General features: G+C 40.6%; 1 protein-coding gene across 1 annotated transcript; it reads left to right on the top strand.

Moving 5' to 3' along the window:
- The first annotated feature begins 1,638 nt into the window (after nucleotides 1-1,638).
- Nucleotides 1,639-56,047, top strand: CEP152 (centrosomal protein 152). Its single transcript, XM_074966376.1, has 28 exons — nucleotides 1,639-1,790; nucleotides 7,684-7,822; nucleotides 14,940-15,040; nucleotides 15,358-15,424; nucleotides 15,646-15,990; nucleotides 17,812-17,980; nucleotides 19,090-19,230; nucleotides 21,088-21,227; nucleotides 26,253-26,453; nucleotides 27,622-27,769; nucleotides 32,358-32,449; nucleotides 33,627-33,790; nucleotides 34,668-34,875; nucleotides 35,794-35,922; nucleotides 36,044-36,174; nucleotides 36,342-36,470; nucleotides 36,620-36,755; nucleotides 39,255-39,446; nucleotides 40,151-40,438; nucleotides 41,132-41,263; nucleotides 41,912-42,562; nucleotides 45,748-45,922; nucleotides 49,317-49,496; nucleotides 51,918-52,008; nucleotides 52,102-52,208; nucleotides 53,066-53,222; nucleotides 54,306-54,409; nucleotides 54,681-56,047. The coding sequence occupies exons 2-28, from the start codon at nucleotides 7,730-7,732 to the stop codon at nucleotides 55,730-55,732; spliced, it is 5,523 nt and encodes a 1,840-aa protein (XP_074822477.1). The 5' UTR covers nucleotides 1,639-1,790; nucleotides 7,684-7,729; the 3' UTR covers nucleotides 55,733-56,047.
- The last annotated feature ends 251 nt before the right edge of the window (nucleotides 56,048-56,298 follow it).

Here is a 56,298-nt window from a genome sequence, read left to right as displayed (position 1 = left end):
AATGCTGATCCAAGCAGTGGAATTATATGTTTATGGAAGATGTCAATGGGTCAAATTCTTTTTCTTAGCAGATGAGCAAATGATTCATACCTGGGAAGACCCTCTGTATTGTTAATTGTTATGCAAATATATGGTACAGGCAGTGCCTTTGGAGTTCTTTGAGCAGCAGAAAAGTTTGGCTTTTGACATGTGTTTCTGATTATAATCAATTCTTGAGGCAGAGTCATTCTCTGAAACTTGAGTAATGGTGATGGGCTGAAAGAGCTGAAAAAGGGGATTGCTCTGAATGTTGTTTTACCACTTCATCTAGTATATGTGTGTTAATAAAACCAACTACACTTAAAATATGCCCAGCAATTTGCACATTTGGGGAAGCAAATGTTCCCCCTCCCCCACAAGATTTTTGTACTTGCTCAAAATTTCATATGGCACCAGGGAGCCATGGTTTGACCATTCTTAAGCAGTGGATTTGTGCTAAATCAATATGATCGCTGCTGGAGCAGCCCAGAGTGTCCTTTTAGCTGCAACATCATAGGAATTTGACCCAGCCACCCCACAAAACAGAGGAAATTTCCATGAGTGGGATTGTGACCAGGCCCAAGGGATCAAAATACACTCAGATTTAGCTAGGTGCCCCTCTGTCCAGATAGAGGGGTAGCCAGACCAAATGGTGGGGTGACTTGGCACATGGGGAGTGTGTTCGAATGCAGAGAACTCCACTCAGAATGCAGCTCCTGGAAGCACTGGCACATACATTCTATGGATAAGAGAGAAGGGAGACTTTATGCCTAAGGGAGACTGTAGGTCCCTGCGGAAGGAAGAATGTAATGAGAGGGGACCAGGATATGGTCTCTGCAGGGGAAGGACTGGAATTTGGTTTCCTGCACCCAAAGTATCTGAATTGGTGCCACTTATTTTCAGGCTCGATATGCGTTGACTGATGTGTCCTCCACGGGGAAGCCAACCTGTAAGACTCCAGCCACCGCTACCATTCGGCAAAGGGGCAACATGGATATCTGAATCAGCTAGTGATATCAGTGAATGGGGAAATGTTACAATACAAGCATGTGATATGCAGCATCATTCATATGCCCCTCTCCCAAAGAGATTTATTAAGAAATCAAGCAATAATCAATTCAATAGTCAACCACAAGCTGCACTCAAACAGCTCATCTTAAAATCAGTTTCAGAACTCTCATCACATGGCATCTGTATGATGCCGGCACATTTCAGCCTCACATGGTCATGAGCTCCTGCTGTGATGTCATGTCTCGTTGCCATGTCAGGATGCCATCATGTTGCTATGGCACCGCCATGTTTTGTGGTGATGCATCACATGTTGCTTTCATAACCGTACATGGCAGACCCCGTGGTGTGTGCATGTCCCACGCCCCCCTCCTGTTAGGGTCCCTCCCAGCTGTAGGCCTGGGATGCACAGTGGGGACAAAAAGGGGGATAAGGGAGCGGCCAGCAGCAGAGGTCTGCTAAAACCCGCCCCTACCAGCCATTGGCTAAGATCCCCAGCCAATCAGCGAGCGGCAGCGCTTCCCGCGGCCTCCCGCGCCTGCTTTCAAACGGCAAACACTGGCGTTTGCGGCGCAACTGAACCTGAATGAGGAGGGACAAGTAAGTCCCGCCTCTAGAGCAGAGCCCGCTGGGGCGCAGAATAGCAGCTTGGTCGGTGGCTGGAGAATTCGGCTGTCACTCAAAAGGGGTTAGGCTGTGTCACGCGGAAGGCTAGCGGTGGGATTTGATGGAAAGCGAGTAACTGTAGCGTCCTGCGGCCTCTGGTAAGTATCGGTGCGGGCTCCGCGCTGCTCCTCTTCTGGAGACCTGCCGGGAGTGGGAGGCTCCCCCCCCCGGAGCGCGGGCCCTGCCTCTTCCCATCCCCCCTCACGGGGCGCGCGAGCCCCGTTCCCAAGCCCGCCCGGGGGGCTCGGTACGGTCCCTAGGTGGTGGCCACAGCGAGTGGGGCCTTGCCCCTCCCGGGGGCCGCCTCCTACCACCTTCTTCAGCGCTGGCGCTTCCGTGGGATGGGGAAGGATGAGGGGGACGGAGAGGGAGGCGCGACCGGGCAGCCAACTCCGCCCACGGGCTTGTCTCCTGTAGCCTTTCGGTCCCACCGTTCTGCTGCCGCGGGACCTTCTGGCAGCCCCCGCCCGAGGATGCGAGTGCCCCCGCTGTGCGGGGGGTGGCGGTGATCCTGCGAGTGACTCCCCCTCGCGTGGGCGGAGCCCAGAGTCAGTAGAGGGTGGGGATGGGGCGCGCCCACCGCCCTGTCGCAGGATCCCCGGCCGCTGGAATCTAAAGGCTTTTAAACTCCACTCCTGTTTGGGGCCAATGGCTAATGAAATACAGTCGTGACCTTGCAGCCAGTGGAGCGTGCCACTAATGGCTGCAGTGGATGTTTTCTCATTGCTGGGTAGTGAGAGCTGCTCTGGCAGAAGCAAAAGGGGTTCGCTCTACTGTAGTTGGTTTAAAAAAAGCAAACACTCAATTGTTCTTCAAAACAACTTCTGGGTACGATACTTTGAGTCTTTAAAAAAGAAGAAACTTGAAATCTGGCTCTGTTGTCACACTGGTTTATGAGCATCTTTCTAGCAAGTTAGAACAACAGCAAATTCCTATGAACTTTGCATCAGGAAGGAATCACCGCTGATCATCATCAAAAGAGTGATCTGATTATACACAAAGTACTGCAAAATTCACAAAATAAAGAAACTGAACAGCAAAGAACTTTCTGCTACCTTTCAGTTGTAGTCATCTTGGATGTGGTTTGTAACTATATAGTAGGTAAAAGAGATCTTCAGTTAGAAATGTATGCTGGGGATTTCAGAGGTCATCTATATGTCTCTGAAATTGAATATGTGGTGGGTGCCACCCCTAGGTCTCCTTGAAAATCCCAGCTGTAATTTTCAAGCTGCTGGTTTTTTTTCCTTAACTAGTACTGCCAACCCTGAAGTAGCTTTAGAAAAGGGAGGCTTGCCAATGGATCTGGTACTATGTGTATGATGAGATGCTGTTACTTTTGTGTTTGATTAAAAGATGAGTATCTCAAAAATGGATACTGTAATAAAAAACCAACCTTCCACACAAACTTCCTCGTGGCTAGACTTTACTAAAACTAGACAAGCCATTTACAACACACACTTTGCTTCTCTACAAAAGAAAAAGGACACTAAACTTTCTAAACTACTACATGCCACAAGGGGCCACAGCAATGGTTCCCTCAACCCACCCAGCAATATTGTTAACCTATCCAACTATACTCTGAGCCCAGCAGAAGCAGCTGTCCTATTTCGGGGCCTCTCCTTCTGCCCCTCCACCCCCATGAACATGATACAGTTCTGTGGTGACCTAGAATCCTATTTTCGACGTCTCCAACTCAAGGAATATTTCCAACATGCCTCTGAACAACATACTAATCCACAGAGACCTCCCTACCAACACTACAAAAAGAAGGATTCTAGGTGGACTCCTCCTGAAGGTCGAAACAGCAGACTGGACTTCTACATAGAGTGCTTCCGCTGACGTGCACGGGCTGAAATTGTGGAAAAGCAGCATCACTTGCCCCATAACCTCAGCCGTGCGGAACACAATGCCATCCACAGCCTCAGAAACAACTCTGACATCATAATCAAAAAGGCTGACAAAGGAGGTGCTGTTGTCATCATGAATAGGTCGGAATATGAACAAGAGGCTGCTCGGCAGCTCTCCAACACCACTTTCTACAAGCCATTACCCTCTGATCCCACTGAGAGTTACCAAAAGAAACTACAGCATTTGCTCAAGAAACTCCCTGAAAAAGCACAAGATCAAATCCGCACAGACACACCCCTGGAACCCCGACCTGGGATATTCTATCTACTACCCAAGATCCATAAACCTGGAAATCCTGGGCGCCCCATCATCTCAGGCATTGGCACCCTGACAGCAGGATTGTCTGGCTATGTAGACTCCCTCCTCAGGCCCTACGCTACCAGCACTCCCAGCTACCTTCGAGACACCACTGACTTCCTGAGGAAACTACAATCCATCGGTGAATTTCCTGATAACACCATCCTGGCCACTATGGATGTAGAAGCCCTCTACACCAACATTCCACACAAAAATGGACTACAAGCCATCAAGAACACTATCCCCGATAATGTCACGGCTAATCTGGTGGCTGAACTTTGTGACTTTGTCCTTACCCATAACTATTTTACATTTGGGGACAATGTATACCTTCACATCAGCGGCACTGCTATGGGTACTCGCATGGCCCCACAGTATGCCAACATTTTTATGGCTGACTTAGAACAACGCTTCCTCAGCTCTCGTCCCCTAACGTCCCTGCTCTACTTGCGCTATATTGATGACATCTTCATCATCTGGACCCATGGAAAAGAAGCCCTTGAGGAATTCCACCATGATTTCAACAATTTCCATCCCACCATCAACCTCAGCCTGGTCCAGTCCACACAAGAGATCCACTTCCTGGACACTACAGTGCTAATAAACAATGGTCACATAAACACCACCCTATACCGGAAACCTACTGACCGCTATTCCTACCTACATGCCTCCAGCTTTCACCCTGACCACACCACACGATCCATCGTCTACAGCCAAGCTCTGCGATACAACCGCATTTGCTCCAACCCCTCAGACAGAGACAAACACCTACAAGATCTCTCTCTCAAGCATTCTTACAACTACAATACCTACCTGCGGAAGTGAAGAAACAGATTGATAGAGCCAGAAGAGTTCCCAGAAGTCACCTACTACAGGACAGGCCTAACAAAGAAAATAACAGAACGCCACTAGCCGTCACCTTCAGCCCCCAACTAAAACCCTTCCAATGCATTATTAAGGATCTACAACCTATCCTGAAGGATGACCCAACGCTCTCACAAATCCTGGGAGACAGGCCAGTCCTTGCCTACAGACAGCCCCCCAACCTGAAGCAAATACTCACCAGCAACCACATACCACACAACAGAACCACTAACCCAGGAACCTATCCTTGCAACAAAGTCCGTTGCCGACTGTGCCCACATATCTATTCAGGGGACACCATCACAGGGCCTAATAACATCAGCCACGCTATCGGAGGCTCGTTCACCTGCACATCCACCAATGTGATCTATGCCATCATGTGCCAGCAATGCCTCTCTGCCATGTACATTGGTCAAACTGGACAGTCTCTACGTAAAAGAATAAATGGACACAAATCAGATGTCAAGAATTATAACATTCATAAACCCGTCGGAGAACACTTCAGTCTCTCTGGTCACGCGATTACAGACATGAAAGTTGTGATATTACAACAAAAAAACTTCAAATCCAGACTCCAGCGAGAAACTGTTGAACTGGAATTCATTTGCAAATTGGATACAATTAACTTAGGTTACCTTGCATAATGACTTAGCCACTCCCAGTCTCTATTCAAGCCTATTTCCCCTTGTTTTTTCCTAACACCCCCCCCCCCCCGATGTTCTTGTTAAACCCTGGATTTGTGCTGGAAATGGCCCAACTTGATTATCATACACATTGTAAGGAGAGTGATCACTTTAGATAAGCTATTGCCGGCAGGAGAGTGGGGTGGGGGGAGGTATTTTTTCATGCTTTGTGTGTATATAAAAAGATCTTTTACACTTTCCACAGTATGTATCCGATGAAGTGAGCTGTAGCTCACGAAAGCTTATGCTCAAATAAATTGGTTAGTCTCTAAGGTGCCACAAGTGCTCCTTTTCTTTTTGCAAATACAGACTAACACGGCTGTTACTCTGAAACCTAAAAGATGAGTGTGTGTGCACTCTGATTATGTGCACAGGACTTCAAAAAATACATGTATTTATGGTGAGTAGGTGCTAGCAAATTATGCAGGATTTGAGCTTGGACTGACCATCACAAACTTCACTACCTTTTGTTCTATGTCAGGGGTTCTCAAAGTGGGGGGTTGGGACCACTCAGGGGGTCCTGAGGTTATTACCTGGGAGGTCACAAGCTGTCACCTTCCAACCCAAACCTTGCTTTGCCTCCAGCATTTATGATGATGCTAAATGTATAAAAAAGTGATTTCAATTTATAAGGGGGGTCGAACTCAGAGGCTTGCTTTGTGAATGGGGTCACCAGTACAGAAGTTTGAGAACCACTGTTCTATGTGCAAGGTGTGCTTATTTGATCTTTTCTCTTCTAATATTTAAAAAAAAAAAAAAAAGCACGTACATATTAACGTAAATAAAACATCTCTACCAAAACACCATCCTGCACCCAGTTCTCCCTCTGCGAAGAGGGGGAGAGAGGAATTGAACCACACGTGACAGATGTTAGTCCTGTCATTTATGTATTGTTGGAAGCTGCCCAGATGCTATGGTGTGGAAGGTATTAGAACCTAAATGTAATACAATAGGCTTTTAGAGAAAAATATTGTTTTACACAGATTCACTTTCCTGAAATCAAGCTGAACTAATGCATTGCTGTCTTCTTAATTCTGAAGACTGCTTCAGGGCCTTATTTACTGCTTATTGCTTTTGTCAAGCTGTAGTAAAATGAAAACTGACCACCTGAAGAAGAGTGTGTAGCTCAAAAACTTGTCTCTCACCAACAGAAGTTGGTCCAATAAAAGATACTGTATTACCTCGCCCACTTTTTTTGGTCAATGTTACTACTACCAGCAGGGTTCTGAATAGCTGCATTGAAAACTGACAAGAATTGGATCAATTTCACTGCTGCTGCTTGGGAAAATTATCAGTAGATGCAGGTGCAAGAGCTATTTAGTAGAGATGATTTAAAAACAGGCTGAAGGGAGGAGTAGATGAGGACTGCTGCAACCAATAAGCTCAAGTAACCTTACGCATGTTTTGAAGGAAATTTTGGGATGGGTGCTATTTATGTTGTAGGAAATACTCAGATTAAGTATAAGTAGGCAAACACCTTTAAAGTAATTATTTACAAAACGTTATATTGTTGATTCCAATTGGATGTCATCTGCTTTTCTTAATTTGGGAATGACGTGTTTACTAAACCTGTTATTTGGGAGTGGGGTGGGAATAGCAACATGAACTACAATTATATCTCCAAAAAAGTAGAGGGGAGGCTAGGTGTAAAAGTGCTGTAAAAGCTGCTGTAATAGTTCTGGTATTGCCACTTACAGTTGATCAGAAAAGACTTAAATCCTAAACAGCTAATTAAGGCTTGTCAGAAGTCTTTAATTGACTGGGGACTTTTTTTGCTTCTATTATGGTTTGTATAGGTGCTCTGGCAGTAGCACACTTCCAGCATTTTTTACATCAGTTACATGAACTATAAAACAAACAAACCCAAAACCCCAGGACTAATAGAAGGTAGAATTTATCCGCTTATACTGAGTGAATACATACTAACTCCCTAGAGGCCCAAAGTTTTGAAATAATTCAGAACATAATTTATCTTAAGTAAACTGTTTGTTTTAATGTTCATGTAATGATTAAAGGTTAAACACTTTAACATCTAAATGTTATTTATTAAATGTTTTAATTGCTAAAACACAGAATTCTTAGAAATTAAAAAGTCTTGCTAATGCATTGAGATGCTACAGTGGAAGATCAAGTTAATGCACTGATAGTTGCAGTATTTGTTCTGAAGTAAACATTGTGTTGCATGTCCACTTGATTTTTGTTGTTGCTCATATGTAACTTTTTCTTCCTCCTCTGATAGGTTTTAAACAAGTTGGACAGCAAAAACTTTACCTTGTTAGAAAACAATGTCACTTGACTTTGACGGTGGAGCTCTGCAAACTCAACATGAAGAAGAAGAAGATGAATATGACCAGGAGGACTATGCAAGAGAGCAAGAGGTGAAAGCAAAGAAATGGCATAAATCTGAAGGCTTGTTTAACTCTTTTTCCTTTTCATTTCTTTTATCCACAGTTGTAATTATTCTGAAGGATTATAAATTTGAATTTTTTAATTCCCAAGGCTCTCATGAGAGCACAACATTCAATACTGCAGTGTGTTGTTTTTAAAAGAATTACTCCAAATCTCAAGAAGAGATGAGAGCCCACTTTTTAAAGAAGGAAGCTCACAACAGAGTGCAATATTTGTGAGAACTGCACACCTTCAATACATGATGAGACAAAGCTAAAGGCCTCCATCACCTGAGAACTGTGGTTATTTCTCAGCAACCTCTCCCCTGGTTAGGATTACTTACTTAAGAGGCTAAAGTTTTGGTTGGAGTTGGGGGAATATTTTCTACTCTGGGCACCAGCTTGATTGTGTGACACAAAATATGTTTTAATATTTTCATTTTGTAGTTGAGGCGCTCCCTTGTCTGATTATGCTGGATGCTTTCAAGGTGGCTAAAAACTGATTAATTTTTTATTTTTAAATCAAAATCATCAGACTGTTTTTAAATTTAAATACAGGTTTATATTAAAAAAAATTAAAAATTAAATTTGAAATTGACAATCTAAGTTGTAAATGTCTTATCTATTAAAATGATTTATATTAAATATAAAAAATATTAAGCAAATCTTTGCTGCCGGGTTTAAAAAAAAAAAGGCAGATCTTGAACTGGTGGAAGTTTAGGACTTGGATCCCACAGAGAGGAGTACAGTATAAATGTCTAGAAATCTCATTGCCCATGCACACACAGCACAGACAATAGCAATATAGCTTGCATACGGCGTCTAGAGAATCAGGGAATATTCTCTGATCCCTGTGCGGGTCTCTTGCTGTGTCATCCACTCCCTTTTGGGGTCCACTCTGCTATCTAAAGACAAGATGGGCTCTTGTGATACCTTATGAGGTATTACAAGCACTTGTGTGTGGACACTAATGACGTTTTATAGTAAATGCCAAATTCCCTAGCACAGACTGACCTTTACAGTTGCAACATTTCTGTAATAATACTATGATTACCACAACACTTTTCACAAGAATTAGGAGCACTAATTTCAGTATCCTAGCCAAACGTTCATTTAGGGAATTTAAATTTTACTGTCTTAGTTAAAAGTTACTTTCTATTTCTTTCTGGAAGCATCACCAGCTACTTTTAAAACAACGTTTAATGTTGTCAGGGGAGATAAGGTTATGGTGACATCACAATCTGCTTGAGTTTACTTTTGTGTCTCTTATGATCTCACTAGAAACAGCTGATGGGTTTTTAGTTCCTTTTATTTTATTTTATTTTTGGGGGGGTGGGGGGGGCTCTTGTTCTTGCTGAAGGCATGTTTCTTGACTTCCCAAGGTCAGTTGAAATGTGCCATTTAAAGATTGGTGTGTGTGTGTGGTTGGGTTATGAGAAGAGAATTTATGACAGCAGTTGTTATAGTTGTGTAGCAGTTGAACTATTCTCAAAGTTCATCTTTATCCTTTAATGAGAAGGGACGGCATCTGAGAGTGTTGGTCATACTTGTTTTGTGGTGTGGGGGAACTTCTTGCACCTGCAGACATTGAGGCAGTATTTGTCCCATGGTGAAATGTTCTCTACTTTATGTAAACATTGATAATAAAGAATAGACTTGATACACAAAAATTATTTTGCTTCTCTTTGTAGCGGTAGCTTCTATGCCACTCTCCTTGGATAACAATAGTGATAGCTCTTCACAGTGAGAGATGCTGTGTTCCTGAACTGAGAGAAGACATTCTGAGATCAACAAAGCAATTAATGTTCCATATACTTCAGTGGAGGGTGATCCTCTTTTTTTAAGAGGTCTCTATTATGATGTATGCTCTTGTATACTATGGCTAAGGTGTATTACCTGAAAGAACTCCTTGTGTGTCATTCTTTTTGTGTCAGCTTATGTTTGCTTCCACTGACTCTTAATTTTTGTTACTACTTGCTGTGTCTGCCTTAGAACTGCATATCTCTATGTGGCAAGAGGGTGCTTTGGTACCAGAGGGTTGAAGGCAGAGGTCAGAGTATTTGTAGTGTCTCACTACAAGTTTTATTACTTGGCCACTTTGCTGAGTGGAGCTTTCTTTAATGATCTGGAATTTCTCTGTACCCATGAGCTTTTGGAAGTTGACTGGTTACTGCTTCTTTCCTGAAACTGGGGACAGTTATGATCTTTACTTGTATGATATGGTGATCTGTCTAGGACTGGAAGCACCTATTGGACTGGAACTGTATATAAGGTCAGGTTTGTGGTATGAATGGCTGTGTGTAAGCTGGAAATCATCTGAGACAGAGAGAGCTGGTTTGGGGCCATTGTGTTAGAGGTGTTAGCAGTGAGATGTTGCAGACCTCCTTGACTGAGTCTTGGGTACTTTAGTACGGTTAGACAGCATTTCAGTCAGCTCTCTGAAGAAACCTCTTCTGGTTAAAGACTTATATGTTAGCAAGATACCCACATTGGTCTTATCTCCAAAACTGCAAATGTAACTAGGCGCATTTGAAAGACTCTGATTAGACTCTTGTATCTGAGGCCAGTTTGGAATAGAATGGCTACTTATTCATTTTAGTACACTGGAATCTGTGATGTACTCATTTAGCCTGAGGAAATGAGGGGAGCTACCATTGGGCCCATAGTGTTAGGCAACCAAATTCTGGTAAATCATATCCAGTTAAGGTGCTCACAGGTGATGAGATCATAAATGTGATGTGGTCTTGCATCGGTTAAGAGGAACTTAAGTTCTGGAATTGATCTGATCTGTGTGCGTATACATGTGCAATTGCTCTGGATTGGCTGTAGTATCCAATGAGACACTGCTTGCACTTCTTGTGGATGTTTCTTTCTAGATAAAACTTGCATTGGGAAGGAGCAGGATTGGGTTGAAGGTGATATTGGGGGGTGGGAGAAGTTGTGTTTTGGTTGTGGTAATCTATCAATACTGTTGTTACTTAGAGTGTGGCAGGTGTGTGTGGGATTCTCCAGGATGCTGCATTAGTGTTGTGATGTGGGAAGGGGCAGAGTTAGCAAAGCCTTCCTCATGAATAGTGTACAGAAGAGCTGCTGGTAGAAGACCTTTTCCTTGTATTGAGGCTATTTAGGGCTGTTTTCTTCTTGTGTTTGGTGTTTGCATCCTGAGAGCTTTCTGCTGCTGTAGATATTGACAGGGAAGGGTGATTGTGGTGATGTAGCCTCTGATCTAGACTGTTGAAATGTCTCTGTTGGTGTGAGGTCACACTAACCCAAAAGTTTCTTCCAGCACTTGCTGGTGAGCAGCTCCTCTACTGGAGCTGGGAGAAGAGGCTGTTGGAGAAATGGGACCCAGTCTTTTATAGGCCTGAAAAGATAAGCATAGTTTATTGGTTCCTTTCTGTTTTAACTCCAGATGCTCCAGAATTATTTCCTTCATTTCCCACTAGGTGTTAAGTATTTCTTATGATGCTTTGACATCTGTTTAATCTAGTTATTTAATGCCATAACATTTGTTTTATAAGCCCAGTTCTCTTTCCTTGTGCATTAGAGAACACGTCAACAAGAAAACTTGTAAATTTACCAAACCTAAGTAATTGCCCGTTTCTTCAGACATAGTTATAAGTGAGGGTCTTCCCATCCCCGTGAATGGCTTTGCTTATTCTAGGTTTGGGAAAACAGGACTTTTTAAAGGTAATTAGTATTATTTTCTGTGACTTTATTGCATGTGGAATGTGATTTTCTTCTACCTTAGGTGTCAACTGAGTATGGTGGTCCTCTCCCCCTATCAAAAAAAGGGTGTGGGGGGGCAAGGGGACACAAAGACATGGCACTTCTCATAACTGGGCATAAATCATGTCCTGACACCTCTTTTTAACAAGTTTTGTGGAGTAAGCTTAAAAAACCAATACTTCTAACAAAAAATATACCTCCCTGCCCTGCTAAGATTACTTACCGTCCTGAGTATCTTGTTAAGTCACATGCTCTGTCTAGCATATGTGGTAGGTAAAATGGAAAAAGGCAGCTGCTCTCTTTTTCAGTGCAGCAAACAAGGGTAGACTCTCAAAACTTTGGGCAGTCATTTTTGTCACAAAGAGTCCCAGTCTGTATTAGAACCAGGCTCACAAGGAGACAAACAACCTTTCTATTTTTACCTGCTTTCTTTTGCTCTATAAAGTCATCTTTATCTTTGAGTGATTTTTGTCTTGAGGCAGGTCCATTATTAACATCAAATTACTGCTCTTGCTGCTCCCACTGCCATGCTACACGGCCTCAGCCTACTTGGAGTCCCATGACTTTCTAATTTATAAGAGTTACCAGAGATCCTCATTGTACTAACTCTTGATGGGTGCTCAGCTTTCTGCTGCAGGCTATCAGTATACTAGATCATACGCTCACTGCGCTTCAGTTCCTTCTGCTGGACTTCAAGTCCCCACCCCAAGGTGAGGCCAGCAAAATTGTAGTAGTACTTCCCAGTTGTAGTTAAGGAAAAGGAAAGTCCTGCTACTTTTAATGTTGCTGCTTTCCGTTTCTGATCTCCTGTTGGAAACAATAAAGCTAGAGAAATATCTGAAGTCCAGCAAGGTTTTGAAAAGAAGTAAAAGTTTGTCCTTTCAGTCTGAATACAGGAGAACTCTGCAGAAGGCATCTCTTCTCTCTTCCTTTTCTTTGGTATTTTGCTGTAGGCTTCAGAATTATTACTTATAATTTTACATTGTAGTCTCTCAGATTGAAAGACTAAAAGGTGTTTGATTCATATAACTAGTCCATAGCATTGTTGAACGTCTGGAAACAAGCAAAGGTTTAAGTGATGAGGTAGTGGTGTTTAGAAAGATGTTTTCCTTCACTTCCAGCCTTCCTCTTTATATATGTGAAGTCTTAGGAAGCAGCTGAGTATGTTAATGATTTTTTTAAAACAGAGATTTAAATTTGGGAGAGTTTGATCTGAAATGTTCGGGGGGGGGGAGGTTATACTAATTTTATCTTTTGTCATAGTAGTAACTGCTACTCTGAGATAGTGTCTTTTTTTTTTTTTTTTTTTTTTTTTTTTGGTACTTCATGTATAGAAGCTGATGTTTCTGCTCTAATTAACAAGTATGTGTAGACTTTGCTAGTTTAGAGAAGAACAAAGTTCGGGTGCAGGCACTAGATGCAATAACTGATTATATATTATGTAGCTTTCTAGTATCCTTTTGAGAAAAAGAAAATGTACTGCCCAGATCTACCAATTGAGGGTCAATATATGGCTATATACAGAAACCTTTCTGAAGGTTTGGAAGAACAGGTACATTCTATACAGGATTCCTTACTCCAAGTAAGTACAGAAGATTATTTTTTTTATTTATTTATTTAGAATTAATTTATGTGGGCAAAGGGAACGACTAAATATGGGAAAGTCAGGGTAGACTGCTTTGGGGAAGATAACATAGCAGTGAATATTTTAAAATGCTTTTTTGTGCCTTTCTCCTAAAAACTTAGAGGTGATTTAGTTTGTTGAAGCTAAATCACATGCCAAATGAGATCTCAGGATTTTTTTTTTTTTTAAAAGACATACTGTTTAGAGGAGTGCCGTCTTTTTATACTATATTATTTCAGTTATTGCACTGACTGCAGCAGTATAAACAACTCCTTCCTCAGGGGAGAGTTGAGAGGCTTAGTTAATGTTTGTACAGTACTTTGGAAGTGTAAAACACAATATAAGTATTTATTCTAATTTTTTAGCTGACAGTCATTCTTGGTTTGACTGGTGTCTATTTACATATAGAATAAATTATAACCTCCCCATGCCCTAAACTAAACAGTCAACTTTCTAAATAAAATAGCCTTGACTTGTGAATAAACAGCATGCATGGCATACTCTGGCTACTGCACCTTCCAGCTGTAGTCTGGGGAGCAATAACTGCCTTTGACAAGCAACTGCAACTCTTGGGCCCATGTCAGCGATGCTCTTCTAAACACACAGGAATAACCCTTTTTTGACTCTCATAAGAGATGTTATCCAGAAATAAGGATAAATCTCTTTTTCCTAAAGTTGACCTTATGTGCCAGTATGTACAATTTATACACAGGTATTTTCCCAGATATATTGTGTACCTAGCCCGCCACTGTTCTATCAGCAGCCTCTACCCGGTGGAGGAGATCGTATACTTGACCTTCAAGATTAGTTATGGCCAGTAAAATTCCTGGCCAATATTTTGAAGGACATTTTTGTTGCTGTACTAGCTTCCTCCCTGGCTGAATACGTCGACAAGTCTTCCATCTAACTGATGGTTTCTCACCAGCAGTCAGCTCACCTTGAAATCTGTTTTGTGAAATAGAGGCTCTGAGGCTGAGTGTACTCTGGTAAACTGCGTATTAGGTGGGGAAAGTGACACATTTACATGTTACAATTTTGATTTCATTGTATATTCTTGAGATACAGTAACTGAAAACATTAATCATCACCACTTTTATTCTCCTTCTGGGCTGCCACTAGGGCAAGGGCAACACAACTTTCTCTTTTTCTTTGAGCGTGTTGGATTTTCTCAGTTAGGGCCTGACTACCCTGCCCCCTGTTCTACTTGAACATCTTTGAATACTGCAGTACTCTGATCTCCTGTATATACTAGCATTGGGTGGAACACTCTGTAATCAGCACGCCACTCTATATGCTTCGTAGCTGCAAGTGAAGGACTGCTAAATCCTCCCCTATTATCAGCTAACTAATCCTGCTAAGGTAGCAGCATCCAAGGAGTGCACCTTAGCATGGAGGAAGAGGTTCCAGCAAGTTAGCCCTCCAGAAAGAGGCTCTGTTCTGTGACACTCGATCCAATGACTCTTCAGCACAAGTCACTTACTGCAAGTACCTGCCAGAGAAATCACTAGGGTAGTAACTCCACCAACAAATAAGCATCCTTAACTTAACTGTGTCCCTGAGTTGCCATGGTAGCCCTGTTGTAACTGGTGTCTTCTCAATGGAGGGAAAATTGTGTTTCACATGTGTTTGATATTTCCTCAGTCTCTAAGATGTGTATGACTTTTTTAGTTTAAGCATATGTTTTCAAAAAAGCATGAGTAAATTGTACTGTATTAATGTTTGCATAGGTAACATGTATTATTTGTCTGATTTCAGTTGCAACAACTATTAACAGACCTTCCCCATGACATGCTGGATGACAGTGGAGACCAGCTCTCTAATTACTCTGATTGTAGCATACAAGAGGATGCAGAGCAGTAAGAAAGTTAATTTTTCTTGGTAGTCATTTTGCATGCGTTAAGAAAGTGTAGTGAAGCTGAAGCTCTATCTATGGGCAGATGGTGTACAAACAACTTTAGCTTAACTTTTATGAACAATGGGAATATACCACAACTTTAATTAGGCCTTAGGTTCCACAATAGATGGAGTAGATGCTAAATAGTTTAATCTAGTTCTCTTTCTGAGAACATGTACCTAACACACACACACACACACACACACACACACACACACACACACACACACACACTATAGTTACTAATGTTTCATGAATATTTTCTTTCTCTCTATATAGAGCACATGAACCCTGGGAGCATGAGGCCAGGTGGAATGATCATCTGCTGATAGCTAATCCCCAAAGTGTAAGTCCCTGACAAAATTGTGACCCAATAATAGGGTCTTCTCATTCAGAATAACTTGTTTTTTATCTAGTAATTTATAGGGTACAATATTAATTTATATGGTCCTTTACAAACAAATAGTAATGCACGTTACCTACCCTGACAAGCTTGTAATCAAAGAGGAAAAACAGGAGACAACAGTTCAGGTAAGGAAGAATATCAAATCTCTAATCTGTTCACAGGGCTATGAACAGGGACAGAATTTGTATCCTGAACAGTTCCAGAATGACCAAGGAAATAATCATGGTGAAACACATGCCAGTAATTGGACTGATCAGCACAATGCAGACAAGGAAAGATGCATTTACGAAATTAAAGAGGACTACTCTGATAGACAGAGTGAAGAGGATTCTGATGATGTGTATCTCGGCAGAGATGGGTATAAAGCACCAAGTCATTGCCAACAGAACAATGTATATCATCTCCCAGAAAATTTTAGGCCATACACAAATGGTCATACACAGGAATTAAATAACCAACAAAACAAAATAGTAAAGTTTCCAGATGCTCCGAAGGAACATCTGAAGGTATTTAAAATATTGATGTATTTCTTTATCTTGTGTGTAAGTATTTTAATGATTTAAGTGTTGACGCTAGAGTATCATTTTAGCTGCTTTCAGTTTAGAAGATCTGGATTTAGTGCGAAGTATTACATTTAGAGGAAAAAAATCAAATGGACAGACACAAAATGGGGAATAACTGGGGAATACTGCTGAAAAGAATCTGGGGGTTATAGTGGATCACAAATGGAAGATGAGCCAATAACGTGATGCAGTTGTGAAAAAGGCTAATATTATGGGGTATTAACAGAAGAGTTGTATCTAAAACATGGGAGGTAATTGTTCTGCTTTACTCTGCACTGGTGAGGCCTCCGCTGGAGTACTATGTCCAATTCTGGCTAGCATACTTTGGAAAAGATGTGGATAAACTGGGGAGAGTCCAGAGGAGAGCAACAAAAATGGTAAAAGGATTAGAAAACCTGACCTAAGAGGAAAGGTTTTAAAAAAAACAAACAAACAAAAAAAAACTGGTTTCAGAGTAACAGCCGTGTTAGTCTGTATTCGCAAAAGGAAAAGGAGTACTTGTGGCACCTTAGAGACTAACCAATTTATTAACAAATAAATTAACCAATTTAAATAAATAAATTGGTTAGTCTCTAAGGTGCCACAAGTACTCCTTTTCTTTTTTTTTAAAAAAAAACTGGGTATGTTTCGTCTTGAGAAAAGAAGACTGAGTGGGGGGGGCGCGATGTATACAGTATAGTTGTAACCGGGTCAGTCCCAGAATATTAGAGAGACAAGGTAGGTGAGGTAATATATTTTATTGGACCAGCTTCTGTTGGTGAGAGAGAGGTCTTCAAATATGTTAAGGGCTGTTATAAAGAGGACAGTGATCAATTGTCCTCCATGTCCACTGAAGATAGGACAAGATGTAATGGACTTAATCTGTAGCAAGGGAGATTTAGGTTAGATATGGGGAAAAACTTTCTAACTGTAAGGATAGGTTTTAGAGTGGTTTTTAACTATAAGGATCGTTAACCTCCCTTGGTAACCTATTCCATTACTTATTGAATCTTCATCGTTGGAGGTTTTTAAAAACAGATTAAACAAATGTGTGTCGAGGTGGTCTAGGTATACTTAGTTCTGCCTCGGTGCAATGGGATGGACTAGATCAGTGGTCCCCAACCTTGCTTGTGGGAATAGCATATTGCTATTTCCAGAAGACTGTGAAATGCCGAAATCCGCCGAAATGCCGCCGTTTGGAAGCAGCAGCGGCAAGAAGCGTTGCTGCCAAGAAACGGCAATGCTTCTCAGCGGCGGGGTGTCCTGTGGGCGCATAAAAATGCCCCAGCAGGTGCCATGGCGCCCGCGGGCACTGCGTTGGGAACCCCCGGACTAGATGGTTTCTTGAGGTCCCTTCCAGTCTACGTTTCTTTGATTCTATCTCCAGTTGTTACAACATGATATGCTTCTGCAATCAGTTTATCATATTAAAGTAACTCAAAGTTAACTAGTTGAACTTTCAAGCATAAAAATATAGTGTTTGGTTTTATTTATAGAATAATTAGCAAAAAGTGGTACTAGATGTGTTTTCATATTGACTGTGTAAACTTTGCCAATAAGGCCCCATTCAACAAAGCACTAAAGCATGTGTGTAGTCCTGATTTCAGTGGGACAACACACACATATTAAGTGCTTTGCTGGATTGGAGTCTAAATAATGAGCCTCTGCAACTTGTTTTTTTTTTTAAATACCAAACCTTGTAAATCCACAAAGGGAAATACTTTTGCTGTGCAAGATGAGGGTAGGTTTAAAACAGTTGTCCTTACTTTTAATCTGTCACAACAGCAATTTGGTGCATCTGAAGTTGCTAACGGCCAAGCTGTGGAATCTTACAAAGTGACGTATAAACCATATCAAAATGCCATTCAGCAAAAAATCCCAATAACCCAAGATGCAACAAGAAGAAATGAAGTGCTTGAAGAGCTGCAACGGGAGTTTTTGGGTACTGAGGAGAGTAAGTGTTATCTAGTTCAAGCTTTGATAAGTGTCCTGGGGTGAAATCCTGGTCCCTCTGAAGACTTCAATGGAGCCAGGATTTTTTCTTAGGCTTTGTTAAACAAAGGAAAAATACAGCAATACCTTGGATGTGTCCTAACCTCTAAATTTTTATCAAGCGATAGCTCATTGAGGTGGTACTAGTTGCTTCCTATTACAATGAAAATAAGAATAAACCATTTCTTTTGATCAGTATATTCAGTTTTAAATGCTTCATAATATTCACTGTAGGCCAGTAGGATTTTGCCTGAGTAAAGGCTGAATTCTTTTATTTTGCTGATTGCATTGGGAGGAGCTAAGGCCTGATCTGTACTTGAAACTTAGGTTGACATCCTGCTCAAGGATGTGAAAAATCCACACCCCTAAGTACTGTGGCTATGCTGACCTAACCCCCAATGCAGACACAAGTAGGTCAACGGAAGAATGCTTCAGTTTACCTAGTTACTGTTGCTGGGGAAGATGGTGTTCCTACAGTGATGGGAAAAACCACTTTCATCATTGTAGTCTGTGTCTACACTATGGGGATACAGCAGCATAGCTACAGTACTGTAGCTATGCAGCTGTAGCGCTCGTAGTGTAGATGTGGCCTAATGGTGCTCAGCATCTGTTTGGAGTCACCCTGCTGCTTACAAGACTGGGCCTTGAATGGTTCGCCGCCTTGTCCAATAAATGTTTATAATGTCAAATCTGTAGGCTTAGTGGAGAAATGTCAAAAGTCTCTAGATGACTAGGAATGGAACTCTGAGAATTTACAGTAAGTACGCTAATGTTAACACTCCGTTAGTTGGTGACAGTTGTGTGGAGTTTTAGCTGACATTGTAATTCAGGCCTAATGGTGGGACTGTGAGCTGGTGCACTTTATTTAGTAAGCAAGTTGTATAATTTTTCTCTGTTTTGGAGTTACATTTTGTGCACCAACAATGAATTTGGCACTGTTCAGAAGGTAGATGGTTCCTGCCCCAAAGACCTTATAATCTATTTCAGACTAGTTAGTTGTACTGTAAGAATGTTATGCACTCTTCAGAAGCTAGCTTGTTAGAAAGTTAGTTATATTTTAAACTTCGACAGATTCTGCGGACAATATGCAGATTCTTCAACTTCAGGTTCTTAATAAAGCAAGAGAGAGACAACTGGAAGAACTTACTGAAAAGATGGAAAAGAGTGCACAGCAGATTAGGTATCTGAATCATCAGCTTGCAATGGTCAAAGGTAAAACAAAAGTTTATATGGACCTTTAATTTCTAGAATTTACTGAGATCTAACAACTTTTAATGTGCTTATCAATTTCTGTTTAACACACTCCAACATACATTGATTGTACCTGCAAACTTGATTTGGGTTCAGAGTCTGAGCCTGATTCCCCACCCCTTCCCCACCCTCTTTGCACCTTTTATAGTCATTTACACAATGGGGGTGTAAAAACACTATCAGTGGTCCAAACAATTGAAGAATTCTATTTTGCTGGCATTTTAAATCCCCTGTGTACTCACTCAAAACAGGTGTAACGCTGCAGAGACTTGGCCCCTTGTGTATAGCTGAAGGCTTACAGTTACACTGAAACTTTTTTCACTCTTTTTAGTACTTTTTAAAATAATATAGGAATGGCCACATTAGATCAGAGCAGTGATCTCCGACAGTGGCCAATACCAGCTATTTCAGAGGAAAGTGCAAGAAACCCAATAAATGGATGACTAAAGAAAAAGAGAAATTCAGTAAACAAGAGCCAAATTCAAATAAAATACTGCTGTACTTTTTCATCTGTTTGACACACATTACCCACCATGTCTAATCTCTATGATTATTAAATAAATTAGACTACACTAATCTGGATCCCAATTCTAAAATATTGGCTTATTATTGATCTACTTAAATAGCCCCCGTCATTTTAATAATAGTAGAGCCCGGGGGCGGGGGGGAAGGAAGGGTATGTGTAGAAAGGAAGAGAGAATCATCTCTTTCCTGCTAAATTGCTGCTTTTGTAGTACCTTTACTTTCAGCTGGATAGTAACCAAGTGCTTCCTCTAGATCTGTTAGTACACCTGCTGGTTCCAAAGAGATCTGTTAACTTGGGTGCAGTGAGCAATGATTGCTGAACTACTTGTGCCCATTATTACTATATTAAGGTCTTGAGTCGGGAAGGTGTTCTGTTCAGGACCATTCTTAACTTTAAGCGCTTTCCCAAATTGGGGCCTAACGCAATACCTCTTTGGTTTTTTTTTTTTTTATTTAACTTTTAAACTTATATTTATAGCCCTAGAGTGAAATTCTTTAAACTTCATGGTGATATCTAATGTGAGCATCCTGGAGAGAATGGATGCAGTATTACCCAAAGGCTTCCATCAGGATCTGGAGCTGCACTATGCTAGATCCTGTAGAAGCATACAGGACAATGTGGTCCCTGCCCTAGAGAGTCCAAACAATCTAAAAATAAAAAACTGGACGAAGGGTAAGAGACAGAGACACAACCGAGACAGTGTTCAGTGATGATGGGTACACACTTTGTTGTCTTAATTTCTTTGTGTGGGGGCAGGAGTGAGGTAAGGGGGAATTGTAGCAAGGTGGGAGGGAAAGAAAGAAGAGAGGAGTTTGGGTAGGGAGGGGGAAAGGGTGGGAAGAAAGTTTGGCAAAAAAAGCAAGCAGCAGACAGAAAATAATGGCCAAAGTTCAAAAAGAAACCAGTCTGCTGACATCCTTGGTTGTCTCTTGGCAAGTCACTGTTGTTCATCTTCTGGGAGGTCCTATTTTGTTTCCTCCATCCCATCCCCTGCCGCATGCAATGGTGCTGGTTGCTTGTGCAAGTAGAGTGGTGTTTCTTTATAGTAGGATGTTGAGGGTGCAGGGGGTCCTGGCTGGGCCTCTCCCTGTCCCTCTGCTGGTCTGGTTGTTGCTGGCTGTACTCTTGGAGAGTCTGCTCTGCTTCCTCCAACCCATTAGGTTGAAGGAGGAGGCCCACTAAGGTGTTATACTCCCAGACCCAGGTGCCAAATGAAAATTCCTCCAAAAAGACTTGTTGCAGAACTCCTCTCATAGCTCCCGGGATGCTTAAATATTTATTTCTCTTGTAAGATGAAAAAGATGGCTTGGCACTCAGCCTCCAGGAATCCCAGAAACTGTATCAAAATGGAAAAGAACGGGAGGTACATCTTGAAGGTCAAATTAAAACACTTGAAACCCAAATTCAAACTCTTACTGCCAACGAGGAGCAGGTACTGTAACTGTTATCTGTAACTGTGGGAAATTTCTGTAGTTGTACTTACGATGCAAAAGTGAATCTTAAGTTTAACAAAGATTTAATATATTCTTATGGACATGCTGGCAGGATTATTTAAGACCCAGAGTATATGACTAATGAGTTGGAACTTCTAGCGTAAAAATTATAGATTATAATCTATTATCCAGACTGGAATTAGCAAAATTTCCCCACTCTTATCAACTGTTGACACAAAGGCCCTAGTCAGAAAGGTAAATATGACCTCACTAATTTACATAGTTATTTATTCTGTAGTTTTGTAATTGCAATCTGGAAGTATAAAATCCATAGTTTCTCAGATGTCTTGGTTCTTCTGGTGATACATCATTTACTTCGAATATCCAAAGTCGTCCTATCTGCGAACGCTGCCTATTTATTTTTATATATATATATGTGTTGCAGTGGCTAAGATGGAGTGTTACTCTTTAACTGCTGCATGTTCAAGATGAAGCTTCTATAATGAAAAAAATATTAACATCTTGTTTTCAGATCACCAATATTCTTGGTCTTAAATGAGTCACATTAGCTGATGGGAGTCAGACCTCAATGAAAAAACTATTTTGATTTATCAGAACCTTTTAAAAAAAAATGTCAATAGCAGCTCTTATAAGGATTCATTAGAGCACTTTGTTTTTGTTTTTGTTTTTTTCCCCTCTGGCATACCTCTCTGGATGCTTTACAAGGCCTTCTCTGTTACTGCTCTGTCTCCATGACTCAAAACAGGATGTTTTTTACTTTCCCAAAGGTAAATACATTGGAAATTCTGAATTTTGTACTGGTTGTGATGCACTTGGATATCATTAACCAGATTGTAATGGTCTTTAAGTGCCTCCCAGCTATTGAAGTGGGAGGAACATTGCTGTGATTTGGGTCATAAAAAAGTTTACAGATAATCTAGTGAGATTTATTTTATTTTTTGTGTGTGGCATATGTCTACTACCTGATAGAACATACGCAAAGCCTGAGGATTTCACAACTCCTCAACGTCAAAAGTGACTAAAGAATGGTTTTAGGAGGTATAGCAACTTTCTTACATATCATATGATGCTAGTTTCCTTTTCCTCCACTTATTTCGTGTCATCCAATCCAGGAACAAGAGTGTAACAATCTACTCATAAACTAAAGTCATTTATTTTAGTTCAGTTTTGGTGGATGGTGGGTAGAAGCAACTTAAGTGGAATGTAGCCCAAGCTTTCTAAAAGGACAGGAGTTTTCCCTGATGCTCCTATCCCTTAAGAAAGTGAACTGTTCAGATACTTCTAGACCAAATAAGTCATTGACAAGTCACTTGAAAGCTTGAAGTTGGCTTCCAATTTACTCCTTTTTGGTGGAGGGATTTGCTTAAACATAAGTGGTCAAATCCTACACAAGGCAAAACTGATTGGCTAAATGGATATGTCATCACTGTACCATGCAGAGCCTGGCTAAGGGATGGAGATGAGGTGGCTTGCACCCTAAGTCCCCCATAATGCTAAAGCTTCTGGGGCTGTTGATCCCACAATACAGTTAGGACAGCCTTCAGAGGTACCCTATCTTCCCCCAGCCTTGCGGCAAGGGCAGGAAATAAACAGGGAACAGGACTTTCCTGGTCATGTCCTTTTTCTGCTGTTGGAAAGTCCCCTTCTTCCCAGAGCACAATCAAGAAAGCCCCCTTCGTTGAGGGCTCTTGTGTAGGGATACAGAAGGCCCCCTGCATTGGAGGTATTCCTTTGGAGGGCTCTTATAGTTGCATTGCTTCCCTATTGCTCTGACATACTTGGTGTAAAGGGCAGGATGACTGTGAATCAAGCCCTGTGAGTCTGGAATGTGACTTCACGAAGTCAATGGGAGTTATGCTTGTGTAAGGATTGCAGAAGCAATGGTGGTAGTTTATAAAATGTTTGGTTTATAGTTCTCACTTGTCTAGTGTACTTTGACTGCTATACAGATAACAAAATATATGTAATTGTGACAACCTAGGAGAATTTTAATGTTTCTTCATAAAATTCCTCACCTGCTAAACTCTTTATCAAAAAGATATATAAGCATAATATGCAAACAATATTTAAGAAATGGAGATCTTTCTAACAGCCAGAGTACTCCAACCACTGATTAGAACATACCCAAGGAGACAAACTTGTGCTCCAACTTGCTGTTGGTCCTGCTAACTCATCCTGTTAGGGATGGATCCTACAATATTGCATTTTTAGTAACAAACATATACTTCTGGTTGGAAATGGAGTTGGCAAGAGCTGTTTATAATGCACGTGTGTGTGTGTGTGTGTGTGTGTGTGTGCGCGCGCGCACAGGATTTTCAGTGGGGCTGATCTCCTCTTAGAAGAAGATGCAGTCCCAGCTGACTCAAAAGAATCATATTTACTTTGACTTGTGTTGTAAGATAAATCAGTGACTTTAACTTCTTGTGGTTACATTCTCAGATGTGTGTGCACATGCCTCTTTGGGGGCTCTTCCTACATCCCCCACAGGAGGCAGTGTTTGCAACTTACCTTCCCCTTGCAAAGTCTCTAGGGATCTTTAAAGTATCTGGGACTCCGTACGAGTTCTGCTGACAAAGGCTGATGTGCTGGGACCTTGATTATATCCTATTAACTAAATGGCATTATGTTTTAGCACTGGCTTCTTTTGAATTATACAATGCAGAGTTCCGTCAGGGCACCCATTCTGTTAGAGTACTTGTTTCCCCACATTAAAGGTGGATGTAATTTACCACTCCCCCAATTCTAACCAATAATAAAGAAGACAGGTCACTGAAACAGAGCAATCTGGATCACTTGTTAAGATGGGCGCAAGCAAACAATATGCATTTTAATACAGCTAAATGTAACTCTATAGATGTAGGCCATACTTTCAGGATGGGGGATTCTATCCTGGGAAATAGTGAATCTGAAAAAAGATTTTGGAGTCATGGTGGATAATCTGCTCAGGTAGGAGTAGAGAGGTAATTTTACTTCTGTGTTTGGCACTGGCACAACTGCTGCTGGAATACTGTGTCCAGTTCTCGTGTCCACAGTTCAAGAGGGCTGCTGATCAATTGGAGAGGGTTCAGAGAAGAGCCACGAGAATGATTAAAGGATCAGAAAACATAGTGATAGACTCAAGTATAGTGATACTTGGTAGACCAGGGGTTGGCAACCTATGGCACGCGTACCAAAGACGGCATGTGAGCCAGATTTTAATGGCACACTGCTGCTTACAGAGTCCCAGCCACCGGCCCCGCTCAGCCCGCTGCCAAACCTAGGCCGGGACCTCGGCAGGCAGCAGCATGCAATTAAAAATCCTGCCTGCCCCAGCCTGCTCTTCTCTGCCCCCCCACCAGCTGCTGCTGCAGAGCAGGCAAGCTCCCCCCTCTCCCCCTTCCCCCAGCATGCTGCATTCCTCCCCCCCTCCTCTCCCTCCCTGCCGCTGATCAGCTGATGGCCCTTGAGCCGGAGGGGGAGAAGCAGAGCTGCAGTGCACTCGCTGCTCCGGGGAGGAGGCGGAGAAGAGGTTGGGACGGGGCCTTGGGGAAGAGGCGTTGGAATCAGGGCATATCCCCTCCAGCCCCCTGCCATGAGCTGCTCTGGGCAAGGGGCTGGAAGTACCCTCACGACCCCAGCCCACACCCCCAGCCCTCTGTCCTGACCCCAGCTCTAACTCCAGTACCCCCCATGACCCCAGCTCTAACTCTTGCACCCCCCACATTCGCACCCCCATTCTGAGCACCAAACAGGAGCTCCTGCATCCCCCCCCATTCCCATCTGCACCCCTCGCACCAAATGGGAGCTGCCCAGGTAAGCACTCCACACCCCAACACTGAGCCCCCTCCCTCATTCTAGCTCCTGGCCAGACCATACACCCCAACCCCCAGCCTGCTCCTTCACCCCCAGCCCTGTGCTCAGTGCACTCCCACTCTCAGCTTAGTGCAGAGAGAGGAAGAGAATGGGCTAGAACCAGGGAGAAGGTAGGTATCCACTCTATGTGGTCAGGGCCGGGATCCCAGACCGGCAGCGGGCTGAGCAGGGCCGGCAGCCGGGATCCTGGCTGGCAGGAGCCGGAGGACTGAACCGCAGACCGGCAGCGGGCTGAGCCGCTCAGCCCACTGCCAGTCTGGGGTCCTGGCCGCCAGCCCCGCTCAGCCTGCTGCTGGTCTGGGGTTCTGGCTGCCAGCCCCTTGCCAGCCAGGGTCCCAGTCGGGGGCCCCGCTCGGCCTGCTGCCGGCCTAGGTGAACGGAACCCCAGGCTGGCAGTGGGCTGAGCGGGCTGGTGGCGTAAGATCAGCATTTTAATTTAATTTTAAATGAAGCTTCTTAAACATTTTGAAAATCTTGTTTTACTTTACATACGACAGTTTAGTTATATAATATATAGACTTATAGAGAGAGACCGTCTAAAAAACATTAAAATGTATTACTGGCACGCGAAACTTTAAATTAAAGTGAATAAATGAAGACTTGACACACCTCTTCTGAAAGGTTGCCAACCCCTGTGATAGACTCAAAGAGTTCACTCTATTTAGTTTAACAAAAAGAGGGTTAAGGGTTGACTTGATTACCATCTAATAAGTACCTTCATGGGGAACAATGATTTGATAGTAGGCTCTTCAGTCTAAACAAGGAAAAGTATAACACAATCCAATGACCGGAAGTTGAAACTAGACCAGTTCAGACTGGAAATAAGGTGTACCTTTTTTACAATAAGAGTAATGAACAATTGCAACAATTTACCAAGTGTTACGGTGGAGTCTCCATCACTGGCAGTTTTTAAATCAAGATTGGCTATTTTTCTAAAATATGTGCTCTAGGAACTGTTTGGGGGAAGTTACACAGGAGGTCAGAATAGATTATCACAGTAGTCTGTTCTGGCCTTGGAGTTTATGAAGCGATGAAAACGTATTTTTAACTTTGGACATTCTTAACTGTGCAGTCACTTCTCTTGAAGCCTTTATATGTTCATAGCTTTTTTGTAATTGAACTCAAGTATTCTATATCGTGGGTTTTTGTAGCTATTCAAGCAATCCAAAGTGGCAGACTTAGCCATGGAAAGCATGCAGCAGCAGCTGTTAGAGCTTCGGCGTTCTGACTCTCTTCAGCGAGCCAGAGAACAGCATGAGACCATAGTTGCAGCCCTGAAGCAGAAGTATGAAGAGCAAGTATTGTCATTAGAACAGAAACTTGAAGCTACAAACTCTGCACTGCAGGAGCAGGTTAGGATGGAATTTAGAACACTGAATATTTGCCTAAGTCATAGAAAACTGTAGAGCTGCACTCTTTTCCCTATCCAGTCCCTTCTGAAACCATTCTTCCAAATGGCCTGTAAATCTCAATCCCATCTTCCAGAAGATGGTAACAGAACAGAGAGAAGTAGACACAAAAGTCACAACATTTTGAAACAAACACAATATATGATATGTTTATAAACATTGCCATGCATGTCCACAAAGCCATTTGAGTGTGATTTAGTTAGATACTTAACAAAAAAAGCACCCAATACTTCTACATGAGAATATTTAAACTATTATTGCTACAAGTAACACCTCAGACTTCTCTAATTTCTTTCAGTTATAGCACATGATAGGATCACACCTTAATCAACTCTTTGCATTGTTACACTTTTAAGGAATTGGCTCTTATTGATGTATAATTTTTAAACTGAGGTGTGGTCTGAGCACGCCCCAGGAAATCGGGAACTGACTGTTTTCTTTCGCTTAGACTCTTTTGCAGGTGGGAAACAAAATTAAATTGTAAAAATAATACTGAAAAACATACTTAATTTGGGGTGTTTTGAGGATTAACTGATTGTGAACTGGAAGGCATACATTAGTGTCACCATTCTTTCCTCCAACAAGCATTCTGCTGCTAAGGCTTTGTCTTCACTGCAAAATAAAAAGGTGTATTTTTTACATCAAGATAGCTATTTCAGTGTAAAATTTTTAGCAGAAACAAGGTGCTGTAGTTTTTACCTCAGTGTAGCTAGTTGAGGTCAACCCTATGATCTCTGTCTGGGGCTTACCTTGATGTAGCTAGATGAGGTAAAAACTACTTGTCTTAATATTTACATCAAAGTAGGTTTCTTGGTAAGGCAAACTTTTTTTCCAGTCAAGACACTGTTTAGGTTGTGATATGAGGCTGATGTTTCGCACTTAATGACTTGAATGATACCTTTCTAAAAGATTCTGGTAGACTTTGTAGCTTAAAAACATTTAGATCATACTTTCCTTAGTTCATAAAAACAGTAGAGAAAACCACGATCCGTATGATCTCAATACTTCTGATATATGCTTAATTTAATTGTATTTTAAATTTTACTGGATGACTATTTAGACTACTGCCTGTGAGAGTGATGGATTTGTAACTTGAAAAATCTCTCATTAGAAAGATCTTTGCTGTAATCTAAGGGAACATGTGAAGCAACTCGAAAGAATGCTAGAAGAAAGCAAACTAGAAAAAACAGAGATAATCAATCGACTGACGAGGAGCCTAGAAGAAAGCCAAAAGCAGTGTGCAAACTTACTGCAAACAGGTTAGTCTCGTCCATACACCTTATCTGCTATGGCAGAAACAATTTCCAATAAGGATGGAATTGCATAACAGGTGCAGTGTGATTAATAAACACGTGTTAGACTTTTGGGGAAGAAATAAGTTAACCATATATTTGAAATTCATTAAATGATTCTAGATTTGAAGTGACATGTTCGGACAAACAACTTCTAGTGCAAGATACGTAGCATGAACGTGTAAAACTTGTCCCATGTACTACTCTACAGTTGACTGTTGATAAACCACTAACTTTAGCAATATGGCTGTATCCAGTTTCTTAAAAACTGTGCCTCAGGGCACTGGATGGTTTAGGAGATTAGTGATGAAATAGTGTTGTCACTTGGCCCAGATAAATAATGACTCAAAGCCATGAGTATTTAATTGGTGGCTGGTGGTTTCAGACCTTGTCTACACACAAACTTTCAGTGGTTTAGCTAGATGTGTTTTCAAACGGGCTTCATTAAATCTCTGTAAGTTTGTGTGCAGGTTTTGGTTTGAGTGGCTTATTTTGGGTTTGTTAATACTGTTTATTTAAAACTAAAAATGTGTGAATGACGCTAAGTCAAAATAAGCCTCTCTTAAACCAAAATAAGAGTGCCTGCCCACAGAATTGCACGGGTTTAACTAAACTAATCCCAAAACAATGCCAGTTTATGTGTAAACAACCTTAGTTCAGTTCTTACTGGACTGGTGTCAACATATCCCTGTTGTAGTTTGCCAAAAAGAGTACCATTGAATGCTATCTCCATAGAAGAGTTAAGGATTTGAAACTAAAGGAAAAACAAAACAACTTTTCAGTTCCAGGCACTCCCTTAAGAGCCACATTGAGGAGCATTCGCCAGACATATTAGGAAGCTTGCACTATTGCAAGTTGCAAATTGTGATTTGTAGATAGCCTTGAACTTCTCCATCTTTTGACCAGCATTCTCATAATGAATTTATTTAATTGCAAAAAGAAAAGGAGTACTTATGGCACCTTAGAGACTAACAAATTTATTTGAGCATAAGCTTTCGTGAGCTACAGCTCACTTCATCGGATGCATTCAGTGGAGAATACAGTGGGGAGATTTATATACATACATACATGAAACAATGGGTGTTACCATACACACTGTAACAAGAGTGATCACTTAAGGTGAGCTATTACCAGCAGGAGACCGGGGCAGGGGGGCGGGACCTTTTGTAGTGATAATCAAGGTGGGCCATTTCCAGCAGTTGACAAGAACGTCTGAGGAACAGTGGGGGGTGGGGGATAAACATGGGGAAATAGTTTTACTTTGTGTAATGACCCATCCACTGCCCGTCTCTATTCAAGCCTAAGTTAATTGTATCCAGTTTGCAAATTAATTCCAATTCTGCAGTCTCTCCCTGGAGTCTGTTTTTGAAGTTTTTTTGTTGAAGTATTGCCACTTTTAGGTCTGTAATCGAGTGACCAGAGAGATTGAAGTGTTCTCCAACTGGTTTTTGAATGTTAACATACTAACCCACAGAGAGCTTCCTACCAAGACTACAAAAAGAAGGATTTTGGGTGGACTCCTCCTGAAGGTCGAAACAACAGACTGGACTTCTACATAGAGTGCTTCCGCCAATGTGCACGGGCTGAAATTGTGGAAAAGCAGCATCACTTGCCCCATAACCTCAGCCATGCAGAACACAATGCCATCCACAGCCTCAGAAACAACTCTGATATCATAATCAAAAAGGCTGATAAAGGAGGTGCTGTCGTCATCATGAATAGGTCGGAATATGAACAAGAGGCTGCTAGGCAGCTCTCCAACACCACTTTCTACAAGCCATTACCCTCTGATCCCACTGAGGGTTACCAAAAGAAACTACAGCATTTGCTCAAGAAACTTCCTGAAAAAGCACAAGAACAAATCCGCAGACACACCCCTGGAACCCGACCTGGGGTATTCTGTGTGCTACCCAAGATGCATAAACCTGGAAATCCTGGCTGCCCCATCATCTCAGGCATTGGCACCCTGACAGCAGGATTGTCTGGCTATGTAGACTCCCTCCTCAGGCCCTACACTCCCAGCTATCTTCGAGACACCACTGACTTCCTGAGGAAACTACAATCCATCGGTGATCTTCCTGAAAACACCATCCTGGCCACTATGGATGTAGAAGCCCTCTACACCAACATTCCACACAAAGATGGACTACAAGCCGTCAGGAACAGTATCCCCGATAATGTCACGGCAAACCTGGTGGCTGAACGTTGTGACTTTGTCCTCACCCATAACTATTTCACATTTGGGGACAATGTATATCTTCAAATCAGTGGCACTGCTATGGGTACTGCCCACAGTATGCCAACATTTTTATGGCTGACTTAGAACAACGCTTCCTCAGTTCTCGTCCCCTAATGCCTCTACTCTACTTGCGCTACATTGATGACATCTTCATCATCTGGACCCATGGAAAAGAAGCCCTCGAGGAATTCCACCAGGATTTCAACAATTTCCATTCCACCATCAATCTCAGCCCTCTACACCTACAGTCCACACAAGAGATCCACTTCCTGGACACCACGGTGCTAAAAGCGATGGTCACATAAACACCACCCTATACCGGAAACCTACTGAGAGCTATGCCTACCTACATGCCTCCAGCTTTCATCCAGACAACACCACACGATCCATTGTCTACAGCCAAGCTCTACGATACAACCGCATTTGCTCCAACCCCTCAGACAGAGACAAACACCTACAAGATCTCTATCAAGCACTCTTACAACTACAGTACCCACCCGCTGAAGTGAAGAAACAGATTGACAGAGCCAAAAGAGTACCCAGAAGTCACCTACTACAGGACAGGCCTAACAAAGAAAACAACAGAACGCCACTAGCCATCACCTTCAGCCCCCAACTAAAACCTCTCCAACGCATCATCAAGGATCTACAACCTATCCTGAAGGATGACCCATCACTGTCACAGGTCTTGGGAGACAGGCCAGTCCTTGCTTATAGACAGCCCCCACAACCTGAAGCAAATACTCACCAACAATCACACGCCACACAACAGAACCACTAACCCAGGAACCTATCCTTGCAAAAAAGCCCGTTGCCAACTGTGTCCACATCTCTATTCAGGGGACACCATCATAGGGCCTAATCACATCAGCCACGCTATCAGAGGCTCGTTCACCTGCACATCTACCAATGTGATATGTGCCAGCAATGTCCCTCTGCCATGTACATTGGTCAAACTGGACAGTCTCTACGTAGAAGAATAAATGGATGCAAATCAGACGTCCAGAATTATAACATTCAAAAACCAGTTGGAGAACACTTCAATCTCTCTGGTCACTCGATTACAGACCTAAAAGTGGCAATACTTCAACAAAAAAACTTCAAAAACAGACTCCAGGGAGAGACTGCAGAATTGGAATTAATTTGCAAACTGGATACAATTAACTTAGGCTTGAATAGAGACTGGGAGTAGATGGGTCATTACACAAAGTAAAACTATTTCCCCATGTTTATCCCCCACCCCCCTGCTGTTCCTCAGACGTTCTTGTCAACTGCTGGAAATGGCCCACCTTGATTATCACTACAAAAGGTTCCCCCTTCCCCCCCCTCCCGCTCTCCTGCTGGTAATAGCTCACCTTAAGTGATCACTCTTGTTACAGTGTGTATGGTAACACCCAGTGTCTCATGTTCTCTGTGTATATAAATCTCCCCACTGTATTTTCCACTGAATGCATCCGATGAAGTGAGCTGTAGCTCACGAAAGCTTATGCTCAAATAAATTTGTTAGTATCTAAGGTGCCACAAGTACTCCTTTTCTTTTTGCGAATACAGACTAACATGGCTGCTACTCTGAAACCTTTATTTAATTGGTTTTTTTTAAGTATTAGATACATGCCTCTCCTTTTCCTGTGGATCCCATTTTAAGAACCTGCTGAAAATGAGAATTCTGATGTGTATATATGTACAAGAGGCCATCTTGAGGAGATGGTAGGAAGTCCAAATGGAGGGGGAAACTCTTTTTGTTAATTCTCTATAATAAAGCAATAAGTAATTATGAGTGTAACGGGCAGTATTAAGTGGAATGCAGTCGGCCAGCCAAAGAGTGATAGAATACTGTGGAATGCCCTTAAAAGTAATATTAAATTAGCAACTTTATAAAATTAGTCTTTATTTTTGAATTTTTTCAACCTCTTTTCCAAGGTAGCCTTGTTCCTGCTCTTTTTTTGGTATAGTTACACAATTTCCTTTTTGCTCCTGGTTAGTTACAAGAAAAGCAAACATTTGACATGTCTTATTCCTCCTCACTTTGTTTTTTTAAACTGGTAGTTTTAAAATAAAACAAACCAAAAAAACCCTGAAGAAATAAGGGTTTCTGAGCCTGGAACAAGCTGCTGTTTAAATCTAAGAACTGTAATAACTTTCTTTTCCAAGTAGCCAAAAAAACTTTTTTCCATCTTTATAACTTATATTTTAAAATAGCGGAGTTCATGAGCATAGTAAATGGAGTAAGGGCTACTGCCATAGTCCATATATTTACTTTTAATGGTGAATTTTTAGTAGTAATCTTCCTTACAGTAAGGTTCTCTTTCTCTACAGGCTCAATACAGGAGACAAATCAGTTACGATTACAACTGCAGCAAGCCCAGTCTGCACAGCTGATAAGCAACAACATGAACAAGACTTTGCAGGTTAATATATTTTATGAAAAAATATTTTGTTAGAAAAGGGAGGGGGCATAAAGGGTAAGCATCTGCTAGACTGAAGCATTTATGGACATGGCCCTGGCATGGCATCCCTTTTGAATGTATCAGTTGGTACTCCATTACTGAAGGGAGAATGGTTCTCCAGAGTCACAGTGAATATTCCATGCCAGGCTTGCTCATTAAAACACAGGGATACATGTGTCTCAGCAGGGCAGACTTTACATAATGTGTTTAACTAGTGTGCTAGTGGGAGAAGAATGGAAAGTACAGTATTTAAAATTCAAATCCTGTTTCCAGAGGGAGGAGAAAAATCTAATTTAATTGGAGAAGTAGGGAGGGATAGCTCAGTGGTTTGAGCATTGGCCTGCTAAACCCAGGGTTGTGAGTTCAATCCTTGAGGGGGCCATTTAGGGATCTGGGGCAAAAATTGGGGATTGGTCCTGCTTTGAGCAGGGGGTTGGACTAGATGACCTCCTTAGGTCCCTTTCAACCCTGATATTCTATGACTATTGGAAGTATAATATGTTTCTGAAGCTTATCTTCATGAGCAAGAATTACTATCATGAGCGAAGGGGGAGAATCCCTCTACCAATTATATCTGGAAGTCCATGTTCTCATTGTAGTTCAGATATTTAACTTGTAAAATCCTGCCATCTTTGAAACTATGAATCTTCTCGCTGCTCTAGCTGCTACTGCAGCTAAACTGCACTCCCCTTTACAGAGAGATCCCCATCATGATGATGATTGGGAGAAGAAAAAGAAGAGGTAAGGACATAAGAGTCTGAAACCATCCCTTACCTGAATGCTAGCTGTGATACTAAGAATTCTGTATATACTGGACATATAGTGAGAGTGTAAGAAATATTCCCCACTTGGTTTTTAATGTAACTTATAGTATAGTAGAGAGGCTATCACATAAGTGATTGAGTAATAACTGGTATTAGCAAAACAAACGGTTTGTTTCTAGAATTAAAGCAATGCTTGGTGGTTCAAATGTGTATGGCCCATAAATACAGAAATTAGTTTAGTAACTTAAGAAATTTGTTTTACTTTTAGTGACTTATCTGGGGAAATTCTTGTTGGGCCTAAAAGGCTTGATTTCCTGGTTTGTTTTGACTTACTTGACCTGCTGTCTATAATACTACTATTTTGCCTTTTTTAGGAAGAGCTAACAGAACTAAAGGAAGAAATTGCTTTGTACGAATCTGCTGCCAAGCTTGGGGTGTTTCTGAATGACGCAAGTGGAGAACTTCATGTGGACATGACTGATTCTTATGTGGATTTGGGTATTAAAAAAGTCAACTGGAAAAAAGCAAGATTTCACAGGTATTGGGTGAATATCATTCTAGCAAATGATGCATCAGATCAGTCTACAGTAGAAGATGCAGTCTGTACAAAATTATTATATGTAATAATTTTTTAAAAACTCAGTAAATTAGCAGCAGAGTACTTATAACAAACGCAGAATTCTTTGGTCTCCTCAGCATATTTAATAAATTACCATAGATTATTCTAATGTGGGAAACAGCGCCCACCTTCTGTTCAGTTTGAATGAAACAAGCTTACCTACAGATCTTTCTTTCTGATATTGGCCTACGGAAGTGGTCTGCAGACTCTGTTGTATGAATATTAGGAGTACATGAAAATATTTGGATGATAAATCTGTACACTGCGCATAGTGTATTATTGCAGATAAAAGACAACCATTCCTTACCTGTTGAAACGCTTGGTCTTCAAGAACAGCCTACAGAAATATGTACAAATGCACTCGGACACTCAAAATGGCACTGCTTATTTACTGGTTTAAAATAATATTTTAACCAACTAATCACTAGTTATAGCTCACAATAGCTCAATTTGTGCAGGGGTGAAGCAGTTTTAGGAAATGACTTCTTAATCCTGGAAACTCAGCTACTTGTTTTCTAATCAGTTGCATAGACAAGTTGCTGAAAGATATTTATAATGATAATACATTAAATGTATAATTGAAGTCCTTTCCAGGTAACATAATAACAAAGCAAACATAATTTCTAGCATTGCTTGAGGTACTCGCTCATGGTGAGCGGTCTTCTTACAGTTCTTTTAACTGTTCTATTTTTGGTAGATTTGGTAAAGTAAAGTAGAGTTGCTGCTTGTTTTATTCTAAGCTTTTGGATGTCTACAGGTTTTAACAAAATTGGACTGCCTATATTTTCTCTAACAGTACTGTGCAGAATAGAGATTTGGAGAAAGAATTTTCTAAAGATGAGCTCATCCTAGAGTTGAAAACTGAAATGGAACGTTTATTGGGCAGTAACAAAATGAAAAGAAATCAGATTTCTCAGTTACAAAATGATCTTAAAGACTGTCAGAGGACAACAGAAGAACTCAAGCAGCTGTTGAAAACAGATAAAACCGCAAACGAGAATGAGGTTTGTTCGTTTAAATGTACCACTGAGCATTTGGACTTAATAGAACAAGGCAAAAATTCACTGGATTTAAAGTAAACCAAGCAAAACCTATAAGTGATCTCTAATTTTTCTCTTGAGAAAAGCAGTTACAAGTAATTTCTTTGAACTACATTTACAACAAGTAAATGAAGCTGTTCTTAACCTTAAGGAAGGGATTACTATTTTGCAGAAATAAAATAAGTAGCATCCGAGAAATTGGAAATAACTGGCAGATGTCTTTAAACTACCACCAGAACTTGGATAGTTTGTGCTGCCTTCCAGTTAAGTTTCTGGTATGAGGACTTGCTTACAAATGGTTGCAAGCTTTATTGATTGATTACTTTAAACTTCTCTTGAGTTCTGTTTTCTTGGAGGAAAGCAAATCACAGCCTTTAGCTGAAAACTGCAAACTGTACAAGGAAGGAGCAATCATTTGAGTCAATGTAGCATTTCTCCCATACTACTTTTTTCCCCATCTTGAATGTTAATCTTTAAAGTGGCTTTTATAAATCAGACAAACTTGTTGTAATATGAAGAAAGACATTACTACCCAACATATTACATGTGCAAACTGTGGCTTGAATGGTGGGGAATGATGATATACCCTGCAAAGGCCCAATGTCTCAATTAAATGGTAGTTGGTGTTCAACTCTGGTACAGGGCATTGAGCGTATACATCTTGAACGAACCCAGAAGAGCTTACAAAAATTCAAAGATTGTCATATGGGCAGAATACTTACAACCGTAGTGTCCTGTATTTTGCAGTGAAGCCATTGCCTTTACTGCTTTTTTTTTTGTATCAAGGAAAAATATTTGCTTAACATGTTAACTTCTAAAGCAAGTATGTCTACATGTATTTCTGAAGAGTTGTTCCAACTTAGTTTTATGTTTTCTTGATAGCCTAAAATAAGTAGTATAGAAAATCTGACTGAAACCTTGTGGTCCACTCCATCTGCTTCTGATAAGTATCTTCAAAAAGAGCTTCTGAGACTTAGAAAGGTGAATCAGGATTTACAACAAGAAGCTGAGGTGAGTTTGTCACATTTGCCCTAAGGAAAAAAGATTAAAGACCAGCCAAATTGTCCAAAATGTAAATTAGAATGCATTCTTTAAAATTGTCTTTTCATGATTTTGACTTTCATTTGTATAGAACTATAGTTTATGTATTCAAGAACTTAAAGCAAATGAGGAAAAATTGAAAATTGCAAACCAAGATCTGTGTAGTCAAATGAGACAAATGATTCAGGACTTGGATCGGGATAAACAAGAAGCTGTTGACAGGTAACTGTTACATCTACAACTTTTACCACATGGCCTGTGTGATCCTTTTGTACCACCTTTGTACAGAGATCGCAGCTTTAGACCTCGTTTCTTACAAAAATAAAAAAAATTTTAGCTGCTCTTGTACATAAACAGTTGAATGAAGCTTTAACTTTTCTCCATCCTAGGTGTGAAAGAACCTATCAGCAACACCATGAAGATACAAAAGCCCAGCTTCGGGAAGACTTCATGGAGAGGCTTGCTGCAGAAAAAGAACAACTCATTCAGGCTTATGAAGAGACCATCTCACGGTTAAAGTAAGACCTTATCAATTTTGACATCCTTCATTAGACTGAGGGTCTACTGTGAAGTGGCCCTTTTCAGTCACACTTGAAATAATTTCCTTTTTAAATTGTGATCATGTTTGTGAATTTAAAGAATAACAATTTAAAATGACTTATGTAAGGGCTGACATGGATGAGCTGAACAAGGAGATGACAGCAGTGAAGGAATGTTACATAGCAGTCTGTGGAGAGAAAGACACACTGGAAACCACTTTGAGGAAGAAACTTGAACAAGAGCAGCAGTCAAAGGAAGAGAAGGTACAAGAGAAAATATCCTTGATTAACACTGGAGAATGCTTTGTATCTAAACTAAAAGTATGGGAAAGGTATTGAATTTCATTACTTTTCCTTTTGGTTGACGCATTACATTGGGAGTGAAGGGCTGAGTTCCACTTATAGAATCATAGAATATCAGGGTTGGAAGGAACCTCAGGAGGTCATCTAGTCCAACACACTGCTCAAAGCAGGACCGATTCCCAATTAAATCATCCCAGGCAGGACTTTGTCAAGCCTGACCTTAAAAACTTCTAAGGAAGGAGATTCTACCACCTCCGTAGGTAACGCATTCCAGTGTTTCACCACCCTCCTAGTGAAAAAGTTTTTCCTAATATCCAACCTTAATCTCCCCCACTGCAACTTGAGACCATTACTCCTTGTTCCGTCATTTGCTACCACTGAGAACAGTCTAGAGCCATCCTCTTTGTAACCCCCTTCTGGTTTTTGTCCATGGGTCAGGGTATAAATCTAAGTATATGTACAAAGTTTGAGCTATAGCAGAATACCTGCTGTCAATGGGAAGTTGCCACAGAGAGACATGATAGAATATAGCCTTTATATAGTACCTAAACATAGGTTATTCTTATTTGTGTGCTCATACCTTATTGTCACATTTAAAATTGTTCCATGGAAAAGTTATGCTCCCCTTTAGGACCACTGCTGTTTCTGGCCTTTATTTCCTTTTCCTTCACATCCTGCTGTCTGTTTATCTCCCTCATCTTTCTTTGCATCTACGTTCTGTTCTGCATTTCTCTCCATGCAACAGTTTCCAAGTCCAACCTGCTTGTGGGCTTTGCTTATACCCCTTTCCCATTCCATCTGCTAAAAGGATCAGTAGTTAAATAGTTAATGCTGACACTGAATTGTCATGGTTAGACTTTAAAGTTGATGTTTCAGAAAGACTACAGGGGAGTTCACGCTTTTTGAGTCCTTGTTCTCAAGCTGTCTGCACACTTAAGGCAGACATCCCCGTGTAGGCTTATACTAGGGTGACCAGACAGCAAATCTGAAAAATCGGGACAGGGTGGGGGGGTAATAGGAGCCTATACAAGAAAGAGACCCAAAAATCAGGACTGTCCCTATAAAATCGGGACATCTGGTCACCCTAGCTTATACTCAAGGCTTGTCTGCACTACAGAGCCTTTACAGTATAGCTATGCCGGCATAGCTTCATAGTGGAGCAGCACTGTAAATGAACAGAAGGAGTTCTGCTGGCATGTCTACACCACCTCCCTGAATGACATTAGCTATGCCAACAGAAGCACTCATATGTTGGCATAGTTGTGTCTACACTGGGGTTTTTGCCGGCATAGGGGTGAACTAATTTAAATGTAGGTGATTTTAAATCACCAAATGGAAAGCTTCAGTTTAAATCATTGATTTTAATCAACTTTTCCATTTGTACTTCAGTTATTTGCTAAAGAGAGGTGCATTTTCATTGGTTGGTATAACCATTAAAACATGTTGATTTACAGCTGAATAGAGTCCTTACACTCTATTTGATACATCTTTTTGCTACATAGGAGGGTACGCTATAACTATATACAGTTATTTAAGCAATTGTGTAGCTTAATATAGCTAATGGAAATTCACTTCTGTTGACCTGAGGTTTTTCATCCATATGAATTTAGTTCCTTTGTGTTTGAGGTGCACATGAAGAGGAAAGTAATTTGTGTTGGGTTTCTTTTTGTTTTTTGTTTAAATTGTTTTACTGTGCATTATGGTGGTTTGTCTTGTAGGTACGCAACTATATCAGAAATTTAACGAATGTAGCTATCAAAAAATGCTGTGTTCACTAGTTGATAGCACACATGAAAAGGTCCATGATCAGTGTAGCTTTCTCTCTTCCTCCTCATAGCTGTCTTATGAAAAACGTAGTGGATGGTTAGAATTGTGATGTCAGATGTAGCTCCTCCCACTACCTGCTCATTTGCATACATCAGTCCTATTTAACATTGTTATGATCTGAAAAGGGACTCTGTACAAGTTGATTCTGTGTCAGACTTGTTCAGCGTACAGACTAGAGTTACTTTTTTAACTGCGTACACTGCAGGCTCCATCTGGGATCTGAAAAGTGTTTTCTCTTTCTCATCTATAATGACAGTGAATTAAAGCTACTCACTTTTTTTATTCATGAGGTAGAATACAATCTATTTTATTTTTCTATAGGTGTATTAACTCTGAAGGAGCTATTGGTGTGTAAACTGTCTTCTTTAGCAAAGCAGCATAAAGGGATGCAACTCAAAACACACTGGGAGCAGATATGTTGACTCAGAAAAGTCACTTTTACAATGGTCACTTATGATAATCACACTTTATCTTAAAATATTAATCAAGAAAATCTGTCATCAAGAGGTCAATGATAAAGTGCACAGACTTTATAGTCTTAATCAGGTCTCTTTTCACATTCCAATTTCTTCTTTCTGGTGTATGTTACTATTGGTTAAAGTTTGTTCAGTTGTATGCTTGAATTTTTCCTAGTTCAAGAAACAGTTATTAGAAGAAAAAGAAGAATCTCTTAACCATCTGAGGACTGAACTAGAAGAAAAGCACAGGAATTCTATTATAACAGCAAAAAGCCAGTGGGTGAAAGAAAAAGAAGTCAATATTAAGCAGCAAGTGGAAAATGAAGTGGCATTAGCCAAAGTCCAGTGGGAGAAGGAACAGAAAGAGGTGTGGGGCTTGTACTAATAGACACAAAGAAGTTCATAAACTTCTATTAATGGACACTTAGGGGCAGATCCTCAGCTGTCATCGCTCAGTTTAAAGTCAGTGGAACTACAATAGCTTAAACCAGTTGAGGATCTGTTCCTTTAAGCCTAATTGTGAGAAGTACTGAGTTGCTGAAATTAGTGGGAGTTGCAGATACTCAGTATATCTTGATCAGGCTTTAATTTAAAATTAACATGTAAAATTCACAATAACTGCACCCATAAGCACATCTAAATGTTTCACTTGAATTCTGGAATGGGTGATTCAACATTTCTACTTGCCGTTTGCTTTAATAGCCATGCAAACTTATTTGTACATCTTCTATCGCCTTCTCTAAAACTGTGGCACGGGAACACAAAAGCACTCTGCCTTTGTTACTAGTCACATGCTCCTAAGTATTGTGATTTGTTACATTTACCTTGAGCGCTCTAATGAGACCTGGTAAAAAGTGTCTGAAGAAGCTTAAATTCTACTAACCTTCAGAAATGGAGGTAGACTTGTCTCTACAGAAACAACTTTCTTATGTCCTCTGAGCATGGGTGTCGCTCTCTTTTCGCAGGGAAGGGTGTGCACGTCAACTAAGACTACATATTTGACCAGTAGTAATTCTAGTTTTTAGGAATTTCAGTGATATTTTTTTCTTCTAAAAAAATACTCTTCTATAGATCAAAGAACAAGCTATCCAGAAAATAGAAAGAGAGTGGCAAGGCAGACTGGATCAAACTCTAGAAGAAACTAAGAAAACTTTAGTTGAACTCCAAGATTGTGGCAGCCAAACTGACCAAGTAACCATAACCGATGAATCATCAAGTAAGGAGATTGCAATGATGATTGAGGAGCAAAAATTGCAACTGGAGGAGGCACTGAAAGAAAAGGAGAAGGCTGTTAGTGAGGCCTTGAAAGAACCTGAAACAGAACTGGAGAGGAAACATCATGAAAATATTGCCAATCAGGTAATATATACAGTTCACCCTGTTTGTTGTTTTACAGCGTTCAAACATATGCAAAGTGGGTGCTACCAAATCAGAATGGTAATGTTTTATGGTTGCTTGTTACTTGCTCTCAGTAAATGACAACATAAGGTGCAAAGCAGTAGAGAATCTGACCCTAATATGTTTTAAGCAGAGGAAATTATTACAAAGCAGGTTTAATCGTACTATACCTGAGTAATTCGAATTCCTATATTTGCTAGCCTCAAAAATTCTAAAAATATTAATCTTCTCTGCTTGATGTTATAGAAGTTGATAACATTTTCCAAGTCCCAACAAAAAACTATGAAGGATCTAATAGGCCAGTGGTTCTCTAGCTATGCTAACTTTAACATGTTTTATAAACTCTGTAACATAACTCAATAGAATGAGTCAATATAAGAGTTCCTGAACTTTTGAGGAAAACCACTTGTATTTATTTACATATTTTTAGTTTAAATACAATTAATGCTGCTTAATTCCCCTTTTTTTGGGTAAAGGAATCTCAAGCTATAATGTAGTGGGATTTACTGTTTAAAAACAAAAAGATGTTGTAACCGTGGTACTCTACACTCTCTAAACATTGGCAATTCAAACAGAAATTTGGTTTGTCTTGTATTAATGTACTACTTCACAATGATTAAAATGACCTCTTCTTTCTCCATTCCTCTTTTGAAGGTAGAAACAGCTTTGACCAAAGCTCATGCCAGGTGGCTGAAAGAATTAACAGAACTTGAAGAGTACAAAGCAAATCTAAAGGCAGAACGAGAAAAATGGGAGAAAGAATATGAAATCAATGCAGCAAAACAGGTAACAGAGGATACTTATTAGGATGCTTGGTAGTTCACAAGCTTATTTTATATAATTTGAAAAAAAAACTTAATTCAAAACAACTCAATTTTCCAGCCAAAAAAAAAATTGAGCCCTGATTCAGCAAAGCCTATGCTTAAGTGCTGTGCTAAACTGAGGTCTTAGGGAAGTAAATTACTCTGTTTAAAATTGTGGGTAGATTTCTCCATTAGTAGAAATAAGCAGAATTTGAATGATGAAACCAATTTCTGGAAGCCGGAGCCAAATAGTTTGTTACTGAAATCTGTAATAGGATATCTAGACTGACTTACAAAACTCTTCTGAGTGCAATGGAGAAACACCTGTCATTGTTCTTTCTAAAACAACTCCATTAAGGTTTCATCTTAATTGGAGGGGTTTTTTTTGTTGTTTTCCTTAGACTTCTGCAAGATGTTTAATATAGACTAAAGCTGGATATCACATTGATTAGGTAGGAGGGATACTGTATATATACTTACAGAGCAATACAGTACAGTGTGTGCATCAATATTTTCAATCAGTATTCATCTGTTTGTTAAAGTTTATGCAGTTACAGCCAAACATACCTAACATGAAAATCCTTAAGGGTTTGCTGACAGACTGTTTTAAAATATATTTTGCATTCTTTAGCTATCGCTAGTTCTTTCAGCAGCTGAAGAGAAATGGAAGAAACAACTTGAGAACACAGAGAAATCTGGAGCCAGAACCAAAGAGCTTGAAGAGAAGATCCTTTCCCTTAGAAGGGAACTGGAACTAAAGAAAGAAGAAATCCCTGCAACTGTTAAAGCAGAGCTAGCACAGGCTCGTACTCAGTGGAACAAAGAAAAGCAAGAAGAAATCCTCCGGCTACAGGAACAAAATGAGCGAGACTACCGTTCATTCTTAGATGACCACAGAAATAAAATAAATGAGGTGCTTGTAACAGCCAAGGAAGATCTTGTGAAGCAGAAAAATGAGTTGCTGATTCAGAAAGAGGCAGAACTTAAGATGTGTCTGGACCAAAAGCAACGAGAATGGGCAGCTCAGGAAACAAAGAGACTCCAAGAGGAAATTCACCAATATGAGGAGAAGATTCTAATTGAACTTGAGTTCCTGTTAGGAGAAATCCATGAAGAACTAGTCAAGAACAGAAATAATGAGCATACTTGGCAGAATACATGTTCCAGTAGTGCCCTTCAGTTAAATCACCAATACAAGGAAAAGCTAAAGGCTTCCCTACAGAAGGCTTATAGAGGCACAGTGCACACAATTCTAGAAAAAGCCAGGCAAGAATGGAGAGAGGTAACGGTTCTATAAATTAAAAATATAACTTTGCCAACCATGAGAAGGGACTTGTCTGATAGGCAAAGTCCTATGACAGTTATCTCCCAAGAAATTATATATGATATTGTGGATCAAGAAAGTAAAATGATTGAGTTTCTTACGAATCTATTCCTAAATCTTTAGAAGAGATATGGAATAGTCCCTCTTAAATAAATAAGTTAATAAAGGTGACTACAGGTATAGCTTTGGTGACATTTTAAATATTTAAGCCAGACAAATTCAAATTAGAAATAAGCACACATTTTTAACAGCGTGTGATTAGCTATTGGAACAAACTCCCAAGGGAAGTGGTGGAATCTCCGCCTCTTGATGCCTTGCTATCAAGATAGACTGGACTCCCTTCTGGAAGATATACTTTAGTGAAACACAAGTTATTCAACTCAGTATAAGGGTAATTCGGTGAAATTTTGTAGCCTGCATTATCAGGAGGTCAGACTGGCCTTCTGATCTTAACTCAAGAAATTCATTCATAGATTTTAAGTTGGTTTAGAATGGTTTCCTGGAGGAATTCCAAAAATTGTCTTCCAAAGTCAAAGAAATGGATTCTGTGTTCTACAGTATCAAATATCCCCTTTAACAGCAGTTTGCATATTTTACAGGCTGTCAAACTCTTATGCATTATATCCTATAAACTGCTGATATAGGCTTGGTGTAATGTTTTGATTAGAAGTTTAAAAGAATGAACCCAGAAAACTGCCACCTACCCTAACTGTATACAAAAGGTATCCTGGAAGCACATGTTGTTGATTTCACCCAAAACACTTCAAACCACAAAGCACAATACTTTATTCTTGCTCTCTTGTTCTAACATATAGTATGAGGAAGGCTACGTTTTAGTCACAGGTATTTTTAGTAAAAGTCATGGCCAGGTCACGGGCAGTAAACAAAAATTCATGGCCTGTGACCTGTCCATGACTTGTACTGTATACCCCTGACTAAATCTTGGGTGCTCTGGGGCAGGGAGCAGCCAGAGACTGATAGCGGTGCTGGGTCATGGGGGGCCCACAAGTCATGGAGGTCCTGAAGAGTCACAGAATCTTTGACTTCCGAGACCTCCGTGACAGACTCGCAGCCTTAAGTATGATGATTGCAACATAATACAAAGAAAATAAACAGTAAATAACTGCAGCTGGATTGGGCTCTCAACCAGAAGATTAAATGGCCAGATAACACTGCATTCACACCGACAACAGCTTCTTGTCCTGATTCTAGTCTCACATCATTGTAAACCTGGAATAATTCCACTGACTTCAGTGGAATTATACTGGTGTAAAACTACTATGAGAGGTATTGGATCCAATGTCTAATTCTTCCACAAAACCAGTTTGTCATCTTGATGTTACTGAATTCCATCCATTTGACATCTACACTGTTAATTTGAACATCTCATCGTTGCTAAGAGTCCTGGTTTGTCATGTTTGTGCTGATTGCAATGTTTCATCAAGAAATTTATCCTGGAATACAGTCTTACATACCAGATATGACTGTTGCCAAATGGACAAACCAGGCTGATTAGTCAGTAGCCAGTAATTCTCCTATTTTTCTGATCTATATTGGGTGTGCCAAAGGGACGAATCCTGCAAGCTTGTTTGTAGTAATGACACCTGTGTAACATTTCTTCTACTTCTGTTAGCTTTGTTGAGACCTTAAGACCGTGCATTTATCTCCCATTTCTGCTTCTTGCTCAGATATTTAAAAATTAGAGAAGGCAATTTTAAATCAGTCATACAAAGAACCTACTACAGGCTTGAAAAATTGTTGAAAATGTACTGTCACAGATTTAAAATAGTCTTGCTTGACTTTACCAGGATAGGAAAAATTCTTGTCTTGCCTGTCTCCACCCTGATCATCTTACCCTCTCCTCTAAAAGGGAATAGGCAGAATTTACAAGGCTCACACAAAACCAGAAGTAGAACTCTCAATACTCTATCAATCTTCTTTTTTATTTGTTTTTCTATTCTTTATTTGGAAAACACCTCTCCTGCATTGCCTATCATAGCTGTCACTTTTGATTACGGGGAACAGACCAATGGAATTTCCATAACCATCCAACGTTATGTAGACTACCTCATTCATCAGTTGGGGAATCATCTAAGAACATGGCAAAAGCACATAACATCTTGCCATTTATCTTATCCCTTCAAGAAAAGGAATGTGAGTAAGGAACTACTTGTCATAAGAATGCTACTAGTATGTGGTGGGGAAACCAATTTCTGCTTAAAGCTCACCCCATTCTCAATCAAATGAATAACCTGTAAATTTAATTTTTTTTTTTTGACATAGCCATAAAATATTCTCACTGATAAAGCTCCTGATTCTATGCATTTACTTATGCCTGGTACATCTGGCCTAAACAATGAATCTCATTTCAAACAGGACTATGTTAACATGCACTAGGTATCTTTTAGTTCAAGCTAGCCGGTTCTATAGGGGGCAGTTACAGTGCAACAGTTTAGTGGATGCTTCACATCCCTACAGTCCGCACTGCAGGGCCACGTAGACAAGCCTTGAGAGGCAAAAGCCTTGGTAAAAGCCCTTGGCAAATAATCAACATTATTAATATTCAATTAAACTTATAAACTACTGATTATTTGAACCACTTAACTATCCAATGAGTTCTTTGGGATTCCTTAGTAATTTCTTCTATTACATTTGCCACAACTACAAACAAGAAAGTGAAATTATCTTTTTCTGCCCTTCCACTATCCCTAGTCAAGCAGAAACTTTATAAATAGGATCCGGTTCCTTTCTATTGGACACATCCTTGAATAGTTTCAGCTTGTTTTAGGCTCTGCTTATTTCTGCCTTATTCAGAAACTAATTGAAGCGTACCAAAAATACCATCAGGATGACCAAGTACTAATAAAGCTGCAGCTATGAATAAGAGAACACTGTGGTAAACTGGTGGTAGAGTAGCCTTTCTCCTTCTACCTTGAATGTGCAGTTTTAGAACTCCAATAAAGGTTTCCCCATCTTGATAGGTCTCTAGAATAAAATTATTCAAAGCTAATGGAGGCATTGTGGGATGAGCCATTTGTATTTGCTTCCCAGACTGTTTCTGGGTGTGGCTATTTCTAAGTATCCGTGAACATTATGTTTTATACTACTTACTGAGTAGTCCTAATATCTGGTTTCAATTACAGAAACATGAAGAACTAGCCTTCAGTTTAAAAGAAACAGAGCACTCTTGCAAGCAAAACGGTGAAGGAGAAACTGGGGACCAGGCAAGACCACCTATGTACGATGTTGGACTCCAAGTAGAAATACAAAGAATATTAAGAAGGCAGCCACCTTTGCGAGACACTGAAATGGATAATGGTATTCTTGGTTTCGCTTTTCAGTTAAATCTTGTAAATTGCATTGTGCAGCATATAAAATGTATTTGTAGCTAGTATCAGTCTTCTGTAATAACACTTGTCACTTGTAGCTAGACTCACAAAGGAGCATAGGTGTCATGATGCTGAGTGTCACCACGCCTAAATTTTAGGATCCTGGAAAATTACTGGGATCTACAAAACCTGGATGAGGTGCCTAGGCTCATTATACAATGAATGGGGAGAGGTAGGCACCTCAGAATGGGATTCACAAAAAGCCAGCATGATAGATAGCTCCTCGCCTAAACTAGCCAATGGGAGATGCCAAGCTGACAGGGTGTGTGCTGTGCCCAGCACCTCTCTTGCGGATAGCTGGCTAAGTCCAGGCTGCAGGGAGGCACCTCCCTCTGCTTGGGAGTCTCTGCTGCAAATAAACCCTTGGTGTTAGGCTCCTATGACATTTTATCAAGAAGCTGGGGGCGGGGGATGGAAAGAGGAGAAGTAGGAGTAGCTCCTTGATAACATTTAGCCCAGTGGTTAGGATACTCACCTGGGATTTGGGAGGCCTTCGTTCAAGTCTTCCCTCCACCAATCAGGTGGGTGCCCTAACCACCAGGTTATGGGATATTCTGATTGGGGTTTGTAACCTTTTGTAGCCTTTATGTTGAAATGTTTCCAATTAATATAAAGTTGTTTAAAAACATAAGGGTACAATAAAACCCAACTTTGTTTTCAGGTTCGAGCCTCTAGGTCGGTTACAGAAAATTAATTTAGTAGAGGACCTCTAGGTGACACTTTGGTCAAATCAAATTTTATTTAAAAGAAAAATGATTAGTTAGTCCTGGAACCTAATGGTACTCTTTTCATGTTTAATTGGAGCTCTCCTCAGTTTTAACAAAACTACTCCTTTTATAATCTGTTATAATACTAATTAACATTTAGCCTAACCATTACTATAGTCATGTTTCCACGCCTCCTTATTGATTCTTTACATTACACATTATTTAAATTAACATCTACAGAAATGTCCTTCACACACTAACAATATAGATAGCGTTTTAATAAAACATTCACAATTTTTTGAAACATTTTATTAAAAATCGTGCTAAAACCAGCTAACCAAAATATAGCCACAGCATAATCTTAGGTCACGTCTTTGCTTATGGTAAATTTCCCATCTTATTGTCTCCAACTTATCTCTAACTTTCTCACATTAGCAACATCAATTTGCCAGTCTCCTCTATGCTTAGACCAGTTTAGGCCAAAACCTAATTTCTATTTAACATAGGCTACAGACTCCCTCAGTTTCTGTTGTTGAAGCGGTCCCAGTTTGGATAAATAATTAGCTATTGGGCCAGAGAGAGACAGCAAGCATGAGAGACTGACTCTGTGGCCTGGTGATGCAAGCAGTCACCCAGGAGACCCGGGATCCAGTCCCTCTGCTCCACTGACTTTTCAAAAATTATTTATCTACAATGGAACAGCTTTAATAGGAGAGACTGAGGGAGCCGCAGATTAGAATATCCCATAACCTAATGGTTAGGGTAGTCACCGGAGAGGTGGCAGATCCCTGTTCAAATACCTTCTCGTTCTCAAGTGGAACCAGGACACTCTCCAGTCCCAGGTGAGAACTTTTAGCCCTGTGGCTAGGGTAGCAAGGGATGTTCTCCTCCTCCTCCTCCCCAGCTGCTTTGTTTAAACTCACTAATGGGTGCCTAATCCAGTAGGCAAAGTCTGAACATTCCTACTGGCTCAGGCGAGTTAGTTTTTCATTCGCCTATCTTCCCCTGGTTTGTGGCTCGCTCTGGGGCTTAGGTGTCTGGATGCCTGGTGTGGAGCTGCAGTGCGTATGCTCAGAGACAGAAATATAGCCACCTAGGGAAGTTTTACTGCAAAAATTTAAAGGCTGAATGAGTTTAGGCACCTGTGGGGTTTGGCGGCAACCTGTGTGTGAGGTTTGTGAATTCCAGGGGAGCCTGATTCTGGGACTTAGACGACTACTGCCATTTTAGATGCCTAAGTCCTTTTGTGAATCTAGCCCTTAATGACTTATGAAATCAAAGGGAAAACACTCTGCTATAATTAGTGAATATATGGACGATGTAGCACACTTAATATGTACCTTGATTTTTTTTCCACTTTAAACTAAAAGTGTCTCAATACTGCATAAACTTCTATTTAATTAGAAACAGAAAAGCTGCAGTGACTGTATGGCACCTGGTCACTAGTTTACTGATCCAGTGACATAATTTAAGTGTTTATTTTTAATAAAATGTTGTATGTCTTCAGTCTTCAGGATGTGAGCAAATAAGTGCCATCTTTGGCTCTGAATCTGAATAATAAGTCAAAGGGGGCAGACAAAAGAACTTCCATGTTTTGCATCTAAGTCCCTGTAGGGTAGGTTGTATAGGGCTGTGTTTGTACATGATACTTCCTAAACCAAAACCTCTGACTTCAGGTATGGATAGTGCAAAAACAAATGCTTTGGAGGTCAAACTATAGCGGTATGAGTCAAGGAATTCCACGTTTGTGTTAAATATATTTTGTCATGCTGGGTGAATCCTGATTTGTGAGATTAAAGTTGAGATTTTTTTTTGAAAATCATGGAATTAGTGCTCTAGAATAATCTGACTTTATAGTATTTTAAATTAAACAGAAATGCTGTAGCTTGCTCCCAGAGGTCTTGTATACAGTGTGGCAGGGTCAGGGCCTGTGCAGCTGGAGAGAAACATTACAGGAGGCCCTCAGGTTATGCACAAAGCCCTCTCTGGGGTTTCATGTTTGCTTTTAGAGTTCTTATGCTACCAAAGAAACATAAAGCAACAAAACCCATGAGAGTCTCTGGCCCTATGCCCATAGTGCGGCTTAAATTCCTTCACCACCAAAATAACAAACCATCTATTAAACACACACAGTATAACCAGTGCAGCTCTTCTGCTTCTGGAGCTCCCTCTCCTGGCTGTAGAAAGCAGCCCTTTTCCCTCTCCGGGAAGTAGCCCAGCCTGTTTTTAAGTTTCTTAACCTAACTAGTCTCAGCTGCATCTGATCCTTTCCAGCTGGGAGTGCCTCCCTGAGATGCTCCAAGAGCTCTGCTAGAATTTAGTTTAAAAAAAATACAGTCCCCAAATCCACGCCACTGTCTGCATCAGTGGGACCTCCCTTTACACTCATGGCACTGCTGGGATGGGTACGTTGTGGCTGCAGTGTGCAAAAAGACGTAAAGTTTATAGACCTTGTGACAAATACTACATGTGGATTGTGTCTATAGCCTCTTATGAGAGTGTACACTTTCCTAGGGTGTAAAGGAATATCTAATTAAAACCCTAGAAATAATATGCTTTATTTTGGTTCTCTTGATTCTATGGCTGATGTGTAACTTGTAGTAATTACTATTGCAGATCAGAAATGTAAGAAAAGGAACCTTTGGTCTCACGAAGATTTTTGCTGTGACCACTGTTGCCAACAGCTTGAAACAAAGGAGAGAGAATGCCAGGATCTAAAGAGAAAGCTGGAAAAAGCCTGCAGGCACCTCCAGCTTGCAGTAAGGGAACACAAAGCTAAAGTAGAGCAAATCCAAGGTGAGTATCTCTCCTCACCTACATAGAATTCTGAATGGTTTCATTTCGTGCTGGTTGTATGAATCTGTCCTTCATCTTTTGAGCTGTAGAGTGCAGCTGCTGTAATGGTGCATATCTAAATAACTCTCAGCCCTAATAAATTCCCTTTCTAATAGTAATCCTTCATCACAGCACTTTCTTCTGAACCTTTATATCCTGGGGACTAGCACAGAGATCAGCGTTTCGATGCATTCTTTGGTCTCTGAATGGAACTGTTCTAGGAAAAGTAACTGACAATGGATGTTCTTCGGGCAATTGTCCACATGGATCCCACTATAAGCGTGTATGCCCTGTGTGCACAAGCCCATAATCTTTTAGCAGCAGTGTCCACTGCAGCTGCACGTGTGCTCTGCAGGGTATAAAGAGCTGAGCTGTCACAACTGCCACATAGTTCCTTCTCACAGCCGGCAGTAGCGAGTCAGACCCCACTATTCTCCTCCTTTGCTGTAGTCCTTAGATTGTTTTAGACTTAATAGCTTAGTTTTAGTCTTAGTGTAGGTTTAATAAGCTTTAAAGAGCCAGTGACTTAAATAATAATAAAGGGGTGGGGAAATCCACACAACTTTTTCCCTTTCTTTTTATAAGCTAACCTTGCTACCGAGGAGTAGGTCCAAATGGCAGAGGACCGGCTTTAGAATCTTCCCTGCTTTAGAAACAGTTATGCCTGCCCAAGATGCACATACAAAATATCTGCTTTGTTTAGGGGAGTCTCTTGCCCCTAGCAAGTGTGCCATTCAGAACTCTTTGTGCACACAAAGAGCTCCTGATGCTCAAGATAGGAAGGAGCAAAAATCTCTGGATGGAGCTTGCATCAGTTGCCTTCTCTAAAAGTCATCACCCCTCTGGCTTACCTAAACCAGCTCCTTTGAAAATTGCATTGGCACATGAAACTTCAAAGACTGTAGGATCATGTTTTTCTGCTGTGCACTTTGTCCTCTGTCTTTGGTGATAGATATTGTTTCCTTAGCACCATTGGCATCGGTGCCATATACTTCAGGTTCATTTGGTACCTCATCCTGAGAAGACTTCTGCTGAGACTCCTCCACTGGTACCATCAGTCATGATACCATCAATATTGCGACTGCTTGCTATGTCCTCCAAGGCTACTTTCACATCTCCTGCAGATCCTACCATCACTCTGGAACTGGAGTCCCCTTTGCTTGATGTGTCTCTTTATCTCTGGTACCTAAGTCTCTGCTGGTACTAGAGCTCAGGGTGCCAAAGATGGACCAATGAGAGATGATCTAATGGAATAAAACTGTGAAATGAAGATGAAACTCAAAGATATTAGTCCATTGTGGCAGCTTCTAGATCAGATACTCAGCTTGACATCCTCATACAGTTGTGATTTAGGCAGAACTTCTATACCCTCCTTTATACCCTTCTTGTAAGGAGTTTGAGGTTGTACAAGGTGCATGCACATCCCCCATGGATGCTGCTAGCTAAAAGATCTGGGCTCACGGCCGCACTTACAGTGGAATCCCTATGGACAAGAGCATCTCTAAACTCCAGTTGCTGTAAGATAAGTAAACTGTTTTTCAACATGCTTCACTTGACCCTTCCTTCCCACCTGGTATCACAGTTGTCGCCTTAAACACCTTTTTATAGAAAAGCATGCTAGATGTTTGTCACTATGAATGTTTATACTCAGTCCTGTCTACCCCAGTAAGACAACCACTTCCATCACTTACTGCTTGAGGCATGCCCACTCACTGCATACCTTACTCACAGAGCCAGTGATTCCTGTGTATAGAGCTTGTGCCATTGCAGACTTTATGGGCCTGGCCCAATGAAATATTTAACTGCACAAGCCAATGTGCACTGATTGAGTCAGAGGTCAAGATTAGGATCTGTGGACCACCAATACATTCAGTGTGCAAACTCTGACAGTGTTTAAATGACTTTGAGTATACAGTCAGATTAGACATACATAGCGAATCCCATCTTCCTTTAGAATGTCAGCTGGTGGTTGTTAAAAATACCATGATGCATCTGTGAAGTGTAAAATAATGTGAAATGTTCTCCTTCTCCCATCCCAAAGAAGTCTCCCTATACTGCACTATAAATAACCTTTCTTCCTCCCCAACCTTTTCCTTCTAACATCCCTGCACTTCTGCCTGTAGCTAAGAGTAAAAATTACTTACAAAAATCTATCTAAACCACCACTGAGTCCATCATACTGCTTTGATATTCAAACTTCAAATGACCTGTGGTCTAGTTAGTTCCTAATGATGATGTCACTTTGATGGCATGGCATGGCATGTTGTAGCTGCCTTTGAAAGCCTGATCTCTTATCACAGAGGCAGTAATTTTACATAACCTATGAAGATGTTTAAATGGATTAAAAACATACAGATCAATTATCTGTCTTGGTTTTTGTAGAAAACGAGAGAGTTCTAGAGGCTCTAATGGAAGAAAACTGTGAGATGAAGATGAAACTCAATGATCTGAAACCATGCAACACACCACCCAGGTATTTTTAAAAAGCCTGAACAAACTGGCTTCCATAGAGGTCATCCTACCTGTCTTGTAGTTCTAAAGTACTGCATGTTTTGTGTGCTTTCAGATCATTGTCGGAGGGGGCTATTTCAAAACCTTGTACCTCCTGTGATGGTGTAAAAGGCTTGGAAGAAATGCGCTCACAGTACATTAAAGCTGTGGGCAAAATTAAGGGTAAGTGCTAATGAGAGTAAGTTCACATACACAAATGCAAATCACACTCTCCTCATCAGCCAGTTTATGCAAGAATCCAAACCAGTGTCAGATTTCTGACAGTCTGCTGAGGAGTGAAATTTGCTGCCTAGAGAAATATTTCATTGGAGTTATTTGCTCCTTTTCACCTGTCCCTTCCTAAATAACACGTGCGTGTATGTGTATATGAAAGACATCTGTGTTCTCTTCTTGCACTCAAGTGTCTCTTAAGATCTCACACTCATACCTCACATTGTGTGCTCTCCTGGTAGATATTAGTTTCCTTAATTCAACTTCTTGCATTCTCTCTATTATCATTTAATCCTTTAAAAACTCATTGCAACAAGTATGGGCCTGATTCTGCCAGCCTTACTTACTTTGTAGTACATGATTACATGGCAATGAGGCTACTCTTCTAGTACAATACTACTCAACGTGAGGGAGGCTGGCAGAATCTAGCCCCGTACAAATTGTTTTAAGCTGTTGTTATAAATGGCAAGGGCTACTTTGTGTCGTTGAATAACTGGGCTCTTTTGTTTCTTCTGCACTATAACTTTCAGCAAATGACAACCTTCCTCACCAAAGAATTTGTCCTCGGGGACATTTCATTGTCCCTTGTTTTATATCACCACATTCCAGGCCCTGTGTTTTAACCACGCTCTCTTTGGCTGAAGAGGACTAGATCAAATGCCATTCCTTATTTGACTGTAGTGGTTACTGTTGAGTGCCATGCTGCCATTGCAACACTTCTAACCTCAATCTCCCTACCCCTTGGCCAGGCTGTCTCAAATCCTTTTTTCCTTTTGAAACTCCATACTAATGACATTTCATTTATGTAGGTGATATGCTTCGTTATATCCATGAAAGCAAAGAGAGGGCAGCTGAAATGATTAAAGCAGAGGTTTTAAGGGAACGTCAAGAGACTGCCCGGAAAATGCGCAAATACTACTTGATTTGTCTTCAGCAACTTCTCGATGATGATGGGAAACACGAAGGGTGAGTCCCAAACAAATACATTTGAAATTATTGTATAGCACATATACTTGAAGAAAATACATATACAGGAATATTAAAAAGTAGTATATTAAGCCCCCAATTAGTTGCCCATTGTTTGTTTGTTCTGAGGTTGTGCTGGTCCGCAAGCCCAGCTCAGTCTGCTTTAAACTCCATCAAATACATACTTTGGTGTGGGTCCTTCAATCCAACTGGCATCCTCTTCAGTGAACTTTGCGACTGAGACTAGCTGAGCAGCCTTTCTTAATACCTTCTCGACAAGTACCCTTGATTCTCCAGAAAGTTTCCATCAAGTAAACAGGTGAACAGGAAAACCTCATGTTGTGACTTCACAGCAATTGTGCAGCTTTACAAAAATTAAATCAGGCTTTAAAGGGGTGACCTGTAAAAGGATGGGGAATGAGCTTGTACCTTTTCTTGCTTGCTTGAAGTATTAAAAGGTTGTGGAATGTTTAAACAAAAACCAAAAATAGAAATTTTGTTTAATTCCCCCCCCCCCCCCTCTGGCTTTTCTGGAAGACTTGTCTAAGGGGGTCACAGATACTGTTACTTTTCTCTGGTTTAATTGAAGGGACAGGGTAATTTGAAATTCTAACACATTTTTTTCTCTGGAGTGTTTGTGTGGCAAGTGAGGTAAATAGGTATTAAGAAATACAAGTGACTGGCAGTCTGAATTAAAAAACACCTCCCATCTTCATCAGGTTTCATTTCCTTTAAACTTTGATGCCATAATCCTACCAATTCATAGAGTCTCCTAGGATAGACTAGTGTGGGATTTCTATTGTTAGAAGAAGAAAAAGCGCCAAAGTTATAACATTTTGCAGTAATGGGGGTTCAGGAGTCAACATTTCAGTCCTTTATAGAACATAGATTCAAAATGGGCATGTACTCATTTTTTTCCTCCCTTTCTATACATGTCTTTTAATAAATGGCCAATTAGTTAAAGGGAAAAGGGTATAAGATTTAGTACTACAAGAGCTGTCAGTGAGACTGGCAAAACAGCCTAGGAAAAGCTAGTTAGCTTCAAAAACTTACTGATTTTAAATATTCTGGGGTTCTCAACAGGGCTGAAAAGAAAATAATGAATGCTGCTAGCAAGCTTGCTACAATGGCAAAAGTGCTTGAAACGCCTGTTCGGAGCACACCACAGAACAAAATTGCCCACTCAAGTAAGTTGGAGTGACAAGTTGGTTCCCTTCCTTCCCCCTCTTATAGGTTTAATCCATTTAGCAGTGAAAATGCAGGTGGACAGTGGGAGTAATTTTTTTTTTTTTTTGCTTTGCCATCATTTGCATAGGCAGTAACTTAAAAATGTGAACCACTTGATTTAACAGCACTAGTATTGACAACTCTCGTTATATAAACTGACTTTTTCCCAACATTAATGCTTCCTTAAATTAATCTTTTTTTTTTTTTTTTCTTTCTCTCCCCTTCTCTTAGCCCTGCCACTAAATTCTGAACTGCCAACTGGAGTTGAGCAATCAAAAAGAAATCACATTCATCAAACTAGGCTAGCCCATATGGAAAGCAAATCATGTGGCGAAAGTATTGCCAAAAAAGCCAGTGATCAAGTTGTTCAGAAACGTGTACCTTGTAACTTAAGACAGCAGCTTGATGCAGTAGAGGCTGAAACACAGTCTGGGCTTTATGAAAGAATAACTTCAAATATCCAAAGTAGCGGGAGCACTTCTAAACAGCCAGCTGATAATTCAAGAGACACTGTGTTAGAATTTTGTCCTGCTGAAGATGGAGGAAGGCTTAGAAGTGGCTGTGTCTCAAATACAGACAAAGGTCTGACAAATACTGCTAGCACTACAGCACTTCAGAAGGCATCCTCGTGTGTTCCTCAGGCGAAGTTTGGAAACACGCATACACCCAGCTCTATCAATAGCTTTTCCGACTCTGGGCCAGCTCATGTAATGTTTGAAAACCAGATTCAAAGACCAGCCTTAAACAAATTTAAATGTAACCAACCAAATACATATGGGGAGGCAACATCTGAGAGAACTCAGGGGTTTGATATTCAAGAAACTCCAGTAAGGGATGACGGAAGCTCTGCTGACTGGAGTTCAGTTAGTGGGAGTCTACATTTGGATAGTGGTGATATGCCCTTCTTGTATCCTGTGCAAAAAGCGAGTTCTAATGCAGAAGCACAACATACGGCCTGTGAACAGTTTCCTATGACCAACTTGTTTCCTAATGCAGATGAAAATGTTGGTACATTTTGTAGGCAACTTACCAGCAAAGCCAAGATTCTTGGTGCAAAAAGTGAAGCCATACTTTACAGTAATGAGCAACTGAACGTAAACCCAGGACACAATTCATACAGGAACGCTGAGAAATCAAATTTGGATGTCTCACAACAACGCAATGCAACCCCATATTCGAATATAGGAAAAGGCTATAACCAACATTCAAGGAAACTGATACTGGATGCCAAATCTTTTCAGCAAGATAGTGGCTTTGATAGCCCACTTCCTAACTTGGATTAACATCAATAATTCTTCAAACATTAGTTTAGAAGAAACTAATATATTTCAATGCAAACTTGGGGCATGCGGAAAACCTATTATTCTAGAAACTTGTGGGTTTTATCCATTTTGTGATCTCTCAATGTTATGTGACTTGAGACTGTTACATGAAAAAACAATCATATAAAATTACTTGAAATATCGATGTAGGCTTTTGTTTACCGTGGTTATCTGGCTTCACAGTTATGTACAGTGTTTTATATAAGTGTGTGTATTTTTTGTTTAAACAATCTATTTTTGTACTTTGATTAGTTTGCAGTGCAATGTTACATTTTTATTTATATATAAATAAAACTACTTTCAATTGTGGTCCCTTTTACAATCAGTGTAAAAGGTTAGTGTGCATTAGAGATGTTTTTCAGAATCTGTTTGAAATGGTGAGGCATTTCATCCCTGTAAGCGCCAGTGTATATGTAAGTTATAACCATAAACAGTTACATATGTTTTTATAAAATGATTATCAGTCTTTTATACTCTGAATCAAACTCCAAGCATGTGCCATCTCTTTGAACATATGTACAGTGAAA

This window comes from Natator depressus, chromosome 10 (assembly GCF_965152275.1).
Source record: "Natator depressus isolate rNatDep1 chromosome 10, rNatDep2.hap1, whole genome shotgun sequence".
In the NCBI taxonomy this organism is placed as follows: Eukaryota; Metazoa; Chordata; order Testudines; family Cheloniidae; genus Natator; species Natator depressus.
Note: the sequence above shows the minus strand (reverse complement) of the source record. Positions and strands in the feature narration are given on the sequence as shown.

Excerpts from the sequence above, each read along its gene's own strand:
- CEP152 (XM_074966376.1), top strand. The coding sequence starts at position 7,730 with ATGTCACTTGACTTTGACGGTGGAGCTCTGCAAACTCAACATGAAGAA. Across the intron at positions 36,756-39,254 it reads AGCAGTCAAAGGAAGAGAAG|TTCAAGAAACAGTTATTAGA; the intron begins GTACAAGAGAAA and ends AATTTTTCCTAG. Across the intron at positions 52,209-53,065 it reads AGCTGTGGGCAAAATTAAGG|GTGATATGCTTCGTTATATC; the intron begins GTAAGTGCTAAT and ends TCATTTATGTAG.